Raw genomic sequence first — 72,089 nt, 5'->3', positions numbered from 1 at the left:
TTCAGAATCAGTTTGACCCATCTGTTTGCAAATCCGAAAAATTATTCCGATTGATATTTTAGGCATTATGCAAGAGGAAAGGTATGTTATGTTATGAATATGATGTTAATGTTATGATAAATGTATCAATTCAGCAATTCAGGGTCAAAATTGGGGTATGACATGTGGGTTCTATATTTTATATAGTTCTACTATTATTATTCATGTATCATTAGCTAGTCAAGACATTCATGACAAAAGCTAGTTATGGGATTTGAGACCATGGCATGTTAGTGGAGGAAGAATTGACAAAGCTCTGGAGCTTGTTTAGAGAAGTTTAATGAGTTTTATTGAAAACAAGATATAAAGAGGCATATAATTGTTATTTGTACTTATCAAAAAAATGGCCTAGCTAAATGCATGAAAATTACCATTTTGGATAGGGTAAGTTGCAAGTTATTGAGAGTTGGGTTACAAAAGAGTTTATAGGGTAAGGCTAATGTTAAAATAGCCTACCTGATAAAAAAATATATATATTCAAGGGAATAGACTTCAAGAAACCTAAGGAGGTTTGGAGTAGAAAACCGATAAATTATTCTAATATGAAGGTCTTTAGAGGTTTCGAGGTTGTGCATATAATGTAAGACAAACTAGATATTAAGGTTGTGAATTTTATATTCATTAGTTTCTCGGAAGGCATGAAGGTTACAAGTTATAGAAGATGGAACTTGGAGGATCAAAATACATCATAATCAAGTATGTTACTTTTAGGGAGACTCGTACGCGGATGAAACGTAAAAACTTGGAGGTGAAAGAATCGGGAACTATGGTAGAGAAAACTCAATTTGAGGTGGAGGTTTCTGCTAGGGATACTATTAATAAGGAGGAAATTAAAGGCTCTTTATTCTATTTCAAGTGAGGGGAAATCTATAGTTGCTCATTATTATCATTTGACTCGTAATAAAATAAGAAGGGAAATTATACCACCTCAAAGATATGGTAATGCTGACATTTTTGTTATGCTTTATATGTTTTTTTGAAAGGTTGTAAGACTAAAAAATAAACACCTCCAGATAGGCATTCAAAATAAAATGGATTCAAAGATGTTTGAAGGCGGTGAATGATGAGATTCATTCAGTAATAAAGAATTGTGTTTGTGGGTATGTGAGACTACTTAAGAAGTAAAAAGGCGGTAGGAGGAAAATGGATGAGAGTTCAAAGATATAGGTTCAAACTCTACTTGGACATGATCAAGTTTGTTGAGTAATGATTCAAGCATTAGCAGTAAGGTGTTTGATGGTTAAATTGACATCACCATATGTTTTAAGTTACAGTGGAGATTATAGATATATGCCTTAAAACCTCAATTGATATGGAGAAAAAACATGTTTCAATATTTTCGGGTTCCAAAAGCTGGCGGCAAGGACCTAATATAGTGAACCAGAGAGTTATTCTATCCCTCATAGTATATCTATTTGTTTGAACCATGTAAACAAATTGTGTGTGTACTCGTCTTTTATCTTATTCTTGCTTGTGTGGATATGCCTATACTATTTTGAAGATTGATCAAATTTGCTTGAGACTATTTATTTATCGTTGCCATTATTCTTTGTCCCACACATTCAAAGGTATTAGTGTGATAAAATGTTGTTGCACTTCATAACAAGTGGCATCGGCCATGGAGAAAATGAGTTACTTTTACAAGCGATCAACATGGGTTCTAAATGGGACATCAAGAAATTTTACCTAAACAAACATTTTAGATTGTGGAAAGTGAAGATGTAAGGAATATTAACTCAACAAAGGTGTGTAGAAGTATTGAATGGTGGGGTATTAATGTTTTCACGCCTAATGCGAGAACGAAAGACCGAGATGGTGGATAAGGCCATGAGTGTCATTATATTGTGCCTTAGAGATAAAGTTCGTCAAGGAGAAGACTGGTGTTTTGATGTGGACCAAGCTTGAATCATTGTATATGACCAATTCCTTGTCTCACAAATTGTGTATGGAAATATTATTAACCTTGTTATCCAGATTTTTTAAACATTTTTAGGATGTCCTTCTTTATGGTAAGGAGGATATTATTACCTAGAATGAAGTCCATATGGCTATAAGGTCAAATTAGCTTTCAATAATGAAAGATTTGAAGTTTACTAATAGCGGTGAAGGCTTAAGTGTTACAAGAGAAGGTAGTGAGAGTATAGGGAAGTTGGAATCCAATGTTTTTTATAAGCCAAGGTTAAAATCCTTTATTTGACATAAAATTGGTCACTTCAAGAAGGATTGTCCCAACAAAGGGATAATGAATATTTTGTTCATATATTAGTTTCGATATATGAGGATTGTTATGGGAGATTTTGTATACTAGTGGTGTCGAGTTTGAAGACATGGAAGAATTTAGTCTTGGACTCAAGATTCTCTTATCACACGTGCCATAGGAAATGATACTTTGAGACTTTGGAGTTAAAAGCAGGTGGAGTCGTTCAACTCGGTGACAATAAGACTTACAAAGTTCATGGCATTGTTGTGGTTAAACTTGAAATTTTTGATAACTGTGAATTCCCTCTTTAAAATGTGAGGTGTGTTCTCGAGATCAAGCATAATTTTTTATCTATAAGCATGTTTGATGATCTAGACTATTGCAATATGGTTGAACGTAGAGTGTTGAAAATTTCATGTGCTGGATTTATTGTGGCTAAAGGATCTAAAATGTGTGGGTTATACATTTTATATAGTTCTACTATTATTATTCATTCATCATTAGCTAGTTCTCATGAGCCTCAGGAACCAACTCAAGCTTCAGCTCTCGCACTGGTAGGATTTCTTATGGGCCTTCTTGCTTATCTTTGCTTCAACTTTATAAGGATCATGTTGCTCATCGCATATGGAGCGAAGAAGTAAATATTTTATTTTATTTTATTTTAAATTTTTATTTATATAATTAAGAATAACATATTTATTTATTACATTCATAATTGTTTTTTGTATAGTACCATGTCGTACTGAAATGTGTTACCCATGGCTAGAAGACATCCAATCTGGTGCATCTTGATGAGACACGATTTTAAGATATACTGATATCATCTGGGCTAAAAGGTGTTGCATGGATTGAATATACATATATAAACTAGAACTTGATGTCAACGTGTTTGTTGAGAGATAACACTCTGAAACATTGTCCTTTCATCTTTGTATTGGTGAAATGACCTCCACCATGGAGGACTTGTCATGTCTACTCCATCTGCTTATATGAAGTTGACAATTGTATCATTCTAAGATACATAGGTCCAAAGCAATAGTTATGTTAGTTGAAGATTTTGGAGTTAATCATAAGGATGCCTAATTGGAGAATATTTGTTTATAATAGTGATCAAAGAGAATATACGTTGATTATTCAATAAACTTAATATTGAAAAAAAAACTATGCTTATAATAGTGAATAGATGAAGTACATTGTAGCATGAAAATAATTATAAATTACATACTCATATTTGCTTAGGGTATGTTTGATTCAAATGAGGGGATGGGGAGGGGAGAGATTTTAATGGAAGGAAGGGAAAGGGAGGGGAGTTGAATGGTTTTTTAAAATCAAATAAATGTTTGGTTCAAAAGAGGGGAGGGGAGGGGAATGGAAGCATTTTAATTAAAATATGTTTGGTTTAGGAAGGGAGGGGAGAAATTTTATTAATAACTTATAATTTTATCATTATGATATTATATAAGTAATATGATAATCAAAGGTGACAAATTCATACATATTTTTTTGGTAATAGAATTTCTAAAATTGAGTAACTAAAAAAGTTATAATTTACCATCTAACGTTAAAAAAAATTGAGTAGACTTGATTTGAATTAGAACTCTACAACATATATTAAATTATATACTAATAACAACTTTTAAAACGTGATGAACATCTAACAAAGTAAATACATAAAATATTTTTTTATCAAATATTAATAGTTTAAATTTTTTAATAAAATGAATAAACAAAAAAATGAATGGTTTAAAGTTTGATATAAAAAATATATGATAGGATGCATAACAAATTTAGAAGAAAAAATGAACATAAATAAATATATAAAAAAAAAATAAAAAAGTCCAATGATTATAAATTATATTAGGTACAAAAATTCAAAAATAATTTAAAGTTGGAGAACAATTATAATAAATTGATGGAAACAATCAAGAAAAATCACACAGAAGAGAAGCAGTAACACGAAAGAAAATGAATATTTTGAAATACTAAAATTAATTTGAGGATATTTTAGGGTCTATTTTGGTTCAAATGAGGGGGATTGTTGGAAATTATGGATAATTAATTTCCATGAGGGTGTTCCAATATGACAAAAAGCGTGAAGTTGAATTAATGACAATAAATGCATTGTCAATAGTCACACATAGAAAGTGGTGCTCATTTTAAAAGCATTTATAAAGACTTAAAAATATTAAACTCAATAAAGGAGATAAAGAGGATAAAGTGTCAAGTGGACAAATATGGTGGTCTCAAACATTATGTCACATGTCTCATCCAAACAACCTCTCGTCGGTGTTGTCACCAACGACACCGGGTCCGAGGGCGTGGGCGTAGAGGCACTAGTGGTGGCTTGTATGGGGAGCTTGAGAACTTAGGTTGCTCATGGTTTTGGTCGTTGCCTAGAGTCTGAATTTCGCATTTGAAATATGCGAAAATTCATCAAGTGGTGCATAACCTATCCATAGGCGAACCATTGTAAACCTATGTTGAAAAGGTGTTGTTCCATCGAGAGCTTCAACCTTGTGAAACAACACATGCATGACCTATAAATACATTTGTCAGTATTCAAAAATCAACACAACAAAATCGTGCACCCTCTTCTCATAAATTCCAGACACACTTCTCTAGATTCGAATCTTCACCGGTCTTGTGCATATTCGATTACGGGACTGAATTATCTTGGGTACTCTTGCGTTCAACTCTAAAACAATAAAGAGAGTGTTTGAAATGTTTTTAAGGAAAGTGACATCAATCATGATTTAGACTTGGATCTATTCATCTTTACTGATTTATCTAATAGGGATTTTAATAGAGGGAATAGAGGAAGAGGGGGTGTGAGGGATTTTTTAAAATATATATATGTTTGGTTCAAAAGATAGAAGGTTCAAAGCTTGATCAAATAAAAAATCGCAACTTGATTTTGGTTCAAAGCTTTGGATAGAATCAATTTCCTTTTTTATGGTTCAAACTTTTTCTAAGTCTTCTATGGTTTATTAGAAGCTAAGAAATAGATGGAACTCTTGCATTGGAGCATCTGCTGTTAAACTCAAAAAATGGTACGACGCGGCTATTTAAAAAATTGGAATTGAACGGGAATGCAGAACGGAACGGGCGTTATGTTAGTGATGGGACACTAATATCTTTAATAATAATAAACACTTAATGGTTAAAAACTAAAATAAATTAGTCAAAATTCATGAAACATTCATAATTGAAAATAAAAATCATAAGTCTTAAACAAAACAAAGTTTTAAATGTCAATAAATTTTAAGAAGAAACAAAAATGAAGAGCAAAGAAAAATGGTGATTAAAAAAATAATAAATAAAAAAAATGGTGATTAAAAAAATAATAAATAAAAAAAAATGGTGATTAAAAAAATAATAAATAAAAAATGGCGATGAACAATAAAACATAAGAGAGAGAAAATAAAGAATGAAAAAAAAACGTAAAACAAAAAGAAAAGAAAGAAAAAAACATGAAAAAAAAATAGAAGAAAGTATAAAAAACAAATATGAAGGAATGAGTTAAGAAAAAGTTGCATGAGAGAACAGAGAGTTGCGTGAAATTAATATGTGTGTGTGTGTGTGAGAGAGAGAGAGAGTAATTTTAGTGACTGCAGTAAAGAAAGAGAGAGAGAGAGAGAGAGAGAGAGAGAGAGAGAGAGTATAGTATTATTTTAAGTTTTTTAAAGTTGAACATGACAAATATAGTCCCTCAACAATTAAAAATCTGGAAATTGGAAAAACGATCATTCCAGACCGTTCGACCGTCGTTCTGTTCCATTTTTGTCCATGATATCTTGGTCGCATCGTCCGTCTACGTCATTATGGCATAATCGGATGCATTTTCCTTTAGTGTGACATGGTTTTAAATGTCAATAAAATTTAAATAAGAAACAAAAGAAAAGAAGAGCAAAGAAAAATGGTGATTAGAAAAATAAAAAAATAGTGATTAAAAAAATAATAAATAAAAAAATGGCGATGAACAATAAAACATAAGAGAGAGAAAATAAAGAATGAAGAAAAAACGTAAAACAAAAAGAAAAGAAATAAATAAAAACAGGAAAAAAATATAGAAGAAACTATAAAAACAAATATGAATGAATGAGTTAAGAAAGAGTTACACGAGAGAACAGAGAGTTACATGAAATTAATGTGTACGTGTGTGTGTGAAAGAAAGAAAGAGTCTAATTTTAGTGTCTGCAGTAAAGAAAGAGAGGGAGTATAGTATTGTTTTAAGTTTTTTTAAAATTGAACATGACAAATATAGTCCCTAAACAATTAAAAATCTGGAAATTGAAAAAACGGTCGTTCCAGACCGTTCGACCGTCGATCTGTTCCATTTTTGTCCATGATATCTTGGTCGCACCGTCTATCTGTGTCATTATGGCATGGTCTGGCGCATTTTCTTTTAGTGTGTCATCCCGCACCCAGTTATCGCCCGTTCCGACCGAGTTTAACAACAGAGATTGGAGCAATTGCAAATATGTCCTTTTTCATATCTCACATTTATAGATATGGAAAATAATTATCGTTTTTTTCTTTGCTAATATAAATCTCACTACTAATCCCTTTACACTTTTTGATTTCATCTCCTTAGATATTAAGAATAATTTTGTAAAAAAAAATATATATTGTTTGCCATTTTTTAGGTCCATATCATTTTGAATGGGTATTAGCTTAGTCCCCTTTTTTTTCATCTCTTTTTGTTTCAATATATTGATGTCTTATTCAAAAAAAAATACCAACGTATTCTGATTAATATTTTAAAAGTTAAAAATAATTTTAATTTCTATAAATTTTAACATTTCATTTTTAGTTTAGGCAAAAAAAACTATCTTTACAAGATAATAATGCATGTAGTTTGTATTTCATGTTTTTAAGTGGACTAAAATTTTTGAATGATATTTGGAGGATATATTTAAAATACTTTAAAAACTTTATGCGCAAAAAAATTATTTTAAACTTTGATTTTTAGATTTGAATTTTGGTTACCTTTATCTTTTAGATTTTGACCATTTTCAAAATGAGTTATTTGCATGTCTTTGCTCTATAAGCATCCTCATGAAGTGTATTAATAAACACAAGAAACAATTTTCCCTTTCACCCATTCTATCATTTTCAAATTTTAAAGTCTACGTTTTTTTTTCAAATCGTCAAACAATCAATCAGGTGTGTTTAAATTTACAAGATATTTGTTAATTAAATAGTATTATAGGATCTTCGAAATCTTAGGTTAGTTGTCATTGATGTCATCACGAATACAAAACTACCTTTTGGATAAATTCTTCTAGAACCATGTAGAGTACACTCTGAGTAGATCTTTTCGAAGGGATAGTAATGTTTTGCATCTATTTTACTATGTTTGTTTCTTATTTTGCATATGTTTTACTATGTTTGTTTATCATTTTTACTTAAAGTTACATATAAATAACTAACGGACGGAAAAAATTACAACATGATAATAGAGTAACCCAACATGCCTATATACGTATAAAAAAAGGACAATCATTGCAAGTCCAGTGTACAAAGTTTGAGTCAAGACAAACGTTTCGCGCTCAGGGTTCACAGTCAGATATTCATTCTTAGTGTTAGGATTCTCAACCTCATGGCACATCTCATTTTTTTCGTTATCCAATAACTCAAACTTAGGCAACGACTCAAGCTTTGGCTTCCACACCGTGATGATTTCCTAAGGGAACATCAGACCTATCTAGTTTCCCCTATATCCTGACCATGTTGCTCCTCTTATGTGATATAGAGAAGTAAATATTTAATTTAATTTAATTATTATTTCTCAACTATAATTAAACTTACACATCCTTGATACGAAGAATTACGAAAAAACAGGGCAAGCAAATGAAGGTGTTGTTTGGCTACCAAAATGATCTTGAAGTGCTCAAGAACGGTGTGAATCCTCTTGATGAAGGTACAACAGATGCACAATGAGCATCGCATAAGGAAGAAAAGAATAAATATTTCAAGACGTTATTTTTTATCCATCAATGTGTGGATGGGGAAAGCTTTGAGAAAGTTGGTGATTGAGAATCATTGAAGCAAGTGTGGGAAATCTTGGAAAGGCATACGCAGGGACTGACAAGGCGAAGATTGTGAGGTTACAAACTCAAAAATATCAACTTGAGTTGATTCAAAGGAAGGAGAATGATACCATCAACAATTTCACAACAAGAATTACTCTGTTGGTGAACAAAGTAAAAGCATTTGGAGAAATGATTGCGAAGCAGTATGTTGTCGCAAAACTCTTACGTTATTTGATGGGAAGATTCGATAACATAGTTGTAGCGATTGAGGAATCTAAGGATATTGTGATGATGATAAAAGAGAAGCTACAAATATCTCTTGAGGAACATGAGAAAATAATGGATGAAAGGAATGTTGATAAGGCAAAGGCGAAGATCGCTTTGCAAGCTCATTTCAATGAGAGAGACAAAAAGGCGAAGGGAAATGGATTGTGAATAAAGGTAGAGAGAAATTCCAAAATTTTGATGTAAGAGAGTCCCAAAATTCCAATAATTCAACATTCCAAAAGGATGAGACCGTGGTAATAGGGTTGCTGGATCAAACAAATCTAGAGGTGGCAATCTAAGAGGTAGAGGTGGAAGAAGTATGGTTGACAAGATCAACATGCAGTGCTTTAATTGTCAAAATCTTGGCCATTTTACAAGAGAGTGCAATTTTAGCAAGAAATAACCTCAAGAAGATGAGCCTATGTTGGAATCGATCTTGATAGAACAAGATTCAATCACTTTCTTGATTGATTCAAGATCTTTGTTCTTCACTCTTCACTCGAGTGATTCAACCACATGCTTGGTTGCAAGATGATTCCTTTGCACAATGATTTCAAAAGGAAAAGAAATTTATTTGAAGTTATAAGTGAGAAGATAGAATTGAGAGAGTATTGGTTATTGAAGTGAAAGGAAGAATGTATTGATCTTCTCTCAATCTTACGAATACAAAGTGTATTCCTATTTATAATGAGACTTCTTGCATATTAAGCAATTTTAAACTAACTAACTAATTTCAACAAGTTGTATTCAACTCTATCGAATACATATGACTTTGACTACTACAAGTTGTATTCGACTCTATCAAATACATGCAGATTTGACTCTATCGAAACCTGCATCTACAAACATGATTAATAGAAAGAATTACATATTTAACACACTGCCTAATTCATTTTGTTTAAGCTATCTATATTCATCATAATTCTCAATCTCTTGAACACTTCCATCTGCACAACCTTTGTCATGATTTCTACAATCTAATTCTCAATTCTAAAGTGTTCCAAGTTCAGTTTCCCATATGTTACTTGCTCTTTAAGATAGTCAAATCTTATCACAATGTGCTTGCTTATTCCATGTGTTATCGGATTCTTGTCCAAATTGATAGCAGATATGTTATCATTCTTCATGATCATTGCTCCATGATTCTTTCCTGTAATTTCCTCAATCAAATTCACCATGCATGTTGCTTGACATGCACAAAGTAAGGAAGCTATGTACTCAGCCTCACATTATGATAGAGCTACAACTGGTTCTTTTCTTGAGCTCTAAGCAACCGGTGCACCATCTAGCATAAACACATAACCAGTTGTGGATTTTATATCCTCAGCATCACCACACCAACTTGAGTCAGTGTATCACACTAGTTTTCATTCCTTTCCTTCGTTTGTTTCAGGAAACAAAATTACATAATCTATGTTTCCTTTTAGGTACCTTAGTATCCTCTTGGTGGCAGCAAGGTGAGACACCTTTGGCATTTGCATGAACCTACTCATTATGCCTACACTATATGCTAGATCAGGCCTTGTTTGATAGATATATCTTAATGATCCAATGAGTCTCCTTTATTGTGTTGTATCAATATCATCTTCATTTGAATCATTCATTAGTTTTTGTCTTGGTCCAGCTGGTGTCGGAGATGCATTGCAGTCCTCCATCTCAAATCTTTTGAATATCTAACTTGCATATCACCTTTTGTGCATCATCAAGCTACTACTATTCTTGTAGAATTCAATACCAAGGAAATAGATGTTTCCTACGTCATACATTTCAAGTAGCCTGCTCAGGTCACGTTTGAAATTTTCAATTTCCTTCATCCAATTGTATGTTATCAACGGGTCATCTACATGGAGGCAAAGTATGAGCACGTCACATCTCCTTCTTCTAACATATACACCATGTTCAGTTGTGCAGTTTACAGACTCATTATCCCTTATAAAATCATATATCTTCTTATTCCAAGCTCTTGGATCTTGTTTGAGTCCATACCAAGCTTTATGCAACTTGTATACCTTGATTTCTTTGCCTTGTTTCACAAAACCAACTAGTTGTGCCACATAAACGTTTTCATCTAAGGGGCCATTTAGAAATGCACATTTTACATCCATTTGACACATATGCCGATTATTTATGTTAGTTAGGCCAATAACCAACCTGATTATTTCGATCCTAGCAACTGGTGCAAAAACTTTATCAAAGTTAATTCCTTCTCTCTAAAGAAATCCTTTGGCTACAAGTCTTACTTTGTGTATGTTCACTTATCCTCTAGGATTCAACTTCACTTTACACACTCATTTCACATCAATTGTCTTCTTATCTTGTGGCAATTCAACTAGTGCCCAGGTTTTGTTGACCTCTATGGATTTCAGTTCTTTCATCATGGCTTGCATCCACTTTGAGTCCTTCAATGCCTCAACTACATTTACAGGCTCAGTATCTGCATATAAAGCATAATGTACTAGTTTACCTTCATCGTTTACCATATCATCTAATGAGATCACACATTCTTGCATCCTTAACATCATGTTTCTTGTCCTTTAAGGTCCGGATGTGCCTGCATGAGTCATGCTTCCTTCTGATTGAATTTCCTTGTCAGCTTCACTAGTTGGTTCATCACATAGGTTTGTTACTGAATCCTTATTGACATTGTCATTCCAATCACACTCTTTATATCTTCTTGGTTGGACATCTATTCAAGATGAATGTTGCAGTCGACACAACCTCACACCATAACTCATTTGATAGATGTTTTCCCTTTAACACACTGCTCATATTCATGATAGTCATGTTTTTCCTTTCAGCAGTTCCATTTTATTGAGGAGTGTATGGTGGCAACACCTCATGAATAATCCATCTCTTTCACATATCGTATCAAAGTATCTTGACACATATTCTTCACCACCATCAATCCATAATGTCATCTTGTGGCCACTTTATCCTTCCACTATAGCTTTGAACTTGGTGAATACCTCAATCACAACACTTTTCTTCTTGATTAGATAAATTCATGATTTTCTTCTATAGTCATCTATGAATGTAACAAAGTTCTGGTTACCTCCAATTTAATCTACCTGGAAAGGATTGCACACATCCGAGTATATGACTTCAAGGGTGGATTTAGAATTACTTCTTGATCTTTACTGAAGTTGCTCTTATGTTGCTTTGTCTGAATACATTCTTCACAGACTTTATTTGGAATATGGATTACTAGTAGACATGAAACTACGTTCCTTCTCTTCAGTTTGTTGATGTCTTTAAAATTTAAGTCACCAAGTCTGTAGTGCCATAGTCATTCATCTCTGCTAGTTGCAATTGATAAACACTTGTGTTCCATCACTTTAAGCTCAATCTTGAAGGTTCTATTTTGAGACATAGGTGCCTTCAAAATTAACTTGTCATTTGAGCCAAGTACTCTTATCATCTTATCTTTTATCAACACTTTGTCACTCTTCTCAATCAGTTGTCTTATATTGAGAAAGTTGCTTTTCATTCCTGGAATATACAACATATTGGAAATCACTGATTATTTGCCATCTTTCCTCATGACCAGGACATCACCAATACCTTCAGCATCTAAGGTATTGTCATTTGCAAATTTCACCTTGTTTTTTGTGGAGGGATTGATGTTGACAAGACTAATCTCTCCTTCCAGTCATGTGTGATGAGCACCCTACATCTAAATACCATTGATCTTCATATTTTTCTTCCTCATATGTTGTAACCATCAACCCTAAAACGTGAAATAATGCAAAAATAAAACAAACACACGCATAGGGTGTCACTTAAAAACAATAGAAACCTGCTCCGTAACACAAATTGTATAAAACATGCAGTAAATTAAACACCTGTCAGCACATACTCGCCTTAACATAGACTCATCATAACAGAAATCAATTAAATGAAATACTTCAATAAATAAATAAGTCCCGTGACATAAAACATGGTTATGGAAAAAGGCATTCAACATCAACAACATCTTAATTAATAATAATAATCAAACGAATCATTCACTCGCCCCGTGTTACAGATCAGAGCAACGAAAACTAAATAATCGTATAAACAGAAAGAAAAAAAGAACAACCTCTACGCCATCCTCCAGCCTCTAAGCAGATACTCATTTACCTGTTCGTACACCAAGAAGGAGCACAGAACCACACAAACAACAAAGGGGTGAGAATACGCTCATAAAATATAATGGCCTAAACAAACATCAACAATTATTCAATCATAAATCATTCAAATCAAGAACATAAGTATTCTCAATAACCAACACCAAAATAATCAACAATTACATATGCAACAATGAATGTAATGTATTCAACACCATGATTCGACAATGCATGTGCTACCATTATGGATAATACAGGTCCATCTCGCTCCAAAATCCCCACCATAGGACCAGAGCACACCAAATCGTTACTATCACCATAAGTAACAATTCACTAATTCCCATATGGAACCTGTTACTCGCTCCTGAATCCACACCATCGGGACAAGGCACACCAAATTCGTTACCATCACCATAGGTAACGATTCACTAATTCCTCATTAGAATTAGCTACTCGCTCTTAAATCTATACCACCGAACTAGAGCACGTCAAGTTTTCTACCATCACCATAGGTAACGCTTCACTAAATCCTCATTAGAATTAACTACTCGCTCTTAAATCCATACCATCGGACTAGAGCACACCAAAACTAGACCGAAGTTCGCACACATGATGCATGATTCACCATAACATGTGACATAACCAAAAATGATCATCATACAAATATCACCAATATGCACAACAACATTATCAATGCAACATAAGAGAATTAATTCCACAACAACATAATAAACAACATCAAATTCCCCCAATCATTGGATAAACAGTAACCTAAATACAATAACACATCAAAAGTCGGGAAAAAAACAATTCCATGCTACTGAGCGAATAACGCTCATTCTGGCAGTGTGACGGGTTACCCGTCACCAAGTGACGCCTTTCACTATACACATCACCTCACACATCGTCCCTATGACAATCGTCCCAACCAATCCTGCCTGGGAACCATGATAGACTACCTGTCAATGTCTCCAACACGATGACGACCAATGCCTCATTAGGGTGACACCTCTCACTCTTAACCAAGAGGCAGAACTGCATTTTGCCATTAGAGTTTAAAATAGAACTCTGATTTCACATCCCATGACCCCAAATTGAAAAGCAACGTCAATGGAAATAAAGTTTAGCATCCAAACATTAGTTATCCATCAATTAACATGCAATTTCACTCATTTAATCATGTATTTGGCATGGGTTGTTCATCAATTTCACAACAACATATGAACACACTTTCATAGACATTTCATCAACAAGAACACATAATTTTCAGACAGAGCATGAATTTCATATATTGCATCACACATACCATACAATTACAAAACTCAATCACATATTCAGCAAACATTCATCAAAAGGGAAAAAGTAAGGAAAATTTAATGGGATTAAGGATTTCCCTCTACCCAATCATACAATCTACACCAATAATAGGAGTAATACCCCTTACCTTAAATTTTCCAGCAAAACTCCTTAAAGAACTTTCAATGGAGGTTATTCCTATGCCCTAGCTTTTGTTTTTGCCTCTTTCACCACAAATTCTGTTTTTCACGTACACTACTTTTTTTCTCTCAAAACTCTACTAACTATTATATTAGTAACAGAATCTGTCTCAACTCATGACTTCCCACCTTACCCTCACTTCTTCCCATATTCACCAAAATGCTTCTCTTGGCTCTAATATTATTTTAATAATAATACTAGTATCCCTTATTCTTTATTATTTTCTACTTCCTTATTTTCCATCAAAATCTTCTTCTCTATTTTATTTTAATAAATTAAAAATATATATATTCCAATATTATTTACAAATATCCATATTCTAGTTATTTCCTAATCATTCTACCAAGCACTTGTTTCTCCCCACACCCTACCATTACCATTGCACCCCATAACCACATAATTCATTTTAATTCTAACACCAACTAATCAATCAAAATCTAAATAATTCAATTAAATCAATTAATTGAATTTTTGGTGTTACAACTATCCCCCACTTAAAAAAACTTCGCCCTCGAAAATTATAAGAAGGAAACAGACGGATATGACTCCCTCATTTGGCTCTCTAGCTCCTAAGTTATGCTTCCACCGGCTGGTTCTCCCCATATTATCTTCGCCAAGGAAATCTCCTTACCACACAACCGATTCACTTCCCAATCCTCTATCTGCACGGGTGATGCCTCAACAATCAGGTTCTCTCTCACATATACATCGTCCACTTGGATCACATAAGACGGATCCATAATGTACCTCCTCAACTGAGACACATGAAACACATAATTAAGATTAGCAAGCGGATATGGCAAAGCAATCCGATAGGCCATCTCTCATATCCTCTATAAGATATGGTTTGAACCAATAAAACGGGGTATGAGCTTTTGATACTTCAAAGCTCGACCAAAACCGGTTACTGGAGTAACTCGCAAAAATGCATGATTTCCCTCTTGAAACTCAAGTGTTTTCCTCCTCTTATCGTGGTAACTCTTCTGACGACTCTATAAAGCTTTTATCTTCTCTTGGATCATCTTGATCTTCTTAGTAATCTACTGAACTATCTTAGGTCCAAGCACAACACTCTCACTAGAATCATACCAACACAAAGTTGTCCTACACATTTTACCATACAACGCCTCAAACGGTATCATTATAATACTAGGTTGTAAGTTATTATACCAGTTACTTCTCTTCTCTGAAACACACACTTTCAACAAATCCTCCAAATAATGAATAGTTCTCTCTGTCTAATCATCTGTCTATGGATGATAAACAGAACTTAACCTCAGTTTAATACCCATCACTTCATGCAAACTCTGCCAAAACCTCGATGTGAACCTTGGACCTCTATCTGAAACAATACTCGATGGAATACCATGCAAGCTAACAACCTTTTCAATATACAACTCAACCAACTTTTGCAAAGGATAACTGGTCTTAATCGAAATGAAATGAGCCAACTTATTCAGTCTATCAATAATAACCCATATGGAATCATATCCCTTCGTCATCCTCGGCAAACTTGTCACAAAATCCATGGAAATGATGTCCCATTTTCACTCAGGAATACATAACGGTTGCATTAGACTCAACAACTTCTGATGTTAATCTTTGACTTTTGGTAAGTCAAACAAGCGTAAATAAACTCGAATACTTCCTTCATCATTCCAGACCACCAAAACATTTTCTTCAAGTATTGGTACATTTTAGTAGCACCGGGATGAATACTTATATCACTCATATGTCCTTCCTCAAGAATACTCTTCTTAAGTTACAACACATCAGGTACACAAACTCTATCTCTGGATCCCATCACACCATTCTCATCGATCCTGAAATCACCTTCTTTACCTTGATTGATTAACACTAGTCAGTCAACCAATCCCAAATCGGCATATGCAACGACTTTCTGCTCAAAGCATCAACAACGACATTGGCTTTACCATGATGGACTCAAGCCAAAATCATAAATCCTTCACAAATTTGAGCCATCTCCTCTGCCTCATATTCAACTCTTTCTGGTCAAAGAGATACTTCAAACTCTTGTTGTCACTAAACACTTCAAATCTGGAACCAAACAGACAATGCCTCCAAATTTTAAACATGAACACCACGATTGCCAACTCCAAATCATGCGTAAGATACTTACTTTCATGAACTTTCAACTTCCTAGAAGCATAAGCTACAAGTAACCATTTTGTATAAACACAACATTTAGGCCCATCTTCGAAGCATCACAATACACAACAAAGGATTCACTTGGACTTGGCAAAATCAAAACTGTAGAAAACGTCAGCTTCTTCTTGGGTTCATGAAAACTCTCTTCACACTAAACACTCCAAACATAGGCTTGACCCTTTCGAGTCAACTGAGTCAAAGGAAATTCCAAATTTGAAAAGCCTTTTATAAACCTTCTAGAGTAACCATCCAAACCAAGAATGGTCTCAGTAACAAACTTCAGAGTCTCCTATTGCAACACAACATCGATCTTCAATGGATTAACACCAATACCACCATTAGAAATCATGTGACCAAGGAAAATCACTTATTTCAACCAGAACTCACACTTAGACAACTTCACATACAACTTCTTCTCTTTCAAGGTTTTCAACACAACTCTTAGATGCCCCGCGTGCTCTTCATCAGACTTAGAATATATCAAAATATCGTCGATGAACACAACTACAAATTGATATGAGTATGGATGGAATATTATATTCATGTACTCTATGAACATTCCAGTCGCATTAGACATACCAAGCGGCATCACAAAATACTCATAGTGACCATATATCATTTTGAACGTAGTCTTCGGAATATTGTATGTCTTCACACGAATTTGACGATAAACTGAATGCAAATTAATCTTGCTAAACACGAAGGCGTCAACCAACCAATCCATCAGATCATCAATCCTCATAAGTGGATACTTATTCTTGATAGTAACCTTGTTTCGATGTCGATAGTCAACACACAACCTCATGCTACCATCTTCCTTCTAAACTAACAACATTGGCACTCCCCACGGTGAAACACTCGGTCGAATAAACTTCTTCTCAAGTAGATCCTATAATTGTTTCTTCATCTCACTCAGCCCTGAAGCAGACATCCTATAAAGAGCCATCGACACAAGACTAGTACCAGATACTAAATCAATGGAAAACTCAACTTCATGCTCCAACAGAAATTCATTGATATCATCTGGAAACACTTCAGGAAAATCACACACCACTGGTAACTCACCAATCACAACTTTGCTCTCAGCCTTCATAAAATCTTATATCATAAACATTACAACATCATTCTTTACAAATGCATCCACGTGCTTAGCAGACACGAACAACTTGTCACTTGTGTCAAACTATGGAAATGATATCATTTTATCATAACAATTGATATGAACTTTGAGTCTTCCTATTCACCAAACTTAGGAAACATAATTGGCTCATTCAACAGTTTGCACTCTTGCAATCAGCGGCACGCTGAACCAATCCTCCACACCTGAAACCTCTCAGAGAAGTAGAAGCTTCTCCCCCACTTGTTTTCATCCTGCTCCTACAGACAAGAGGTTAGAAAAATAAATGAGAACCGATAGTGTTTCACACACATGCCACATACTTGGGAACAAACAACATGTCAAAAAACTGGTCGGACCGACCGACCTGCTCTGATACCACCATGTAACACCCTACACCCCAAAATGCTAAATAATGCAAAAATAAAACAAATACACACATAAGGTGCCACTCAATCACAGCAGAACCCTGCTCCGTAACACATGTTATATAAAACATGCATTAAATTAAACATTTGTCAGCATATACTCGCATTAACATAGGCTCACTGAAATGTAAATCAATTAATTGAAATACTTCAATAAATAAATAAGCCTCGTGACATAAAACATAGTCATGGAAAAATACCTTCAACATTAACATCATCGCAATTAATAGTATTAATCAAATGAATCGTTCACTCGACCAATGTTATAGATCAGAGCAACGAAAACTAAATAATCTCATAAAGAGGAAAAGTAAAAATAACTTATATACAATCCTTCAGCCTCTAAGCAGCTACTCATTTATATGTTCGTCAGTACCACAAGAAGGATCACAAAACCACACAAATAACAAAGGGGTGAGAATACGCTCATTATATATAATGGTGCAAAAGTATGCAAGGGTAGCCTAAACAAACATCAACAATTATTCAATCACAAATCATTCACATCAATAACACAAGTATTCTTAATCACCAACACCAACACAATTAACATTTACATATGCAAGAACGAATGTAATGTATTCAACATCATCACTCGACATTGCATGTGGTACCATTATGGATAACACATGTCCATATCGCTCCTGAATTCCCACCATAGGACCAGAACACACCAAATCGCTATTGTCACCATAAGTAACGCTTCACTGATTCCTATATGGAGCCGGCTACTCTCTTCTAAATCCACACCATCGGACCAGATCATACCAAGTTCTCTACCATCACCATATGTAACAATTCACTAATTCCTCATTAGAATTAGCTAGTCGCTCTTGAATCCATACCACCGGACTAGAGTACACCAAATTCGTTACCATCACCATAGGTAAAGTTTCACTAATTCCTCATTAGACTTAGCTACTCGCTCTTGAATTCATACCACCATACCATAGCACACCAAAACTAGACTGAAGCCTATACACCATGATGAATGATTCACCATAACATGCAACATCGCCAAAAATGATCATCATACTAATATCACCAATATGCACAACAACATTCTCCATACAACACAGGAGAATTAATTCCACAACAACATAATAAACAACATTAAATGCCTCCAATCAGCGCCTAAATAGTAGCCTAAACACAACAACACATCAAAAATCGTAATGACAAAGTAATTCCACGCTACTAAGTGAATGACACTCATTCTGGAAGCGTGACGGGTTACCCATCACCAAGGTAACTCACCATCGTACACATCACATCACATGTCGTCCATGTGACGACCGTCCCAACCAACCTTGCCTGGGGACCATGACGGGCTACCCGCCAGGCAGATGATGCATGTCAACACCTTTAACACGGTGACGACTAAAGCGTCATTAGGGTGACGCCCATCATCCTGAACCAGAAGGAAGAACTGTGTTTTTCCATTAGAGTTCAAAATAGAACTCCGATCTCACATCCCCTTACCCCAAATTGCACAACAACATCAAGGGAGATAAATTTATCATCCAAACATCAGTTATCAATAAATTAACATGCAATTTCACTCATTTAATTATGGATTTGGCATGGGTTGTTCATTAATTTCACAACAACATATGAACACACTTTCATAGCAATTTCATCAACAAGAACGCATAGTTTTCAGAGCATAACAGTGCAATAATTTTATATATTACATCACACATATCATACAATTACATAACTCAATCACATATTAATCCAACATTCATCAAAAGGGAAAAAGTAAGGAAAATATAATGGGATTAAGGATTTCCCTCTATCCAATCATGCAATCTACACAAATACTATGAGTAATCCCCATTTACCTTAGATTTTCCAACAAAACTCTTTAAAGCTCTTTCAATGGAGGTTATTCATATGCCATAGCCTTTGCATTTGCCTCTTTCACCACAGATTACGTTTTTCACGTACACTACTTTTTTCTCCCAAAAAGTCTACTGACTATTATATATGTAACATAATCTCTCTAAATTAGTGACTTCTCATCTTACCCTCACTTTTTTCTCTATTCACCAAAATGTCCATCTTGCCTCTAATATTATTTTAATAATAAGGATAATGCTAACTTGTGCCCTAGGGGCACAAGATAAGAACTAAAGCAAGTAGTTTTGGGTTGGAAATTGTGCATTGATTTTAATAAAGATATAAAATTAATTTTATAATTGGTTTTTTCAATACAAACTTTCTACAAGTGGGTGTCTTATCTTGTGCCCCTAGGGCACAAGTTAGCATTACCCTAATAATAATACTCATAATATTATCCCTTATTCTCTATTATTTTTTACTTTCTTATTTTCCATCAAAATTTCCTTCTCTATTTTATTTTAATAAATTAACAATATCTATATACCAATATTATTTACAATCTCTCATACTCTAGTTATTTCCTAATCATTTTAGCAAGCACTTATTTCTCCCCACACCCTACCATTACCATTGCACCCCCATTACCACATAATCCATTTAAATTAAAACACCAAATAATCAATTAAAATTTAAATAATTCAATTAAATCAATTAATCGAATTCAGGGTGTTACATCAACAACACTTCTTCTTCTTGTTTTGCAAGCGTTGCATCAATTTTTTTATTATTTATTTTGTTTTCAGGGCAATCACTAGCATAGTGATCACGCTTCTGATAATTATAGCACTAAATATGATTCTTATCAAGTTTCCTTCCACCACATCTTCATCTATATGCAGCACCACCTCTATGAATGCTTTGGTTCGCGGATTGTCTCTTATTCGAAAGATTTCCTTCTTGTTGGTGACTCCTACCATTTGAATTGTTATAAAGTTATTTAACTTTGTTGTCATTCCATCTTCCTTTTCCTTTCTTTTCTTTTTGTTGATTATGTCTGCAGAGCTACATCACCCTTCGTCTTTCTTGTAAATCTTTCAACAATTATTTATTCATGAGATTCAAGCGTTCGTAAAAGCTCTTCTTTTGTCATCATTGACAAGTCCTTCGATTCTTCTATGGCTATAATCACATGATCAAATTTTGGAAGCAATGACCGTAAGATGTTTGTAATTATTGATCTTGATGTCAACACTTCTCCACATATCTTGATTTGATTCACCCATCTTCTTACCCTAGTGAAGAAATCAATCACACTTTCATTTTCCTCCATCTTAAGCAATTCATATGTTCTTATGTGAGTTGGTAACCTCACTTCTTTCACCTTCTCAGCTCTTCTAAAAGAATTTTCCAAGATGTCCCAAACCTCCTTCGGTGAGTCTACATCACCAACTTTCTCAAAAGTTATCTAAATCAACACATTGAGGGGTTATAAATAGGGGTTTATAATATTTCTTATTTAAATCTTTATATGCATCCTTTTGTTAATTTGTGGCATTGTCTCTCATTGGTGTCACTCAATTCTTCACAAGATCCCAAACATCTGATAGCAGAAGACAGTCTTCATCTACTTATACCAATTATCATAATTCTTTCCATTCAAAATGGGAAGATTTGTTGTAAAATGCTCGTATGGATGAGAATTCATTACTTTGTGTTTCCCAATAATCACAGTCATCTAGATACCAGATGTTGGAATTGGTCTTGATAGAACAAGATTCAATCACTTTCTTGATTGATTCAAGATCATTGTTCTTCACTTTTCACTCGAGTAGTTCAACCACACGCTTGGTTGCAAGATGATTCCTTTTCACAAGGATTTTAAAAGGAAAAGGAATATATTTGAAGTTATGATAGAGAAGATAGAATTGAGAGAGTATTGGTTATTGAAGTGAAAGGAATAATGTATTGATCTTCTCTTGATCTCACTGATCTTATCTCCTCTTACAAATACAAATTGTCTTCCTATTTATAATGAGACTAATTGCACATCAAGCAATCTCAAACTAACTAACTAACTTTGACAAGTTGTATTCGAATTTGTTGAATACATACAACTTTGACTACTACAAGCTGTATTCGACTCTATCGAATACATGCAGATTCGACTCTTTCGAATACTTGTAGATTCGACTATGTCGAATCTTCCATCTACAAACATGTTTAACACAAATAATTACGTATTTAACAAGCTAGAGTTTCAAGGCAATAGTTTGATGATGAGAGCACACTTTTGGTCATGATCATATATGGGGATGCAGCAGCAGGCTATGGGATAGCAACAGCAGTAGTTTGAAAAACGTTGTAGAACCATGATGTAACCAATTACGTAAATGATGTAACTTGTTACATGTTGAAGAAAATGCAATGGTGACTTTGAAATAAGCAGTGCAGTGCAACGATCAATGGTATTTGGACTTTGGATGTTCAACGCATATGATGGGGAGGAAATATTGGTTTGTTACAATCAATTATGCCATGAAGAACGAAGTGAAGTTTGCGAATGACACCGCTCTAGCAGCAGAAGGGATCGGTGATGTATTGATCGAAAGAAGGGATGGTATAAATTCTTGGATAAAGGATGTGTTGTATATTCTTAGAATAAAGTGTAACCTTTTAAGTATTGGCCAATTACTTGAGAAGGGTTACAAGATTCATATGGAGAATAAGGCGCTACGCGTTATGGATGCAAATGGGGTTATGGTCCTAAATGCTCATATTGATCCTAGTATAACTTTCAATGTTGATTTGAAGGTTATGAAGCATAGATGTCTTGCTACAATCGCTAGTCGAGAAGAGTAGATATGGCACTATAGACTTGGGCATCTCAATTTATGATATCTCAATGTTTTACAAAGGAACGAAATAGTGACGGGCCTGCCATTGATCATCATACCGGCTGAAATTTGTGAAGAATGTGTGCAAGTGAAGCAACATAAGGGAAAATTCAGAAAGGATGTGGGTTGTAGAACCAAGGATCGCCTTGAGATTGTGTATTCGGATGTGTGTGGACCGATGCAAGTTGATTTGATTGGTGAGAATGGATATTTTGTCACATTCATCAATGATCATAGTAGAAAGTGATAGATATACCTAATCAAGAAAAAGGAAAAGGTATTCAAAGTGTTTAAGAAGTTCAAGTCCGTGGTTGAAAGGCAAAGCGGTCACAAGATCAAAGTTCTCAAAATGGATGGTGGATGTGATTATGTCTCAAATGACTTTGGGAGGTTTTGTGATCAAGAGGGAATAGTACATGAGGTAGTAGCATTTTATAAATCGCAGCAAAACGGTGTTGTCGAAAGGAAGAATCGACCGATTATGAACATGGTGAAAAGTTGTTGAAAAGCAAGAACTTGCCGAAAGAGTAATGGGGAGAAGTGATATCCACGACTGCATATTTGTTAAATAGGTATGCAGTAAAGAATCTTGAGAAGATAATACCAGAGGAAGCATGGTTTAGATTTAAACCGAATCTGAATCATTTGAGAGTTTTCAACTCAGTAGCATATCGACATGTGTCGAAACAACTTAGGAAGAAGCAGGATGATAAGGGATAATTGATGATACTTGTAGGGTATCACTCTATCGGTGGTTACAAGTTGTATGATGCAGAGAATAAAAGAACCATGATCCGCTGAGGCGTCATTTTCGACAAAATCAAGCAGTTGCAGCTGCTGGTACCTGATTACTAGAAAGTTGTACCTGGTTACAACAATGAGAAAATAGTTTCTTTAATGATTAATAGTGCAAAAGCAGCCCCCGTTGAAACCTGAATTGAAGATAATATGAGAAGATCGACAAGGCAAAGAGGTTTGTCTCCAAGACTCCAAGATTGCGAGTGGTTCTAACATAACATGATGATGGTGATTTCGTCCATTTTGCACTTAAGACCGAATCAGAACCCGTTAAAATGGAGGAGACATTGAGTGATCCAAAATAGATTTGTGCTATGAAGGAGGAGTCGGAATCAATTGAGAAGAACAAGATTTGGGAGTTAGTTGATATACCAGAAGGAAAGAAGCCAATTGGTGTAAGATGGATGTACAAAGTGAAGCAAATTCCAAGGGTGAAATAATCAAGCATAAGACTCGATTAGTTGCAAAGAGATTTTTGCAAAGAGATTGCATAGACTTTGAAGAGGTATTTGCACGGGTGGCTAGAATTGAAACCATTAAGTTAGTTGTTTGTATTATGAATAACAACAATTGGTCCATCTACCAGATGGATGTTAAATTTGCATTTTTGAATGGACCGCTTGAATATGAAGTTTAGGTAGAACAACCCTATGATTTTATTGTGAAAAACTAAGGGTCAAAGTTCAACAAATTGAAGAAAGTGTTGTACGGTTTAAAACAAGCTCCAAAAGCTTGGAACAAGAGGATAGGTGGTTTATTAAATGAGATTGACTTCAAGAAGGGTGTATCTAAACATGGTGTGTATGTGAAGAAGGGTACAAATGAAGGGGTAACCCTTTGTCTATACGTAGACAATTTGATGATTACAGGCATCGACTAAGGGTGCATTTCTAAGTTTAAGAATGAGCTTGTGAAAGAATTTGAGATGATCGACCTTCGCCTCATGACATACTTTTTTGGAATTGAGTTCTACATGTCCAAGAAGGGACTGCTCATACACCAAAGAAGGTATGCCCTTGAGATTTTAAAGAAGTTTGAAATGGAGTATTGTAATAAGGTAATTACTCCGTCTGAACCAAGGTTGTAGTTGTCAAAGAATGAGGATGAGAAAGATGTCAATCCAACTTAGTATAGAAGCCTGACTGGATCCTTGCGTTACTTGTGCAATACGCGTCCGAACTTGATATTTAGTGTCTACATTTTGAGTAGATTCATTGAGAGATCAAAAGTGTCTCACTTAGCAGCAGACAAGAAGATTCTAAGATACGTCAAAAGAAAAAAAAAATCTACAATGGGCAAGGGCATAAAATGCAATTTTCTCAGTTTTACTGATTCCAATTGGTGCGAAGATAAAGATGATGGAAAGTCTACAGCTGGATAAATCTTTATGTTTGATGAAATACTATTCTCACAGTTTTCGAAGAAGAAACCGATATTACCACTCTCTTATTGTGAGTTCGGATACATTGTCGCTTCTTTGTGTGCGTGTCAAATTGTGTGGTTAATAAATATGTTAAAGAAGCTGGGCAGCGAAGAGGGTGACGTTGTAACGCTCATGATTGATAACGTTTCCGCTATAAACCTTATTAAGAACTCAATTGTTCATGGGAGGAGCAAGCATATTGAGATGAGGTTCCACTACTTTAGGGAACTTGTTAGTGAATGAAGGTTGAAATTCGAATATTGTAGAAGTGACGACCAAGTGATCGCTTTGTTGACCAAAAGAGTCACAATTGAAGTGTTCAAGTGATTGAAGAAGAACATGGGCATGAGAGACTTAAAGCACTTTAATTAAGGTGGTGTGGTGTGAAAATAATACAATTCAACTGTTGTAATCGGTTATTGCATTTTGGTAATCGGGTTACCACTGCATTAAAAATTGTCTTTCAGAACAGCTGTAATCGGGTATTGCGTTTTGGTAACAGATTACTATTATATTGAAAATTAATTTTTGAATACTTGTAACCGGGTCACAGAAAGTTGTACTCAGATTACATGCAGATAGTCTTAGTTTTTATATATATATATATATATATATATATATATATATATATATATATATATATATATATATATATATATATATATATATATATATATATATATATAATATCAATGCAATAAGGATGTTGAATTTCAGTAATATTTTCACCCTCAATTAATATCGTTAATTCTCTCTCTCTCCACACACTCAGTTACTCAATTTTCCTCAACCTTATGTTTTCAAGTTCTAACAAACTCTTAAAAAAAAAATTGAAATGAACCACCAAACCATTATATTTGATTAGTAAATTGAATATATGTTGTACAAACAGTTCTAAAATTTACTCAAAAACGATAAATAAATTAAATTGAAACTGAGACCGAACCGAAATTAAAAATGAAAATACTAAACAAATTTTAAAAAATTGTTAAAAAATATAAGATTTGATTGTTTTACAAATGATTCACTTTGAAAAAATGTATCTTCTAATAGTTTGATATGATTCCAAATTCCAAACTAGAATACCAAATCAGCTCATTTTTTGATAAATTGAAACGGTTCGATTCGGGTGATTTTTTACTATAATTCAATTCGATTTGATTTTCTGACTAAAACCTCGAACAGCCCTACACTTTATACCATAGGTGTCCCTTGCGTATCCGCATGTCTGAGCTGTATTGTTGTACAAGACGCTATGCATGCTTTCCACCATTGTCTGCATAACTCTCATATCTGTATGCACAGTGTATCAAGCAGTCATGCTCGACAAGGTATGACACCTGATTCATTTATATATTTTTGCTTAGGAATTCTTTCAAATTTGAATAACACTGATCAAAAACTCTGCTACAACTATGGAGTATATGGCAATATCAACTCGAAACTTGGGATAATGTGGACTATGATTCTATGTTGATTTTTACAAGAGCAGATGCCGGATAATGAACTGGCAAAGGTCTTATACTTCGAAACTATTTTGTGCATGAAGTAATAGTATCCAATGCCCATACCTTTGGGATTGCACCACCCGCAGTAACTTTCAATGTTGATGCAGGGTTTGAGTTTGACAGAGAGCTAACTCAATGCTCGTATTCAGGACAGACCTTAAACTTTATTTAGCCAAGACAACTTGAGGTGTCCCTTGTCATCAATTGTTTGAAGGTGAACCCATGACCCTCCTTCTTGCTCTATAATGGCCCTATAATGGCCGACTCATCTAGACCTAACAAATGTAATATTTGAGCTTGATTGTGAAACGCTAGTGAATATTAATAACTCCGTTTGTGATAATCTTTCAGAATTTCGGTCTTTCATTCAAGAGTGCTCTAAAACTATTTCAAAACTTTAATGTGAAGTTTATTTGAGAGTGCTCAATCCCCTATCACGGTTACTTCTAATCTAATAAATAAAACAAAACAGCACAATTGTTTAAATAAAACCAAAATTGCATACTGACTGGAGAATCACGACCACCTTGGATCACTAAACAATGAGCAAAGCTATCTATATGTTACAGAACTTTGCAAGGACGACTAACAACAAAAACGGTAATAGTCAGTGAGTGTACGATTTGATCTGGTGCGGGAAGGATTGAAGGGGGAGAATCAGGTCAAACAAAAAACAGTGATACACATTCTGTTGTGGAGACATCCTTGCTGACGCCATTTTAGCTTGACTGTTCAACACTGGGTAAAGATGTTGGCTGAAGGTTTGATTTGAGGGGAGCAACTGCAGACTGCTTTTGGGACCTAGGCCTTTCTTCTTGCTTCACAGAAAACAGCTTCTCAGGGCGACGATGAGTTCCTTCCAACTCACATTCTGTCTTTCTCTTCTTTACCTTTTTAATTAAAACATCATCCGGGGAAGAGCTTGAACTTGCCTTTGATTTTTCTTTTTTCAGACCATTCACAGGGGAGTGGAGAACCCGGACATCTGTAACTGTATTAGAAACTGCCTTATTCAATGAAGTATGACTGCTAGATTCTGGAGCTAATCTCTTTCGCATGTTCTGTTGCGGACTGGCACCAAATTGAACATTCTCCTCAGGCTGAGATGCCAATAGGCTTTTCCTTTTCATTTTTTCCTGATCCTGATAATATGAGTAAAGCAATGAGATACAAACAAGCTTGAAACATCGTCCAGACAATAAATATCAAATCTGTTTGGCATCATTTGCATAGACATAGAGCAAAAAAACAAGTTCTCACATTCTATTGACATTATCAACGGCCAAGATGAATTTATAGGAATCTAAATCATACAATTGTCATTCAATAATCACTCAGCTAAAGGCATACCTTATTTCTACTGTGTAATGCTCTGCGTCTCTCTTTTGCTCTGCAAATTGCACGTTTAATCCCATGGTTATCCATGCAACCATTTGGCCATAGCTCTGCTAGCTGAAGACATGGGACTTTAAAGTTAGAAAAAATTATGTTTGTTTATATTTGGACACTGAAACTTTGAAATTCAACACACACAAAAATAACAAACACATGTGATGTAACAGACATGAAATAAAAAAGAAAACATCATAATGGAACACAGTGATGTTAGTTATATTCACAATACAAATCCCACATAATCATAACACAAGCAATCCAAAACTATACTAGACCAAATATTGAGAGGAAGCATGAAAATGAAATCCACCTCAGCATACAACTTTCTGATTAGATGACCTGCAGTTTCATCCAATCCCTGGAGCAATAGCAAACAAGATCATTAAGAACAAGAATTTTCAAAACAAGCAGGATTTTCAGAAGAAGTAATGAACATTTTCTGTACATCAACAAAAAGGTCATAGAGATCACAAATCTTGTCTTCCAATGCAGTGTCCATAGTAAAATTCCTTTTAGATATTGCTTTTCCATCAGGACCCAATTCTTGGCCACCAGATGCTCCAGCTTGCTGCTGTTGCTAAAATGCCAGGAAAACAAATAAAAACACCGCTAATTAAACAACCCATGTTACCTTAAACTGTAGTCACAACACAGAGCAGATATAGAAAGAAAACATGATTCAATGTCATAATGAAATCCCTTTCAAGGAAAGATGATCCAATAATCAGCATACAGAAAATAGGAATTGCAAAACAAACTCAAAATTGCATTGAATTCATCAAGAGAAACATCTGCAAGAAAGAATGAAGCATGATTTTCAAACTCGAGATCCCATCAAAGATCCACGGTATAGGAAAATCATAAATTGTGGAATCGTAACAAGATCGTAAGATCCCACCAAAGAGACAAAATTAAATAATTAATGCTATAAATATATATTAAATCAACTATATTTAAATATATACTTTTAAGTAATTTATACTATATATGTATATAAATAATTTTCTTTTCTGTTTCATTTTTTATTTATTAGACATGTTAGATTGTTTCTGGAGTCCTTTTATTTCAGTTTGGAATATATATACACAATACATCTAATTTAATAAAACACAAGATTATAACTGGACCATTGCATCATTTGTCATTTCCTGACCCAGTTCCGTTCGTTTTGGTTTATAACTGGCCCATTATCTTAACAGTGTACTAAAAACCATAAAATCTTCTACAAACGGAAGCTTCTTCTCCTGTCGCTGCCCTACTTCACTTTCCGGCCTCATCCATCATTTCTTCTTCTATCTTCTTTCTTCTCAGCAAGTGAGGTTGCTGGCTGGAAAACAGGCTTAGGAAATGTTTGCAAACCGGGTCAGATGGGTCAAATGGATAAAAGAAAATCACCAGCGGCACAGGAGAAGAGCGATGTTCCTACAATCCTATGTGTTTGCTCGTCACGCCACCCATGCCGACTCATCCAGCGATTTCTGCACCGCTTTCGTGGTGAACGAAGGATGTCACGTGAGATCATGCAATCTCGCGATCTGTCGCGCTACCCCAACAACCATGGAATGAAGTATAACATTGATTAATCTAATGGGGAGAACAAAATGAAAATAACAATGAACCAAATAACATAAGCAGCATTGAGTATGAAATTGGCATAAATATAACACATTCAAACCAGTTTACCAAGATTTGATATTGATCGAAATAGCAAGTCAACTAAAATAAACCTCAGATTCAATAGATGGGGCCTGCATCTTTATCATCTCAACAACTTCCTTCTTTTTTTGTTGAAACCTATCATCTTTCTCCTTCTTTGCAGACAAACCCATATTGATCATAATTTTTAAGTTTCTCTGCAGCAGGAAGACATTACATGAGATGAATGTCATGATGACAAGATAAACTATTTCATTTATTAAGGGAAAGTAAATATGCATTCACATCGTAGAATATAAACAAAGATGAGAACAGTTATGAAAACTGTAAGACTACATAACATATACAATAAATAATGTGTGGGATGTTTCTTTTGGGTTGGTAATGGATTAAAAACAATGGATTTAAAATCCACTTTGGTTAATTTCTATAAGTGGATTAACTTTTGACATGTGCCTATAGTGACATGTTTAGAAAATTAGAGAGCTTGAAAAACTGTGCAAACATAATCAGTAACGATTAGAACCAATTCTGGAAGACTGACCAGAAGTCTCCAAAATCTAAAACAAGCAGATCCTTCTCTTTTCAAGATAGAAGAGTTTTGATTTAAAATAAATAATATTGGCAAGCAATCATTTAGATGTAAGAATCTCATAGAATCATAGGTAGTATTTGCTACAAAGAGATAGAACATGTGGCTTCTATTTTATGTTTGGTGCATTTAAAAATAGAACGAGAAAAAAAAATGGGACACAAGAACAAATGGTATGTTTTGATTCCATTAAAGAAAAGGAGCCAAACATGTGTTGCATTCATCAATGTCTCAATGTCAAACACTGCTAAAGTCACACCAGATTGAAGACCATAAGAATGAGAAATGAAAAAGCAGCAAAAGATAATCAATGTTTCAAAACGTCGTAAAATGTAAATCACTTAAAGAATAAAGTAACTAGATCAGGACTCGTGAATGTCTATTAAATCACTGCAATCATTAAACAAACAACAAATTGTAGAAAGGTTCCTAATGGGGGACAGCAGGACAACTAGTTTGAGAGAGATGCAACCTATATTCTCAAATTTAGGTAACCTTTTTGAGTTCAATGACCAATAGTATTTAATGGCTGGCTAGTATGGCAGTGGGGAGTCTTACCAATGGTAAAATAGTGACAACTAGTACAGGGATGAAATAAATATATTAATCATGTAACTTATAACCAATAGTTACGGTGACAATTTATAAAGCACCTATCACTAAGCATTCTTCAGAACTATACAATCAAAATAATAATAATAATAATAATAATAATAATAATAATAATTATTATTATTATTATTATTATTATTATTATTATTATTATAATACATGAATATTCGGGGTGGGAGTGGGAATAATAAGACTATCATCTTATCAATACCAATCAAAGTTATATTTGTCAGCTAATAGGGGAGGGGATATTATGGTTGGAAACTGAAACAATAAATAAAAGGTCATAAATGCTGAAGCACCTTAAGTGTTCTGAGCTGAATCAGATGCCCAAGAATACTCATAAGACGGTTAACAACCTCCTGTGATACTTTCCCTTGGCTTGCCTGCTGACAAAGAATACAAGCTGATATTACAATGTGTATAATATACTCCAAGAATAAAATATATGAAATTGTGTATTTTCTAGAAGCACGGCATCAGGAATGCAGAGTTGTCTAGTACCGCTAATCTAGCAACTTTAGCAAGTTTTAGCTTTATTTCCCTCGGTAATCTCCGTTTGATAGCTTGGGATGTGCTATCAACCTCCTGGTTTTCCGTAGTTGGTGGCCTTGCTGTAATAATATTTGGAAAAAAAAGGAAAACATCCATTAGTTGCAAGCTTCTCATATTGCTTATTTATGTAAGAGAAATAAACCTCAAAACAGTTTCCAAACTTACACTCTGCAACCGTTTTCTCCAAATCTTGAATAGCTTTCTCAAGAATTGTAGATTTTGACCTCACACTGGAGCCAGCTTTTTTGAGCATGTTTTTAGATTTCTGCGCAAGATTCAACCAACCACATTACTAATACAGTATATGTTAAGCAGATAACATTCCATTGACACATCATCACCCTCAAATGTCACAGTAAATAGAAATGTTACACTGTAGAGTGTACATTACATAGACAGTATAGATAACAAAATTTCCCATTAAATCCTTCTTTCAGAAAAATCAACCCATACATCCCACTATCCTTAAATTAAATAGCTACTATTTTGAATAAAAAAAGCATACCCTGCGACAACCTAGATAACAAGTCATGGGAGTACATACAAGCAATGAAGAAACACATAACTAAGAATTCATGAGCAGCAGTGAGTCGGCAAAGCGTTCCTTTTAACTATTTGGCACCTTTAGTTTGGTGAAATATAGCACACACTTTGTCTAGTACAGAGCAAGTCGTGTTTCAACGTAAGATTGAAACGTTGATTAGAATGGAAATTGACTGCAAAGGAAATTCTTATTTGATGGGCAGTTCCATCATGCTTAATGTGGCAACAGTGGTGTGCATGACAGAAACTATTATGTTCAAATGGAAGAGGTACAGTACGAAACACATACAGGGATATGAAAAACCTTAATATAAGATTGGGAACTGATAGTTCAACACACTACTTAAAAATATACATGTTTTGCATTAATGCATGATATTTGTATTGATTTATTGATATTTCTCATTAATAGATAACCATCATTACACAACTAAAAAGCCATAGACAGATCTTTTTGCCTTGTTCGTATCAAAATATACTTTCCTCAATAAACATGTCACAAAAAATTCCAATACAATTGCCAACTATTTACCAACTACCATTAACTGTTTACTTTGTTCTCCTTCATTTCAATCATCCAAAAAGCACAAGTTCTATGTCTAATTCATCAACAGACACCATCACCACCAAGTGGATGATGTACATCACCACTAATGTCTCACACATAACCACATAATTTGCCTGTGTTTCTAGAGAACTGTGAATTGGCCCATAAGTACTAGTCAGCAGTACTTGTGCGAATTGGTCTGCGGGTACCGGTTGTGGTACTTTTTGCAAATTGGCCCACCGGCTACCAGCCTGCAGTACTTTTGCAAATTGGTCCCTGCTTACCAGTTTGCAGTATTTTTGTAATTTGGTTTGCACAAATTTGTGAAGAATTTGCAGGAAACCACATACCAACATACCGATAATAAAAACTTAATATTAAACGACTTCACTGTTCAATACACTTGTTGTACGCCGACAGCTTGTCGTACTTATTTATAGCTTAGTTTACCTCCCTATGTTAGCCAAATTTTCGATGTGGGACTAGTGCTATATCTCTATCTATGTATGTCAAACTTCCGATGTGGAACTAGTGCTTATTTATCAAAATTTGTTTTTAACGGAAAGTAAAGATGATTAAGTTTTTTTGGTGACATAAAGAGAATTAGGTTAATAATAAGATTTGAGACTTTTGTTGCATTGTGGTTTTTAAAAGGAAATAAGAATCGAACTTTTATTTCTTTTGTTTGCGAATTATGTTTGTCAAAGTTTGTCTGTGGTGATTAAACGGAGCCAATAAAGCACAGATACGCTAAAATCTCTGCTGAATTACATCCGATATAACCGATACACCGTTATACCACGATACTCTGTCGATACAGATCGAAGGAGTATCTGAATTTTTTAGTTTAACAACAAAAAATTCCAATATGGCAAGATACTATGGCGACATGTCTTTGATACGCCATTGAATATGCTAGTTTCATATCAAAAGCAAATAATTTTGATTTTTTGACTCCATTAAAAATAGATGAGTATTAGATACTAAATATTGGTTGGTGATGCATGGTTCCTCCGCCCCTCTTCTTCAAAAGCTTGCTTTGAACTTCTTGTGCAACCTAGCTCTTCATCTTGTTGTGAAAGGAATTAGAGTGTCTATTCATTCATTCACTCTTTAAAAAGAAATAAGTTGAGTCCTAAAAAAGGGTTGAAGACTTTTTTTTATGTGCATACAAATTTGAGACTTTTGGATAGGAAAAGTGAAGAATACAAAGGAAAAACTAAAATGTGAGACATTGATGGAGATGCATTGGAAAGTTTTGAAAATGTTGGAATTCTTGAAGCTGAACCATTGTCTCTTGATGAACCAAATTTGGAAACCGCACTATTTATTGATGACGGTGATATGGTGAATGAGGAGACGACGTTAATACTATTATAGTATCTTAGTTTAGATTTAGTATATTATGTAATGTGTTAAAAGTTGTGTTCCGAGTTTGATTTTTGTTAGATAATGATTCAACTAATGTCTAATTTTAATGTTTATATCTGTATCTTAAACGTCTCGTACCTTATATTTTTCAATCGACATATCACCGTATCTTGATGCATATCGTATCCAATACCCATGCCGTGTCCGCACCTCATTAAACGAGATTAAGCCCAAAAGAAGATACACATCAACAAAAGAAAAGAATTAGCATGAGTCAACTGAGCCTAGCCAAATCCACCCTAATAAGCTTTTCAAAGTTATTTTTTATTGATGATATTAATATTTTTCATCATTTATTTTGTTGTTTTTTAACTAAAATAAATTATGGGAGATTGGAGTCTAGGAGACAAGACTTAGAACATATGGTTTCCCGTCATAGCATAAGCAAGACAAAGACAAATTTGGCAAAAAGGCCAAAACATTGCTAACTTTAGAGGTGAACGTTGGAGATCATATCATACCAAAGTTATGTGGCTTAAGAATCTTGGATTCATAGTGTTAAGAGTCTTACATCGGACAATATATAATCTGAACATGTCTTACATCGGACAATATTTCAGTAACACATAGTACAAAACGACAGAGAAATAGGAGATGTAAACCATTGAGTTCAAACTGAGAGACTGAAATGGAGGAGAGCCTCGAGCGTTATAAGTGATACGAAAGCACCGCAGAGAAAATTTTATCTGATAGGTGTAAGACTAGCGATGTTTTACGAGAGAGTATTGGACCGTAAAGAACCAACACGAAAATAAATTAAGAGTAGTAGAGATAAAAATGTTGTGTTGGATGTGTGGTAAGACTAGACGAGAGAGTTAAAAGTGACAACATTAGATAGAGTTAGAGTAACACCTAATAGTAGATAAGATGATAAGAGCTCGACTTAGATGGTTTGGACATGTAGAGAGAAAATATGTAGATTATGTAGTAAGAAGATTAGATGAGATAGAGGGTAATTTAATCGCTAGAGGTAGAGAATGACCTAAAAAAACTATTAAAGAAAAATCCTAAGACTAATGAGTTGATAAAAAGTATGACATTTAATAGAACATTATGGCATCGTTTAATCCATGTAGCCGATCCCATTTAGTGGTATAAGATTTAATTGTTGTTGTTAACAAAATAAGTTTTTTTACTCATAGCATACCGATTATTAAATTGGAGCGTACCACGAACTAAAATAATGTTCCGAATATGTATACCCCCTCCCCGACATACATCATAATTTGAGAGTTGCATATTGCATACCCTACCACATACCGAAGAGAATTGCAAACTTGCAAACCAAGAGACTTCGGTCCCACAACCTTGTCACTCTTTTCCATTCCTAGACAAAAGTCTAAGGTTGGGGTGCACTTAAATCATATCCTTTGCCTATTTTGTTCCATTATGTTTCTCTTTAATGAATCAATGAAGGAGTATGTATTGTATTCCCATTTCTTTCATACATAATGAAGAACAAGGTTGTGCAAAAAGTTTCAAGGCATGTTTTTAAAACTGCATCCAAAACAAACTGAAGCTGTATACCAAACACATTGGTCAACAATTTCATAAATTTAAAACAAAATAATGCAGGATACTTCCTTAATAGGTATCTAGGAATATCGTATGCATATTGGTGTCTGAAACACAAATGACACCGATGCTTTATCAGTATTGTTTATACAGTGCAAATATTAAATTGTACCAAAGCTGTGAAGTTTGGGATAACTTATTGAGTTAAATATATTGAAAGTAAAACAGGCAGCAGAAAAGCAAAATAAGTTAACTTACTGGTGCTTGCATCACAGATTTTCCCTCAGACAAGTTTAGATCTGGCAGTTCATTGATGCCATTTTTATCTTTGGATCGACCAGTATTTTCTAAATCATCAATACTACTTGGGATTCTTCCAAGTTGGGATTTGGAAGGTGTAGAAACTTTTTTTTCTTGGTACTTCTGATGAGGAGTATCATGCACTCCACTTGCATCTTTATATTTGTCCACTCTGTTCTTAGACTGAAGTATTGTCTTCTGTTTATCAGCATCTTTGGCTTCTACCACAGAAGAGACATCATTATTTGATACTTTCAAAGAGGCAGAAGGACCTAAAATTGGTCTAATATCAGCCGGTTCCTTTTTCAAAGTAGTTCTGGAGACCTCCAATTGATTTTGAGATTTCAAGTCTTCATAATGTTTACCAGGTACAGCCAAATTCTGCGAGGAAGTAAATGTATTCTTCACAGATAATGGCGCAGTCTTTCCAGCAGCTGTCTTGCCCACTTTTACATGCTTATTTGATACACGCCCATCAATGTTTTCACCTGGATTCTTCAATATATCTTTTCTGCACCTTTTCTTTGCTGGCTGATTAGGTAATGCCGGAGGTTCATTTCTTGTAATAAAGAAAGATAAAATCAATAAGAATGATCGAGAATCTGTATGAATCTTTTGTTTACTGTAATATTCAATGTAATAAATTCAATCATAAATTTAGCATTTGATCGGATGGTCTTTCATGATTCCATCTGTTTAAAGAAGTCAAATATGAATGTAAGAAAACTGTTTTAAGGACAGTAGACAGGCCAGATTTACATTATTTTGTTTAATTACTGCAGGTTATTGAATTGCGTAAAAATACAGATATACTTCCCTTTTATGCGGGAGATAAAACAAAAGTAGTATTACCTAAATTTAACAGACCAACAGACCCAACATGGACCCAAAAAATTTAATATTGCAATAAATTAGTATGATACAAAGGTTGCACCAAGACATTTTATAGAAAAAATAAACAGCGCAAATTGCAAAAGAAACATTTCTCAAAATTTAAGTTTCACTCAAGCTGCCCTGACTAAAGCTCGTTTTCTAGTCATACATTTATGCAATAACTCCACCCTTCAGCCTTGCAGGCTAGTAATTCAAAACCCTTCAAGGATTTGTTTTAAGTTACATGATGGTCAAACTTTCAATGGTTCTGCTAGTGCTAACCAATGTCCCTCCCTATAAGTATAAATATTTATTAGAAAGAAAAGAACTAATCCATTGTCTACAATAAATGCAACCCTTTTCAATAAAATTCTTTTAGCTTTAATTTATTAGCCGGTACCCTAAAACTGGTCAGCATTTGCCAACTTTTAATATACATACATTTTGTCATAGCAACAGCACATGGAAAAGAGGTATGGAGTTATCTCTTCCTTTATATGGCAGTTGTATTGTACTCAACATTACAAGTATAAACATAAAAAGTTTTATACAGAAATTATAGTATTAGCTGTTGTCACAACAACTCAAATTCAAAAGACAGCTATGAATTATAAACAATCTCATTTCATGTTCATGAAATCCCAAAAGCACGCATAAATCATCATTAAATACAATCACTCATCGTGGCAATATACCTCCATTGCCGTATGTACTTCATTTATAAACCAGAATGAAAAAGGAGCAAAGGCTTTATAAATTTAAGTGGTTTATAAAAGACAAAATTAAGAAATACTACAGACAAATATTCATCCTATTTAATCATTACAACACTTACATGCGTTCCAATTTTCCCCTGTTTATGAAGAAACCGTCATGTTTGATTACAGAATCGTCAACCTCAAAATATTCATCCTGCAAAAAGAACAATTGAAAAATATAAAAGTGTGTGTATGTGTGTTGTGTGTGAAAGTCCATAATATAGAACAATAATACTCCCCGAAGCAATCAAAGGTAAAATGAGTCATAACAAACAGATACAATATACAAAATAAACCAACCAGTTCAGCATCATCAATGAAAGAGTCTTCTGTATCATACTGATCATCAGGAACAACGGGTAGATCCTCATCGTCACTATCCTTACCCTGAAAATGATTCAGTATGCCGTTATTCCCAACATAGATAGCCAGAAAACTTTAATATAATTCTTAAATGCACATCTTGAATATGAATTTACAGTAGAAGTTAACTCTTGCAGGTACAGGTCATTGAGTAACATGCATAGTAAACCATAATATATTTACCATGTAAAGCCGTTCAATCTTCTCTATTACAGCGCTGAACCGGTTTGTCTGGGGAGCATCTTGTTCATTATTCTCAGCTTGTCCCTAAAAATGACAAGTGAGGATAGCAAAAATTTTGAAGAACAAAACCATATTCAATTTCAAAGAAAACAAAAATTTATGATGGTTCACATCACAACTATCCAAATGACAAATAATAAAATACTGAACCATAAAACACACCGGAGTCAATCAAAGCCTTGAATTCACATATTTCAATTTCATGTTATAAAAAACAAGATTCTTCTTAGAATTTGGGTTGAGTATAACTCATCTCTACAAAACCAGCTTCTACGGTGAGACTTTCCCCACTAATAAACATATTTTCGGGCTATATCTCATCAAATGTGGGACTCTTTAACACACACTCACGCCCAATACTATTGGTTTGGTGCGTGGATTTAAGTGGCGGATGATCTGATAGAGGAAACCTACAAAAAGACGTTCCAACAAATTTTGGATACCATCTAAGAATTTGGATTGGGTCCAACTCATCCCTACAAAAACGACTTGTAAGGTGATGATTTCTCCCATTTATAAATATATTTACAGACCATATCTTATCCGATGTGGAATTCTTAACGATTCTCAACAGTAATCACATGTTTGTGAATTAAGATTAAATTCAAAACAATAACATCTACCATACCAGTGTTGTTAAATAGCAGTTATAGCCAAGGTTATCAAGATCGGGATGTTGCATAAGATCGGCAGGCGATTATAAGATCGTAAATCAAAAGATTGTAGCTAAGATCGGAAGATCCTACCCAATTATTTTCGTAAGATCGAGAGGGGGTTGCAAGATCGTAAAACATAAAAGCATAACAAAAATGGTAAGATCCTACTAAAACAAGAAAATAATATTATATATTTGAAGTATTTTTACATGATATTTAGGTTGACAAGTGTATTAGTAGGAAAATGACCCTTCTTCATATTCTTTGTTAGACATTCGAGACATATTTATTTAATTACTTGGTTTATCATAATCCCATTATTTAAAACAAACCTTACAACCAAGATAATTGTTCTCCAAACTCTAAAACTAAAACTTTGTCACTTCAAAAGGCATGCATTCATCACCTCCGAACAATAATTGTTGCACCTCTGCATCTTGTCACCCTTTTCGACTTGTGATCGTAGTGGCCGGTAAACGACCGATCGTGATCGGAACTGGCCAAGATCACACAAAATCAATGATTTTACGGTTTTTTCACAATTTGGTTAGAGCACGCGATTTTACTTAAGATCGAGATTGTTGTGTGAGTGAGATTGCAAAATCGTAAGATTTTAAGATCTAGATCGAGATCTTGACAACCATGTGCTATGCTGCTATAGCGTAGCGAAATTAAGGCAAACCGCTATTGTTCTCTGATACACGGTTTAGTACAAAATATTGTCTAATGCGGCTACAATGGCGCTATAGCACTATTGCCTGGCGGGATTTTAACAATCTGCTACTTGTGGTTCACAACATTGTCCCATACTGAGGGCGGGATGAAGTAGATGCCATATTCTGGTCAACTGTGGCATATTTATGTGCACAGGTTAGCTAACTACCACAAATTGTATGTTTTTCATATTAATAAATCCTAGATCAGATCTATCCACCATAGTTATTATTCCTGGATTGCAGGATTGAGTTGCAGAACGGAGGGTAAAAAGGGAAAAAGAACAGAGCTGCAAACTGCGACATGGGGCATGAACAGAGGGTAAGGTGCAGACTGGGAAGAAAGTGCAAGGTTTAAGGCTGAGTAGCAACTAGCAAAGGATGCCAGTGGCTAGTGACCAGTGCCGGTGCCAAAAGAATGCCAGCAATCGCCAAAAATACCAGCAGCAATCTTCATGCTCGATATTATTGAGGGTAGTGAAAATGACAGACAATGTGGTTGGAATGATTGAGGAAGAGGGTTCCTGATCTTCTGATGCTGATGAATAAGAAAGGTAAATAACAAAAATAACAACAAAAGAAATATGGGTGAAAAAGTCAGAAAATCAGGTTTACTCTCCATGATCCAATAGCAGCGCCCAAACATATATTTTAGCTGCAAATTGCAACACGGCAGGAGCAACTGCATACATATGCTCTGCAGGCGCAACCTGAATTTAGAAGTCGGGCCATCAGCCATGACACTGCCGCCATTGAGACACTGAATAGCTCAATTAATAACTTTTTGCTATCTGGAAGTCTCGATACAAAATTCAGCTAAAAAATTACGACAAACAAGAACGCTTATAGAAGTGAAGAAAATTATACACAAAACTAGTTCTTATTACCTATGAAACAATGACACCCTGAACACTACACCGATATCGACACGGCAACACCAATAATAATTTGAAAAATTAATAAATTAAAGGTAATCACAAGTGTCGGTGTAGGTGTCAGTGTCTGACACGGACACGTCATTTTTCAGAGGTGTCGGTGCTACATAGCTTATTACTCAATACTAAATAGTGGATTGCAGGCAGTAGAGTAGTAAGGCTATACAATAATCTGTCATCCATCAACTTGTACTAACTACCTTAATTGCAGAACAATAGCTACTTGCTCAAATTCTCATAAGCTGTAGCACTACTCTGACGACAATTCAACCAAATAACGTTGAGGTCTAATAGGAGAACTTCAAGGAGCAATTCTAGTTTTCCAATCAAATAATTTCAAAAGTGAACAATGCTATTCAGCTAAAAATGTTACTACGAAAACAGTTGCAAAATTGACTAATAGCTACAAAAGTAACAAAACCTAAAAAACACTATAAAAATCCGGCAATGTAAATGAAAAGAGACTTACAGGAGCGATTCGAGCTTCAAGCGCGGGGTTTGCTTTGGGAACTTGCTCCGGAGCCGCGGAAGTGGATCCATCGTTGGCCTTATAGGCGTCCTTGAGAAGTTTCTTCCACGATACAATGGTGGTCTCGCCTGGTCGGAGCTCAACATGGAAGAGTTGACGGTCACCTATTCTAATACACGACGACGAAGGCGGTTTGGACGAATCGGTAGCAGCGGCCGCGTCGAAATTAGAGCTATCGTCCGCCATGGAAGCGGTTCGCGGCGAGATGGAGTGTTTGAGGGAGAATTAGAAAGCGAGAAACATGATGAAATGAAATGTGTTAAGCCCTAAAGATTGAGAATTGAGATTAAGTGAATTGGTGAGGTGAGAGAATGCGCGGGATTCAAATATCAGAACAGAAAAGGAAAATTAATTTTTTGGACACATATAAAGGAAATTTATCTTTTTGGATAAATACAAAGGAATTTTTTTGGGTACAGGGTATATAGAAACGAAATTTATTAGTATTACAATAATAATTTATTTATCTAAAAAAAATATAAAAAGAAAAAGGCAGCGACCAGGGACTAGTTTTAATAAAGTTTAATGTGGGTTTCCGATATGTTACTATAAGATAGATGCTCGTGCTATCTAAAAATAAAAATAATACAGATGTATTTAGCACAAATATTCTAAAAAATTAAATAGATATTTTTAATTAAAATTACTATTTATAACTATCAATAATTCATTACTTTTAGTAGTTAAATCTTAATCTACTGTTGATATTTATTTAACTCAACTAATAAATATTATTGAGTTATCTTATTTATTTATTTTTGAAAATGTGTTTCAATTATATATAATAAAAATTTAATTTAATTAAAATATATTTATCGTGTAAAAAAATTTTACACCGTCAATTAATCATAGAAGTTGAATTTTGAAAAGATTTTGATTTTCATTTTAACCATTTATAAAATAATGTAAGTAGTTGTAATACTCAATAAATTTTTAATTTAATAAATTATAAATGCTAGTTTTTTATATTGGATTTTAGGACGAGTTTGACTTTTTACACTGATAGTCAAATTAATTTCATAAAAAATTATACAAAAATGAAAAGATAAATAGATAATTTAATATAATATTTGTAATATTTAATTATTTAATAGATGTGAAAATATTTATGTTTATTCTCATCATTTATTGATAAAAAATGATAAGATTATATTAAAACAAAAAATAATAATTTCATTATGGTCAAAAAATAAATTAAAAAACCATTAGAAAATTTTGAAAAAACATAAAAAAATAGTTTGTAATAGTCGATAAATTTTTAATTTAATAAATTCTAAATGTTAGTTTTTATATAAAAAACAAAATAAATTTTAGAAATTAATTAATACTTCATTACTATAAATAATAAATTCTAACAAAAAAATTTCAAACATTAAAAATATATTAGTTAAATGATGTGTAACTAACTAATATTATTGAATAAATCTTATTGTTATTTATATTATTAATTATCTATTCTATTTCCATTAAAAAAGTTGTTTGTATTTTGAGCCAGCAAATTTTTAAATATTTTATCGTAAAATAATATAAATTAATTATAGAAAACACAATTATATTTGTATAAAATATAAATATATTCTTATGAAAAGTAAAATATTATAAAAATAATAATATTTAATTATTACAAAGAATATTTAAAAATAATAGTAAATAAATAAATACTATTTTTCAATTTAATTAGTTAGATATATTAATTTATTTTAAATAAACAAAAAAACATAACTTATGTCTTTATATTGCAAGGTATGAGTAATAAATTAGACCCCAATAATTCTATTGGGTCAAAATGGTTTATAATGGAATGCCTCAAACTAAGTAAAGTGACAGCGCTTAAATAAGTATGTCTCCTAAAATGCGTAAAACAGGATAGTCATCCAAAATACATTATTAGTCGCATGGGTGGAATTGGATCCAAGACTCGTTATTTGTCTCATTTAGTGTATGTAGCTTTTAAGGTATCTCGGAGTAACGATGTATGAATGTCATTCTAAGAAAAACAACCATGTATGTAATTCAAGGGAGAACATGTCTCGCTCATTCCCATACTCTTGGTGAAGGAATTTATTAGAAGGATTAATTATAGAGAAATCATGCAACAGAGCCTCTTGCAACATTGACAATCAAAGTCTCACCCTTTATTGTACTTTGAGTGAGTACATTAATACTCATTGTGGGACCTGGTACAACTGACATGGGTCACATTAACTTTTAATTTATAAGTTGCCTCACACACCTTCTTTAGTTTGGTGACAAAAACAAGCATCATGACATCTACCAAATTGGCCACACCCATTTACACCATAGTATGGGATTGGCCGAATATGGAAAGTCCAACTCCGCTCTTCAAAGATATGCTCGACAAATCTAAAAGGTAAAAGGTTCACCCATTAGCCCTAAACCTTCAAGAAAGAGTCAGAATTTAATATTGTATTTTCTAGTAAATATGTCATCGACACCCACCCTTACAACAATGATTCAATGGTCATAGCTGAAGTTAGCTGAAATATGTTCATCGAATGCATCGCACGCTCGAAGGTACAACAGAGTCGGCACTAAACTTTATTTATCCCAAAAAAGGGAATGAAAAATATTGATAAAACTTAATGGGAAACAGAGAAACGGGTAAGGAACTTGGTTATGCAAGGGGGAAGATATTAATACCCTTCACATCCATGGTATTCCATGGAAAACATTTCGAAAGCTCTTGCTTGGATGGGTGTTGTTATCTTCATGTACCTGTAAAACAGAAAAGGGTTAGAAAAAGAATGCTCGAAGAAGATTTGGGTCCTCATGCCTATGTATTCTCATGGTGCAATGATAAAGTCAAAGTCTCGTAGTTCAGAGAACTAGAGAAAGAAAAAGAAGGAAAATGTTCGTCAAGGATTCGCATCCTCGTGCCTACGTACCCTTATAGTGCAATGAGGAAGCCAGAGCTCCGTAGTTCGGAGGACAAGGATTGAGACAAAATATGATTAGGGGTGGTGTTTAAACCAAAATAAAGGAAGCTTGTCAAAGCCGAAGACTAACATGACGAGTGTTTTACCAAAGCACTGGGTCTAACATGGTAAGGAAGAAAAACAGGAACTTGTCAAAGTCAGAGATTCACGTGACAAGGGTCTTACCAACACATTGGGTCTAACATGGTAAGGAAAATGTATTTAAACCAGTAAGAGGGGAATAACCATGAAGGTGTCAACCCAGGGAATAACCACTGAGGTGTCAACCCTAAGAGAAAGTGGAAATAACCATGAATGTGTCAACCCAGGGAATAACCATGAAGGTGTCAACCAAAGGAATAACCATGAAAGTGTCAATCCTAAAAGAAATTGGGAATAACCATGAAGGTGTCAACCCTAAAAAGAAGAGAGGGAATAACTATGAAGGTGTAAACCTTAAAAGGAGGTTGTAGTGGTGTTTAAAGCAATATGATCTGAAAAGAGGAGCCACAAAGGCTAGGTTGCAAATTTAATAGTGAATTGACTAGAATTGCACTAAAGTCCATGAATATAGACAAATACTATGAGCAACTGGGTCATTCGTCCCGTACTCAGAGATATTGTAGACAAGTGTAAGGAAGATCCCCTCTCATCATTGTCTATTGTTTAAGGCTCATGGCATACAAGCCTAGTTAATGACTGACAAGTTGTTGAAATAGGTTCCCAAATATGCCTGTGGGGATGAGTCAGATGAACTGAGATCTGCTGAGGAGATATACAGTCCACTGAAGTCTTGAACTTATTGGAAGAATGAAGCTCCAAAGTGACAGAGGCAAGTCCCATCAAGTGACCAATGGACTTATGGTCACTTGACATAAACAAAATGGGAGTTGTAACAAATAAAGGGATTTAGTACATCAAATGTGAATTTGATAAAACCAAGCCAAATTAAAGGGATTGATGAACAAACAAAGATGCACAAACATATAACACCAGCCTAAAGTTTCATTGTTAGGTAACCAAGAGGAAGTCATGTGGGTGTAAAGTGTATTGTCATATGTATCATTGTTAGGTAGTCCAAGATAAAGCCATGTGTGTGTAAAAAATGTATTATCCTAAGCATATGAATTCAAAAGGCAAGAGCAAATGAATAAACAAATGAATAAGACCGCAAGCTCAAAAGTTTAACAAAAGCAAATCAAGTCAAAGTGTCAACAAGGTCCAAGGGTCCAAGGTCACTCCAAGTCAATCAAAGGGTCTAAACCTAAGTTGAAGTCCAAAGTCCAAGAGGTTTTTAACACTCAAAGTCAAGCATATGGTTAATATTAAGTCCAAGTTGTTTTATCATGTTTTGATTCATTAAGATTATCAAGCACGTCAATCAAACAGGATAAGAAGCAACAGATGAATAAGGCCATATGAATAGAGTATGAAGTGATATGATGATTAATGAGACATGAAATTAAAGTGCATTAAGTAAATGACATAAACTAAATGACTTAGATTAAACTACAATAGTGTAAAGAGCAATAAGTAATGTTCGGAGTTAATGGTTAATGAATTATGTCGGGACAATTTAGCGCTATGTTAAGCAATCGTAAGTAGGCTTATGTAGAAGTCATACCTATCTGAGGTAGGTTAATACAATGTATGTGACAGACAAGTTAGAGAATTAAGACAAAGTTAATCTCAAGCAACATGTCACACCATGGTTAAATAGAAAAGAAGAGATGAAAGTGGAAAGAATGAAGAGGAAAATCAAGGCAATCACATAGGGATCATTCTATCCACAAATCAAAGGACTCAAAATATGGTGTATCGAGGGTTAACATATAATTGATGCAAAGTATTAAATACGATTCATGATCATCTATCAATAGTTCTGAATCAAAGAAGGTTGAATCAACCTCGAGTCCATCTATCAATGATTTGAGATATGGAAGAATTCATCAACCAAGAAATCCACTCAATTAAAAACCTAAAGTGAATATCAAAAATAAAATGAAAATGAATTAAAATAAACTATAAATGATTAATAGAATAAAATAAAATAGAAAATGTCAAAGAGGGATCAAAACATCAAATAAAAGTCCAAGAAAAATGTGAGAGGTCAACAAAAATATGAATGATGTGGCCTTAAAGGTTGGGGTAAAAATGTTTTAAAATGATTAAAATAAAAAATGTTAAAAGAAAATTAAATGAAAAATAAGAGAAAATATGAATTAAATGCAAAAATAATTTTAAAAATTATGCAAAAGTTATATGTAATCGAAAATATTTTTATGAAATTATGGAAAAACGTTGAACTAAAAAATATTAAAGGAGTTATTTAAAATCAATTTTAGAAGAAAAGGAAATAAAATGAAATTAAAAAGAAATTAAAAATAATTTGAATGTAATAGATAGCTAGGTGGCACACTCTCATTGGCTGGGAATTTTGAATTTACCTCTAAAGCATGCGAAGGTCTTCGTCTTCAACCTTCATTTGTGTGATTTTTCAACTTCATGAACTCGTGTTTTTAACATGAATCAAGCATGGATTCAGTTGCTAAACATCTCATCGTTCATGTCTCCATGCATCATTGCAATTGATTTGCTCTGAGAAGGGAGAATTTTTTTATACTCGGGAAGAACCATAGTTCTTCAAAATAAAATTAAATGACTAAAACAATAGATAAATCCCAGTTAGGAGAGGGGTTTTGATATGTGGAAAAAGGTGGAGAGTATGGTAACTTGTTTGCTTAAATGGTAACTTGTATCTACCTTCTCGATTGGAACTTCAGAAGTCAACAATGGTGGATCCAGAAGTAGGGTTGCAGGAGGATTCATACCATGACAATGCTTCACATAGCTTCAGTGGATGCCGATGATGGATTATGGGCAAAGAAATGAAAGCAAAAAGACTTGAATAAAAAAAAGAGTGATTGGTTTTTAGAGGTATCAGGCTTCAATGGTTTCAGAGTTTCTTTGGCTTTCAAAGCTTGCAAATGAAGGAAAAAACTTCCTCTATTTATACGGGAAGTGTTTGGATTCAAATACGTGTGAATTAGATATGAATTCATGTGAATTAACTTAGAAATTTCCAGATCCAATTTGTTTTTAAAATTTTGGTGTCAAACTCATGATTTTAGAGTTTTTCAAGTCATTTCATGTTGTCATCAAATGCGTTTGGTCATGGGAAACAAGTTTTCACACGTGAGAAGTGGTCCCAAGTTGATTTGTGCATGATTCAACATTATAGGTCACGGTACAAAACAGAGTTCAGGTCACCATGTTCAAGCTTAGGCTAAATCTGATACACTCGTGTGTTTTATGATTTTCTTTGAGCCAAATGATTAACTCATGGAGTATAACAAGATGAAAAAAGAATCAAGTAAATATGAGCCTTGATATGAAAGTTACATGCTTGTGAAGTTGAGATCCTGACCTGGTTTTTGGGTTGGGCAATTGGTCAAGCACTTTGCAGCATGTTTGGTCATTTTGAGGTTTTGTGTTCATGATGTCGTAACTTTTGATTCCCTCGTGTATTTTGAGCCAAATTAGGCCAAATGATCTTTGATACAAGCTTAACAAAATGCAAAATGAATGGAATCAAAAGAGTGTTTGAGCTGAAAATGACAAGGGTGGGAAGTAGGGGTCATGGAAAGGTTTTGGCTCATTTTAGTAACTTAGTCTTTTGAACAAATTAGGTACTTAATAGATGAATTGATGTTTGACCATTGAATCAAAGTTGTAGAAGATCCAAAAAGACACATTTGGATCAAAAAACCTTGGAAATTGGATAAAAAACGAAGGAGTTATGGAGTTTGGACCAAAGGCATGGCATACTTGCAAACTAGGTCAAACCAACTTATACCCCTTTGTGCAAACTTAATATTTTCTTGAATTTTAAGCCATGATGATTATGTAATGATCAACCCTTGATAAAAAATTGATTAGGGCTTGAGTGATATTGAATATAATGGAGTTATTAGTTCTTTTTGTCTTTTGAAATTTAAGTCAATATGGTTAAGTTTATTTACAAGTTTGATTTAAGAAAGAGTTTGAAAATTCAATGGCATAAGGCCAAAGTTTCTAATCATTAAAACATGCCTAAGTTTGAAAACAAGCAAAGAAGATTTTGGAAAAGAGGGAGAAGTTTTGAAATTTAAGAAGTGGGAGGAGATGAAAAGGTTATCCTAAACACAAATTAAAAGTTAAGAGTTTGAAAAGATCTGACCAATGGGATGCAATCCAATAGACAAAAATGTCATATAGAAACCCAATTTCCTTTGGACTTTGATCAAGCAATAACCAATAAGCAATGAGCAATATCTAGACATCATGAAGATCAAGGCATCAAATAAAGATATCCACATCCAAGCAAGCACTCCAATAACTAGTAGTCTTCATTGTCTTCCAATGTACCAGATGAAATATTCCTTGATCAACTCAAAACAAAACATCAAACATAGACAATAATAACAATTAAGCACATAGACATATTAGCAGATGAATCAAAGAGATCCTCAAGGTCTTGCATCAGATTAAGGCTCAATTCAAGATAGATCAGTCTCAAAATGTTGGCATTGGCCAAGTCCTTTAGCACGGGGGAAGTTGCCTAATTCTAAGTCCAAAGCTCGGATCAAGTTCCAACGGTCCACCAAATGGTTTTTAGGATTTTAGTTGTTGTTAGGTGTTTAAAGGTCCTAAGACCACAAACAAAATCAAAATAAACAAACAATATATACAATCACAAGACATGGCTCAAATGAGCAAAGTGAAAAAGGACTTCAACATAAACAAGCTATATGAAATGTAAATGGCAATGGACGATAAATGACTGAAATTTAAATTGTATAAAATAAATGACTTGAAAGTAAAAGCATAATGAATAAGAGTTAGTCAATGGTTAGTGTTAAGTTAGTGGTGAGTTTTAATTGATTAAGTCATTCTTTGGAGAATACTCAACCATTCATTCACAAGTATGGATCCTTAAACCAATACATCTTCCATGAGAAGGGCTCCAACATGGATAATTCAACAAGTATGCCACTAGCTCTCATGAAAGAAAAGAAAAAAGGTCAAGTCTCCACACCATGCCATGAAGAATGGGAGACTTACAATCTCACTTACTAGAATGATATGTCTCGAGGGTCAAATTTAGCTCTATGTTAAGCAATCGTAATTGGACTTATGAAGAAGTCACAACTATCCGAGGCCGGGCAATAAAACTATAGGTGTTAATGCATGTTAGATATTTGGTACAAAGAACCAAACTCCTAAAACATACCACACACTAAAACAAAATGGGAAGGACCTATCTCAGTCACACTTGTATTGATTCATCTAACACAAGGTCGTTGATGAACCAATTAGCCTTTAGACATTAGAGATTTCATTAATCAAATGAGGGGATGGGAAAGAATAGGGATGAAAAGATGAAGAGAGAGGGGAAGATAGAAACACAAATTGATCACGAGAGAAATTTCATCAAATCAAAACCATCCATTCATTTTGGGAGATGAAATGTACATTTCATCAATCCCTTAAATCCAATGGTTTTAATCCAACAAAAGTCAAATCAATCATGACCAAGGCCCAAACAGAAATTCAAACATCACAAGACCATAAAAATGGTCCAACAATATTTTTAAATATTTAATCAATTAAAAATCATATTTAAAATGAATTAAAATACATTTTAATTTGGATAAAACCTTAAATCCCTTCAAAACACCAAATAAATGGTCAAGGGATTTATGCTAAGTCAAACAAGGTCAAAGGGCCTTAGACAAAAAATTTCATGATTTTTAAAAAAAAGTCATAAGTATTTTTAAACAATTAAAAATATGCACAAAAATGTTTAATTCATGAAAATACCAAAATTAATCCAAAAAATATTTTTAATTCAGAATATGGGATAGAAAAGTATTTAAAAAGTTTTGGTGAAAGTCCCATATTTTTTGGATTAAAAATGAATTTATTATAAATTAAACAAAACAAGGTAATTAAATGAAAAATCAGAAAATGCAAAAAAAAAACAAGGGCCATCAGATCTCCCTCATTAATTGAGGTGGCATATCTAATGGCCAAGCGCATGCTATCCACCATAGACCATGGTCAATGCATCACACGCGTGGTAATGAAAAAGAAAGTCCAAAATTAAAACATTTCAAAGGGATCTGATGGTTTTGAAACGCACCACCGTATCCTTAGCTCTGATTATCTTTTCCGGTGGACCTCACTGGAATAGTCCACCACAAAATGAAAAGTGAAGACATGGTTTTAAAGGAAAAATGCGCAGGAGCACGAATTTGACCTTCATTTCTTCAAATTCCAAGTATATTGAAAGATACATGGATTTGAAATTTGAGGTTCATGATCTGAGTTGCTTTGATTTGACCTCAAAGCAACTCAATCTTGTTGCCTACATTGGTAGGACTTCAGCCAAGCAAAAATCGAAGAGAATGGTGAAGAATTAAGAGAGAATCGAAGGCTCAAAGTTTCTGAAAAATCACCTTCGGGTAGCTTCAAATTGACTTGATCTCGATCTGAATTTGCTTGATTCTTCCTCCTCTTGCTTGCAGTGATCAATTGAGATGAAAAAGGCTATGAATCCTTAGAGTTTGAACTTCAAAACAGAAGGTGAAATTCAAATTCGATTTCAAAGAAATCTTCAAGGAATTTTATAGTGTGAGGTTCTGAGACATCTTGGCAAAGCTTGGGCAAGGTGTGTGTGTGTGTTGTTCTTGAGGCAATACACGTGTTTATATAGCTAATGGAATTCAGTTTTGCACCCTTTGAAATTTTGACAAAATTAGAAACCATGGTGCATGGATGCATGGGAAATGCATTAGGCCCAATCATTGATGCAATCCAACTTTAATTCGTGCATAATGAGTACTGAGGTCATTGTCGCATCCGCGAAAAAAACAACCGGCGGGACTCAAATAAAAACACAACAAGAGCCGCCACTGCGCGTTATTTATCCCAAGATAGGGAAAGGAAACGCTCAGAGAAACCTGGAAAGGAAATGGCCTTGCGACCAAAGAGAAAGGGTAAGGGAGTCGGTTACGCAAGGGGAAGGTATTAGCACCCCTCACGTCCGTCGTACTCGACGGGATCCACGTTCTAAAATAAAGAATAGGTTGCTAAAACATCACACACACACACAGGGAACGCATGTGGGGTTAAGAGAAGGGAGCTCGATAGGACATCGCATCCTATGCCTACATATCTCGTCTGGAACGAGAATCAGAGCCACTGTAGTTCGGCTCACGCACGCCAAACAAGCAAACAGAAACACAGGCAAACATGGAGCCTGAATGCCAATCACTGGGCTTACATCAGCATCCGAACCAAAACACACACCAAAGGGCAAACGTGGAGCCCGACCGCCAATCACTGGACTTACGTCGGCATCCGAACCAAACACACAATCAGATAACAAACAAACACACACAAAAAAGAAAAAAAGTGCCCGGAGTGGTCTCGCACGACCACCTGCCTACATACCTCGTCTAGAACAAGGATCAGGGCGATGTAGTTCCCCCTCAAGGGAAAGAAAATCTAGCCAGAAACCCAGGGAAGACACACTACCAGGGAGCTGTACTCGAGCCTAGTGTTGTCATGCATCATTACCCTACGTTGCGGTTTCTACCTACTTGCACAACTGCAATCTAATCCTATCCAGGAAGAAAGCATACAAGCATACAGATCAAAACAAGCATTTCAAGTAAACATGTCAAATATTCACATAGCACACACTATAGCCAATCAAGAGGGCTCAAACAATGGGTTTGACTGCCTAGGCAAGTCATCTGTACATGGGTAGATTCGCTCTTAACCTTGCCATTACGAGGCTAAGGTGAAGCAGATGAAAGGTGAAGTGAGGATGAGACCTCACAGCTCTTATCCCTGACCAGGGAGAGCTTCAGACAAAGGAGCGTGGGTCCAGAATGGAGGGACCCTTCTACGCTCAAAGACTCTGACTCGATTGTGCAACAGCACAAGATCTTGGGTTTGTGTCCCAATGCATCAACACACAGACGTGTGAGCAGAGGGACGACTCACAGAATAGTGGGGGATAGATTGCATATCCCTTGGCTTCCACCAATTGCCTCATAGAGGACTTCACCTGCTTGGCACAAATGTAAACAACCACAATCATCGCCTCTTAAGGAGGACTTCAGACATTTTGCCCGGCCAGGTAACAGGCCAGGTCTTCCAGACTACATGAAGAATAGAAGTCCTACCTCAAGCGGTTTAAAAACCAAGCAGCAGCAAGCAAGTTCTTAAAGAACTGTAAGCGACTAAATGTACCTGAAATCAATCAAGTATCATCAGTACTCAGACAGACAACAATAAATAGCAAATGTTAATCAGTCAGACTATACAGATTAAGCAACACAGGTTAATGCACATAAGTGCAAGCTATAAGCTCAAGCTCAAGCTTCACAACCTACAAAACAAAGTCAAATTAGTTCAAAACATCCAACAATCTCAATTTAATTGACTTGAAGCATTCTCCTTGAGCATTATGCATTTCATCCTGAAAAGTCAAACCAAATGTGAGAAACTAGACCACTAGGCCAAGCCTAGGGTCCAAAAGGGAGAAAAAATTCTAAACAGCAAACAATTCTCAACCAAAACCAAATTAATGCAAATAGAAAGCAAATGCAATTGATCCCATACTCACATCATTCATCATATTCATTTCATGACCAAAACAAGTCAAACTAGGTCAAATGCAACATCCAATGTCCAAACAGAATGAATTCCATCAAAAGCATACCAAAATAATTCCAAAAATCCTAAAATAATTCACACCTAAACAGGACATATTCAAGGTATAGCATGTCAATTTTCAGCTTAATTGGACAAAAGGAACTAGGCCAATGAAAATCAAGAAATCCAGACACAATTATTCAAGCCAATTCAAGGTATCAACACATACATTCACTTCAAAAATTCATAACAGAGTGAGAACAATTAAGAAATGAATGGGACCAAAACAGTGATGTCCTACAATGTGTCTATAATCAGCATACCAAATTTCACTTTCATCCAAAACCATATGAGGATTTCACACAAGATATACAAACATGCGTCATATAAGCTTGCACAATGAACCAACAGAGAGGAAAAATATCAATCAAATTGAAAATGCCATAGAAAAATCCAGAAAAATTCACATAACATCTCAACATGTCAATAATCATCCATGCAAAATTTCACTCCATTTCAACAATCATAGGCCAGGCAAAAATATTCATGAAGTTACCCTAGTTAGGTGTGACACAAATTGTCACACCTAAGTTCAAAAAATCATATCTCACTCCACAGGTATCCAAAAATCACAAACTTTATATGTAAATCACCATCAACATGTCTATAATCACCACAAAAAATTTCAAAAATTTCTTTTAAGGCATGAGTATTTCACAATGAAAATGGCAAAATGTATACAAAAATACACACAAGTCAAAGTTCCATAAGCCAAGTCAATATTTCACCATGCACAACTTCTAAAACCATGCTCATAAAATTCTAGAGGCAAAATGGGATCTAACAAAAAAACTCTCACAATTTTTGGACTTTCCATTATTTTTTTATGATTTTTCTAAGTTTTGGTAATTTTTTAAATAATTATTGAATGTTTTATTTAAATTGAAATGTTTCAGTGGCAGACTTGTAATTATCGCCAGACAAAGCAAAACGACAGCGCTTCATTTTAATGCGGTGCCAGGCGCTGATTGGTCCAAATTGGCGCAAAACACGAATTTGAAAACGGCAAGGCAATAGGATGGATCAAACCAAAGAATTTTCCAGAAATCTCATCATCATCATCGCGTTTTTCCAGATTTTGCATGAACATCAAGAACAACAAAATTCAACTAAAATCATCATGCGAATATCCGTTGGAAAGGTCTGAGTGAGAGGATCTCGAATATGTAACCTAATCAACCTAAATCTAACTGTAGCTCACGGATCGAGCGAAAACGCAAACATGCATCAATCTTTAAATCGCGATTTCTTTCTCTACAGTTAATCATTTCACAAACTATACACATCAGGATGATCTACATGTAATGATCTACAATAAGCATGTCTCAATTCAAGAAACCGTGAGATTCGAAAACTAACCTCAAATTGAAGACAGTTGTTGTTCTTGATGTTTCTGGACGTGAGAACCTCAAACAGATGCGTGCCAAGCTTCCTTAGGTTGAATGGAGAAGTTGCCTTAGCTCAATCGCGATCCAGGAAGAAGAATTCACAAAACTCCATAGTTGAGCATGATGAAGAACAACCACGGATTTGGTGTTGTTAGCAGTGGTTTTGTCAAAACAGACCAAGAAGAAGATGATTGGAGATTGAATCAAAAAGAAAATCGTGATTTGATGGAGAATTGGAAGAGATTTTTGGATTTTTGCTCTTGAATGTTCTTGAGCTTTCTTGAGAATTTGGAGGGAAAAGTTTGCAATTTCTGGTGAATTGTGATTGTAATCAGAAGTTTGTTATGATTAAGAATTTATACTTCCCACTAATCAAGCTTTAATCATCCAATTAGCAAAAGTGCAAGTGATTAGCAAAAATGAAGTTTACTTAAGCAAGGGCAAAATGGTCTTTTCATATGAGCTCTGTGACAGCTCATTGACAGCTCACACACTCTCAAAATGACATGTGTGAGCTGTTGCAACTTGTCCCATGGCCATTGGATGTGTATTTTGGAATTTCACTATGCCATGGCAATTTGTACACTTTTCAAGTGCATTTCAAAAGTGAATTGTTCAACCATTGCACCTTGACCTGTTATGATGATTCCAACAATTTTCAAATTGCATTTGTGAGGTGTTGCAAAAATCCCCATTCCAAAATTCCCATTATTTCTCAAGTTGGACCATTTTGCCCCTGGATTTTTAACTGTGCACTTGAAAATTGACTTTTTGCATTGACCATTTTTGATGAATTCCAATTATGCACCATGAAAGTACATGTCAAATGGAGTTTGTGCATAAAAAGATCACTCAATTTGGACACTCCATGTGGAAGTTATGCCCCTCTGATTATGGGTCATTTTTGAAATTGACTGGACCATAACTTGCCAACCATACATGGGATTTTCAAGTTCTTGGACTTTTTGGAAAGGTGAGACCAAGATCTACAACTTTCATGTTGAACAAATTTTCATTTGAAGCTTCCTTGGACATGTAATTTTGAGGTCAAAAACTTTCCATTTTTGGAAACTTCCATTACAAGTCACTTTCTATTTTTGGCAATTTTTGTTCTGACTTTATTTTCTCCATTCTTGAACTTTGAAATGTCAAATAACACTTGTTTCAACATGAATGAAGTGTATCCAACTCATTTCCACCTCCCAATCTATCAGATCATGCACAGTTGACCACAGTTGACTTTTTCAACTGATAGATGAATTTGGTAATGCATAGATCAATCTGAGCTCCAATCCTCTGATGAAATGGCCCAAGGGTGAAACCCTAGCCTCAATATGCACAATAAAATCATGGGATGATCCCCATATCAATCATAGACTCCATCTCCTTGCTATGCCCTGATTGGCCCAATGCAACTGATTAGGGTTGACCAGTGGTCAAAACCCTAATCTCAAGGTATAAGATCAATCTTCTGAACCTCTGGATGATATCAAGACCATGATGATGATGATGTACCATTCCACCCAAGATCAAGACCAATCTCCCTGAGAATCAAAACCCTAACTTGAATCACCATCCTCAGACGATTATTGATCAGTCCAATGAAACCCTAGCTTGCACCATGACCTCTTCATCTTCTGATCCAGACTTGGGAGGATGACTTGCACCATGTAACCACATGATATGCAATATGCAATGCCTAATGACCTAAAAAATGATATGTAATATGTTAAGCTAGTCCCAAGAGAGGAGGGTAAATTTTGAGGTGTTACAGCTGCCCCTATTCAATCCACTGTGAACCTGTCGATATGAATAGCCTCGGCTTTCAGATGATCAGGATGAAGAGTGATTGAATACCAAGAACAGATGAACAATTTGCACTCTGATGGGCAATAATTAACAATGCCAACCAGAATCGGCAAAGAAGCAATCTCGGAAGAAACATCCGTCGGGTACGGAAAAAGTCGGCCTGATCACCGAAACAGAAATGTCGACCTGGATACCAAAATAAATGGTAACACAGGGATAACCTTGGCCTGAACACCACATCCGCTAGGGATTATTATTCTTTTTCTTTTTATGCTTTTCTTGAACCCCGAAGTTTTCTCTATTTTTTCCATTTTCTTGAACCCCAAAATTTTCTCTTGCGCAAATGATCCTCGGATCACCGCATTTGAACCCCGCTCTCCTGTTTGCCACATAATGAACCCCATTCTCCAGTTTGAACCCCAGCCGCCTGACGATAACTTGTGATCGCCATTGTGAACCCCGTTCTCCAGAAAATGCCTCAACATTTCCCTTTCTCCATTTGAACCCCATCTCCAGAAAATGCCTCAACATTTTCTTTTCTCCGTTTGAACCCCGATCTCCAATCTCTCGTGATAATTCCGCTGGCAACGTCGGAAATAATCACCAAACACCACTCTGAGGGCGACATGTCAGAGGGTATACCTTCACAAAAGGAAGGTAGCATGTGTATCTCTTCCTCAGAAGACACCTATAACGACCTCCATTGGCCTCAGCCAGAGTCTAAGGTGACACATGAACAGAAGATAATCCTAAGGATCTCATCCCGGATACAATCTTCAACTCCAATCTCTATTTGAACCCCAGAAAAATGCCTCAGCATTTCCTTTTCTCCGATTGAACCCCGTTCTCCAGAAAATGTATCCACGTTTCCTTTTCTCCATTTGATCCCCGGAAATCGCGCTGATCGCGTAACGTCTTCTGATTTCATTTCCATCTCCGCCCGACGGAAAAATTTCCTCCAGTATCGCACTACTAGGGAACATTGTTGATCTGACGTCATGATACCAAACTCCTCAGAGTAACACCTCCAACCAGGCACTGACTGATGACTGGGAAGAAACTTGACGTTTACTGGACATCGAACAATGATGTTGACTGACACCAAATAAAACTCGACCAGACACTTACTGATGACCGGGAGAAAACTCGACGTTTACCAGACATCGAATGATGATGTTTACTGACACCAAAGAATGATGTTTACCAAACATCGAACAATGATGTTTACCAGACATCGAACAATGATGTTTACCAGACATCGAACAAATGATGTTGACAGGACATCAAACAATGATGTTGACAGGACATCAAACAATGATGTTGACAGGACATTAAACAATGATGTTGATAGGACATCAAACAAGGATGTTGACAGGACATCAAACAAGGATGTTGACAGGACATCAAACAATGATGTTGACAGGACATCAAACAATGATCGACCAAATATTAAACAATGACTGGGAAATAACTCGACGTTTACTGGACATCGAATGATGATGTTTACTGACACCAAAGAGAACTCGACCAGACACTTACTGATGACCGGTAGATTCTGTTGCTCCAAACTCACAATGCTGAACTCCTCGGAGTATCGTCTTCACTGTCCGGCAAAACCAAATCTCAAGCGGTAACCACAATGCCGAGTCGCGCTGATCGCGTAACATTTCTATCTCTGTCTGACGGAAAAGTTTCCTCCAGCATCGCACTACTGGGGTACATCTTTGATCCAATCATGAGGCTAAACTCTTCGGAGTAACATCTTCACCTCTGGGCAAAACCACCTCTCAAACGGTAACCACGGCTTGAGACTAGCTTATGCGTGCAATATGATGCATGATTGACTTTTCTGCGTAATGCTCCATAATTATGGAAATGCTACGCGATTTATTATTTTTCTATGCAACATGCTATGCTATTCTACATGATGAATGCATAAAAATGTCCCCCTCAAGGGATTCTGCTGGGGAGCACGAGACACTCCGTTGAGGAACTCGTCAATACTCCGATCTCCACCCCGCTGGGGGAATAAGCACTGCTGCTGGGAATAAGGCAACCCTTGTCGGGGAAGAACCTCCTTTGCACCCAATCCGCTCGAGAAACTGCTGGGGATAAGAACCACCAACATTCTGTGGGGATACAACAGTCTTCGACTTACTGAGGATATAAATCTCGACTCTGCTTCGAGAAAACCCTCACAGATACCTGACGACTTCACTGGGGAAGTGCTCACAAAGAGCTCCGCTGGGAAACAGCCACCCCCAGGACTGTCGACTGGGGAAGCACCGATATGACACCTGCTGGGGATAACCATCCTGACCCTGCTAGGTGTCATACGGTGAACTGGACCTTTTTTGTGGTTTTAATCGCAATGTCGCGGTTAGCAAGAGTCGCCACCGACTTTTCTTTTATCCAATAAGGAAAGGTGGAAAAGAACAGGAAAAACCTTAATTTAGATTTTGGGTTCGGGAGGTACATTATACAAAGGGAAGGTGTTAGCACCCTTTGTATCCATGGTTATCCATGGGCTCTTAATTGCTCGATCACTTATATTATTTTTGTCTGGAAAAAAAAGTGTTTGTGAATTGTTTAGAAAAATTGTTTTGAAAAGAGAATTTAACTTTGTAATGATTCTTGTATGAATGTATACAAAGTGATTATCTCGTTTAGTTTTGAAAATTGTTTAGAAAAATATAACTCGGTAATGATTCTAGTATGAATGTATACCAAGTGGTGATTTTCTGAAGGTATTTTGAAAGGTGTGAGGTGTGAAAAAATGTTTTAGGTTGTGAGCCAGCAATTAAGAGTTATACCGACCCAAGGTCTTTATGAGTATTTCCTATCCTTATGAGGGTAAAACTGTCCTTATTATTGAGAAATAAGTAGTTTTATCCTTTGGATGTAAAAGGGTCATCGTAGGGTCATCGATTGGTCATTGAAGGCAACAGTTACGAGGATACCTTAGCATTCGAAGGGACTATCATCTTTTAACCGTAGGCAACATCGGAGGGTCATCGAGGGACAAAGTTGTATATTCGAAGGCAACATCCGAGGGACTATAATTTATTTTATGATGATTTAACCGAAGGGTCTTTGCTAAGGGTATCCCCACGTTCGCGGGACATGACCGTAATATCGTAATCGTAAGGCAACAAAGAGAGGTCCAAGATCACTTATTCAAAGGCAAAGTTTTACAATTAATTATATAATTAGGATGAAACTCCACATTAAAATTATTAAAAATAATATATTAAAAAATTAATACATTAGAAATTAATACATTAAAAAAATTAATTTAGGGTGAAACTCCACAAGGGTATCCCACAAATAAAGTGGAATACCTAGCCAATAACCTTTTCCTGGGATATGTGAACCTTTACGAAACTCAAAAAAAGAAACATGTCAGAACACCAAATCAGGGTGCAATCGAAGATTACACCGGAGAAATATCACAACAATAAATAGAATAGGATGAATAATGCATGGCTATGATAAAAACATTAAAAAAAAACAGACTAGAAGAATCAGGTACTGTCTCGTTCGCCTCTGCCTCGCCTAGCGAAGGCCACGGATTTTGAATTTGAAAACAGCCCCATGTTAGGAACTTTGAATTTTATGGCATTTTATCACAGGAATAACATGGTCAAACATTCAGGGTATTCAGGCATATTTAGATTCCCATACGAAAGCAAATTATATATCAACATTTAATCATGATGCATTATATATGTAGATATGGCCAATTGAAAGTATAAACAATAGAGATACGCAAACCTGTTTGCCAATTCAAGGTTGAAGGGATTGACCACTTGTAGTATCGGAATAAGTTAGGCAGCGGGAATTGGACGGCGATGGCTTCGGTGCAGATGGGCTGCCTTCAGGGTTTCTTTACTCTGAATTCTCCGGGTAGGCAGGGTTCCTATGCCAAAGTTTCTATCCGTCCTTCTCTGTTCTCTCTCTTTCTTTTTCCTCAAGGTTTTGTTCCAAGGAAACTTCAGAGTGTTTTGCTTCTCTTCCTTCTTTCTCCAGTGAATCTCCCAGTGTAAACTCCAAGTCTCTCCCCTACTGAAACTTCAGTATTTATAGACTAATTTCGTGGGTAATGGGCTTGAAATGAGGGAGACCCAAGTCCAAAATAATTTGTTATATTTTATTTATATATTTATTTTAATTATTTAATTAATTAATTAATTAATTAATTAATTAATTAATTAATTTTTTTTTTTTTTTTTTTTTTTTTTTTTTTTTTTTTTTTTTTTTTTTTTTTTTTTTTTTTTTTTTTTTTTTTTTTTTTTTTTTTTTTTTTTTTTTTTTTTTTTTTTTTAGGAAAAATGATGGGTAATTTTTGGGGTATGACACTAGGGAAAACGAATGCTACTCCGCTGGGGACAACCCATGCAATCCACACGTAGGATACACTCAGCTGGGGATGCAGATATCGGCCTGCTACGGAAACTTGTCCAATCCACTAGTAGGATGAACACTGCTGGAGATATATTTCATTGAAACCCGCTCCACTCGGGGAATAGAAACCTTCAGGCCTGGCTGCTGAGGAAACACCATTTTAAACCTGCCGGGGATAATCATCTCGACTCGGCTGGAGAAGTCACAGATCTTGGATCTGCAGGGAGTTGGTCCTCATAACTCTGCTTGGGGACTACGCTGAGAAATGAGAAAAGTTGGTACAAAACACCCGTCGACTCATCGAACCATGGTATCCACCTCCCCATCTCGTATCAGCTTTCCACTTTTGAGAACTCCCAGACTCGTCTGGACCTTTTCTGCTCCATCATCTTGTATTCCCAACCGCTCCGCGCTCGACGGAAAGCGTACTCCTGGGACTTATACAGAAATTTCAATTTTCCGACTTTGAAGAGTCTTCTTGATTAATTCCAAAGGTCGTCGGACGTCTCTCGTCGTCTTTCTACCCATTCACTCGTCCCTGATTGGACCCTGCGGGAAATTTCTACAGACTTTCCAATCTTCCGATTTTGAAGAGTCTTCTTGATTATCATTCAAGGATCGTCGTACATCTCAACGTTTTCTCGTCATCCCTTCATATTCATTCGTTCCTGAGCGAACTCTCTGGGGATCTGTTACAAAGCTTCCACATCACAACCTGCAAGTGAGTGAAAATATCTAACGGTTCCTGCAAAACAGACAATTAGATAAAACCGTGCCCCAGGCGTGTCAAGATTTCAACACTTGGGTCACCCAACCTTCCGAATAAGATTTCAAGCTTTCAATCTTATAAACATGCATTGGGAGGGACCTGTATGTCTTAAAATGCAAGATTCTTTATCAAAAATATCTGGATGTTTTTGCAATCAAAGCGGTAATGAAAAACAAAAACAAAATTATTTGACTGAATATGCATTTTATTGATTGGAAAAGTGTGGCTCAAATGAGCAATACAAAGGAAGCAATTCCTGAAAAGAGGTAATTGCGCACAAAAGGAAAAATCTATCCTAATGGCAATGTGAAACCCGTGATCTCATCGAGTTCCAACTCGGTTACACCCCATATATCCTCAGACTCTCCGTGCTTTTCTGCCTTCTGAAAAAGACGCTTCCAACTGATCCCTACCGGGTATTATCCATGATGCTTTAACCAAAGCGGAAAACGATCATGCCGGACGCAGTTGTTCGTTTCAATCCCTCTTTTGCCTGGACCGCCCTTTCGGGTTTTCAGTCCACCGGGAACCCCTTTTTGCCCAAGTCGCCTTTTCAGGTTCTCGACTTACCGGGTGTACATTTTTCTTTTTATCCCTAATTTTTGCCCGAACCATTTCTTTCTGTTTTTCAGTTCGCCGGGATGCCCATTTTTGCCTGGACTATTTTATTCTTTTCGTCCAGCGGGTCTCTTATACGAAGTATTTTTTAACTGCGTCCGCATTCACAGGGGATGGAAAATCCTCGCCATCCATGGTCGTTAGCAACAAGGCTCCGCCAGAGAAAACCTTCTTGACCACGAACGGACCTTCATAATTCGGTGTCCATTTGCCCCTTCAATCGTTTTGAGGAGGAAGGAACTTTTTCAGCACCATATCACCTACGTGATATACCCGAGGTCGCACCTTCTTGTCAAAAGCACGCTTCATCCTTTGCTGGTATAGCTGCCCATGACAGATGGCTGCTAGCCTCTTTTCTTCAATTAGGCTCAACTCTTCGTACCGGGTCTTTACCCATTCCGCCTCTTGCAATTTCACGTCCATCAGGACTCTCAAAGAGGGAATCTGAACTTCAACAGGTAATACAGCCTCCATCCCATATACCAATGAGAAAGGAGTTGCCCCCAGTAGACGTACGCACCGACGTTCGATACCCATGCAATGCAAACGACAACATCTCATGCCAATCTTTATAGGTTACCACCATTTTCTGCACAATCGCACCGTCGGTGCATTCCAACGTTATCCGGGCAACGAAAGCTCATTCACCTTAACCTCCCCATCAGACATCAGAATCCGTTCGGATTCAGGGTCAGGCCCCTCCTCCGGGATCGGCTATTCTCAATCTTTCGATCAGAGCACCTCGAGATATCCTCATCAGGGAACTCAAACTTCATCGGTTGATAATCCTCAACGGGTTGCTGGGCGATGTAATCAGACAATTCACCCCTTTATTGCTTTCTGAGAGTATCCCAAATCAGTCAACATTATTTTGCTCTTTCGCAACCCGTCCGGTTAATGCTGGATCTTCAAAAATCTACCTGATCAGATCCATCTCGAAATCCACAAAGTGATATGAACCAGCATATACTGTCTCAGTCGGCGAGCAGCCTATGCCAAAGTACATCAAGTTCCCCGAGCAGTGAGTGTATTGTTTCACAGTCGGTAAACTTTTTACTAAGGTAAATTGCATGCTCTTTTCGACAAGACTCGTCATGCTGACCCAATACACCTCGTAAACCCCTCGAAGGCTGTCAAGTACAAATTAACAGTCTCTCTTCACAGGAGGTATCAGAATCAGAGGTTCCTGCAACTTTCTTTTATTCTTCAATGCCCCTTGGCAATCACTATTTCACCTGACCGTTTGATTTTTTCTTGAATGGGTTCCCACATAGCTGTTAGATGAGATGTGAACCATGACATGTAGTTCAATCTATCTAATAGACCACGAACCTCTCTCTGTTTATTCTCGGTTCAGGCTTTTTTTTTTTTTTTTTTTTTTGCAGGATCAACCTCGATTCCTCTTTTCCAATGAACCCCACAGCTTACCGGCCTGCACTCTGATAGTGCACTTATCTGAATTCAACCTCCGTTTGAATTGTCTCAACTGGTCCACTCAGCTTGGCCAGATTTACCAGATGCCCCTCTTCTGTTTGGGACTTTGCTATCATGTCATCAACATAGCATTGGATTTCATGATGAATCATCTCGTGAAACAAAGTCACCATGGCTCCCTGATACATGGCACCGTCGTTCTGCTTCTCGGAAAGACAGTCTTCTCTCCATGGTAGCTTGTGCGCAACGACCCCAGTATCCGACCCTGGCGTATCCTGACACGACCAGGTGAAAGTATCCACGTGCTCTTTCAACAGGGCTACCATTCTGCTCTCGACTCGCCTCTGAAACGGCCCCAATTTTTTTTCGGCCTCGGCGGTGCTTGGAGTAACAATCTCGCATCGCCCTCGAGCGGCTGAATCACCTTCTCCTCTTGTTTTGACAACCTGGTTAATTCCAGCAGATCACAGTCTTCTTCGCCTTCTTCTTCAGCCCGATTGCTCGGATTGTCGAAGTCATATGAGGGGTAACCAAATCGTTATCAATGAGATCCGGCGAATTATTTTCTGAATTCGGAACGAGACAAATCAAAAAAAGAGAAAAATGAAAATAAACATTGCCATTTTTATTTGTTTTTAAACTGCAAAAATAAATGAAAAACAGGGAACACCGCTTTTTGACTGAAAAACATCCATTTATTAATGATGCAGAAATGTTGCAAATTATGAACATGAGGTGGCCCTTACAATGAACCAGTACGTGTCGGGCAACACGTACGGCTTTCATGCAAATAAGAACTGAAAACAAGAAATATTACTCTTTCAGTAGAGTGACAGTGCTGATCTTTTTTTTAAGCCTTCCAGCTTCCTGGTACACACGATTTTATCCACGATTCCAGCTCGCAGTCACTGTCAGTCTCTCCACCTACCGCACAAGCGTAATCTGAATCTTCAGTAATTGCACTCACCATCGCCTGACCATGTGCCGGCATGGGATTAGCATTAACATTTGGAGACGGTGCAAAGTTAATAGCCTTGGAGTCCACCAGGTCCTGGACAACATTCTTGAATGCTCTACAGCCCTCAATGTTATGCCCCGGTGTTCCAGAATGAAATTCACACTGAGCGTTCTCATCATAGTTAGGAGGCCTCTTATCTAATCTCATCGGAACCATCGCCCTCGGCTGAACCAACCCAAGATCCATCAGCTTCTTGAACAGAACAGCATATGTCACGGGCGGCTTGTCAAAATGGCGATCAATCCCTTTACCTCTCACTTGATACCTGACTCTCTGTTGAGGTGATTGACGTTGTTGTCGGACTGACTGATTACCAGCAGGGGTGGTTACCGCAGCAGTGTGCTGGTAGTAACGATCCCCACCGTGTCCCCTTTGGGCATACACAGCATTTGATTCACCCTCATTCTTGCGCTGACCATTTCCGAATGGCTTCTTTGATCCTGATGACAAAGCATTACCTTGTATTTTCCCCATTCGTAGCCAACTTTCAATTCTTTCCCCTGCCACCACGATGTCAGCAAAGTTGGTTACCGGACAACCCACCATCCTTTCAGCAAAAACCCCCTGTAGGGTGCCCATGAATATATCAGACATCTCCCGATCCACCAGCGGAGGTTGAACTCTGGCAGCCAACTCCCTCCACCTCTGAGCATATTCTTTAAACCCCTCATTATTCTTCTGAGACATACCCTGCAGCTGGGTACGACTCGGAGCCATGTCAGCATTGAACTGATACTGTTTGAAGAACGCGTCCCCAAGATCCTGCCAGCTCTTGATGTCAGCAGATTTCAGCTTGGTATACCATTCCAAGGATCCTCCAGACAGACTGTCTTGGAAGAAGTACATCCAAAGCTTTTGATCTGTAGTGTATGCAGAGATCTTGCGGACAAAGGCTTGTAGATGAGTTTCCGGGCAGGAACTCCCATTATATTCGTCAAATGTGGGCGCTTTAAACTTCTGTGGGATCACAATCCCCTCAACCAACCCCATGTTTGACATGTTGACAAATCCCGGAGTAGCATGGCTTTCCAGAGCCCTGATTTTCTCAGCCAGCAACTGAATTTCTTTGCTCTGTGGCTGGACACCATATTGACCGAATGGCTCATTCAGCATTGAAAACTGATCAGCCTCTCTGTCTTCTTCCCTGTCGTCATCAAACCCACAGAATGGAGGGAACAAACTATCCTTCAAATTCTGCCCCAGACCGGGTCCACCGCCAGTAGCAGCACCAAATCCACCAGCATTGTTGTTCACCATACCTACGGTTGCTCTTTTTTCACCGTCTCTGGATCCACCCAGCCCCTGGTTGGAGACACCATCCAGGTTAACAACACTGTTAGCAGCTGAAGCTCGCTCGAGCTTCTCGACCTTATCGGCCAAGGCTTTCTGACCAACTACAAACCCTTGCATGATGTTGATCAGCTCGGTCATCTTGTCCTTCAGCTCGAGGATATCTGTGTTTGGGAGATCCATTAGTCTGGGAGTATTGCGTCTGGTGAAGTATCTGTGAGGACGGGTTGAGTGCAAGGGTACCGTTCTGCGAGCACGAGCAATGATTCCTGCAAAACAGCAAACAGGTTAATATGCATGAATGCAACGTCTATCCATATGAGGAAGCCTCTGTCCTTTGATTCTGGTTTCATCGAGACAGATAATATTTCACCAATAACATTTTGACATCCAGATGTCTCTCAACCAGATTCTCAATCCATGATACTCCCCATATGGCTAGACGTAGTTTAGGTGCAGATGAATGCAAAATGAGAATGATGTATGAATGCAATGCACTGGGCCATCCTCCAAGTCATCTGATCATCTGTTGCTCTGAGCCACAACCCCGACCCTGAACTGATCACAACCATCTGAAGGAACATGTAACCACAAATCCGCCTCAAGGGTTCCGAAATAAACGGAAGAAAGATACATCATCATCATCATCATCACCAAACCATCTCTGAGCAGATACCCAAAACCATCTGAATCGGCCCGGGGAATCCTGAAATAAACGGATCCCCACTGATAACATCGGCCCGGGGAATCCTAAAATAAACGGATCCCCACTGATAACATCGGCCCGGGGAATCCTGAAATAAACGGATCCCCACTGATAAATAACTCGGACAGCACTCCGGCGTCTCGGCAATAAATGGCCATAAATCCGACTTATAAATAGGACTCTGATCCACGGAACAAAAAGTCACCATCTGAGTCACCAACAGAACATGCATCTGTAAGAATCACCCTCCCCTCACAGGTAAATTCTAATCAGGTCATCCTAAGGCGGATAATAGTCTCGACAATCGGGCAAAGATACTCAATGGGTTTGCCCTTTCGGGTGTGCCATTGTAGCTCTCCTGAGATCGTCTAAACCAAAGATCCGGGAAATGATCGGTCACCAGAGTCAACAGCCCAAAAAAGATAATCCCACCTAAGCGGAATGACTCCACCCGGCAGGACTCTCTCAAATGAACCTCGTCCGGCTTGTGGCATGTCACGTTTCCGCATCATGTCGTACAACATGTGAAGAGACATGAGACCACGCTAATCCTAGGTGTGTACTCAGGCCTGGGTATTGGGCCTCACTCAGAACACCCACCCCAAAACAGAGGAACCACCTGCACAGAGGACGACAACAACATGATAGTATGATGCATGCAAATATTTATGCAAATATATATGGTCAGAATAATAAATGCAATAAATAAATCAAAACAAGCAACCTAAACTATCCTAGAACGCTAGGAAGGACTCGCTTAGGGAAGATGGAGCCAAATTAGGCCAAATGATCTTTGATACAAGCTTAACAAAATGCAAAATGAATGGAATCAAAAGAGTGTTTGAGCTGAAAATGACAAGGGTGGGAAGTAGGGGTCATGGAAAGGTTTTGGCTCATTTTAGTAACTTAGTCTTTTGAACAAATTAGGTACTTAATAGATGAATTGATGTTTGACCATTGAATCAAAGTTGTAGAAGATCCAAAAAGACACATTTGGATCAAAAAACCTTGGAAATTGGATAAAAAACGAAGGAGTTATGGAGTTTGGACCAAAGGCATGGCATACTTGCAAACTAGGTCAAACCAACTTATACCCCTTTGTGCAAACTTAATATTTTCTTGAATTTTAAGCCATGATGATTATGTAATGATCAACCCTTGATAAAAAATTGATTAGGGCTTGAGTGATATTGAATATAATGGAGTTATTAGTTCTTTTTGTCTTTTGAAATTTAAGTCAATATGGTTAAGTTTATTTACAAGTTTGATTTAAGAAAGAGTTTGAAAATTCAATGGCATAAGGCCAAAGTTTCTAATCATTAAAACATGCCTAAGTTTGAAAACAAGCAAAGAAGATTTTGGAAAAGAGGGAGAAGTTTTGAAATTTAAGAAGTGGGAGGAGATGAAAAGGTTATCCTAAACACAAATTAAAAGTTAAGAGTTTGAAAAGATCTGACCAATGGGATGCAATCCAATAGACAAAAATGTCATATAGAAACCCAATTTCCTTTGGACTTTGATCAAGCAATAACCAATAAGCAATGAGCAATATCTAGACATCATGAAGATCAAGGCATCAAATAAAGATATCCACATCCAAGCAAGCACTCCAATAACTAGTAGTCTTCATTGTCTTCCAATGTACCAGATGAAATATTCCTTGATCAACTCAAAACAAAACATCAAACATAGACAATAATAACAATTAAGCACATAGACATATTAGCAGATGAATCAAAGAGATCCTCAAGGTCTTGCATCAGATTAAGGCTCAATTCAAGATAGATCAGTCTCAAAATGTTGGCATTGGCCAAGTCCTTTAGCACGGGGGAAGTTGCCTAATTCTAAGTCCAAAGCTCGGATCAAGTTCCAACGGTCCACCAAATGGTTTTTAGGATTTTAGTTGTTGTTAGGTGTTTAAAGGTCCTAAGACCACAAACAAAATCAAAATAAACAAACAATATATACAATCACAAGACATGGCTCAAATGAGCAAAGTGAAAAAGGACTTCAACATAAACAAGCTATATGAAATGTAAATGGCAATGGACGATAAATGACTGAAATTTAAATTGTATAAAATAAATGACTTGAAAGTAAAAGCATAATGAATAAGAGTTAGTCAATGGTTAGTGTTAAGTTAGTGGTGAGTTTTAATTGATTAAGTCATTCTTTGGAGAATACTCAACCATTCATTCACAAGTATGGATCCTTAAACCAATACATCTTCCATGAGAAGGGCTCCAACATGGATAATTCAACAAGTATGCCACTAGCTCTCATGAAAGAAAAGAAAAAAGGTCAAGTCTCCACACCATGCCATGAAGAATGGGAGACTTACAATCTCACTTACTAGAATGATATGTCTCGAGGGTCAAATTTAGCTCTATGTTAAGCAATCGTAATTGGACTTATGAAGAAGTCACAACTATCCGAGGCCGGGCAATAAAACTATAGGTGTTAATGCATGTTAGATATTTGGTACAAAGAACCAAACTCCTAAAACATACCACACACTAAAACAAAATGGGAAGGACCTATCTCAGTCACACTTGTATTGATTCATCTAACACAAGGTCGTTGATGAACCAATTAGCCTTTAGACATTAGAGATTTCATTAATCAAATGAGGGGATGGGAAAGAATAGGGATGAAAAGATGAAGAGAGAGGGGAAGATAGAAACACAAATTGATCACGAGAGAAATTTCATCAAATCAAAACCATCCATTCATTTTGGGAGATGAAATGTACATTTCATCAATCCCTTAAATCCAATGGTTTTAATCCAACAAAAGTCAAATCAATCATGACCAAGGCCCAAACAGAAATTCAAACATCACAAGACCATAAAAATGGTCCAATAATATTTTTAAATATTTAATCAATTAAAAATCATATTTAAAATGAATTAAAATACATTTTAATTTGGATAAAACCTTAAATCCCTTCAAAACACCAAATAAATGGTCAAGGGATTTATGCTAAGTCAAACAAGGTCAAAGGGCCTTAGACAAAAAATTTCATGATTTTTAAAAAAAGTCATAAGTATTTTTAAACAATTAAAAATATGCACAAAAATGTTTAATTCATGAAAATACCAAAATTAATCCAAAAAATATTTTTAATTCAGAATATGGGATAGAAAAGTATTTAAAAAGTTTTGGTGAAAGTCCCATATTTTTTGGATTAAAAATGAATTTATTATAAATTAAACAAAACAAGGTAATTAAATGAAAAATCAGAAAATGCAAAAAAAAACAAGGGCCATCAGATCTCCCTCATTAATTGAGGTGGCATATCTAATGGCCAAGCGCATGCTATCCACCATAGACCATGGTCAATGCATCACACGCGTGGTAATGAAAAAGAAAGTCCAAAATTAAAACATTTCAAAGGGATCTGATGGTTTTGAAACGCACCACCGTATCCTTAGCTCTGATTATCTTTTCCGGTGGACCTCACTGGAATAGTCCACCACAAAATGAAAAGTGAAGACATGGTTTTAAAGGAAAAATGCGCAGGAGCACGAATTTGACCTTCATTTCTTCAAATTCCAAGTATATTGAAAGATACATGGATTTGAAATTTGAGGTTCATGATCTGAGTTGCTTTGATTTGACCTCAAAGCAACTCAATCTTGTTGCCTACATTGGTAGGACTTCAGCCAAGCAAAAATCGAAGAGAATGGTGAAGAATTAAGAGAGAATCGAAGGCTCAAAGTTTCTGAAAAATCACCTTCGGGTAGCTTCAAATTGACTTGATCTCGATCTGAATTTGCTTGATTCTTCCTCCTCTTGCTTGCAGTGATCAATTGAGATGAAAAAGGCTATGAATCCTTAGAGTTTGAACTTCAAAACAGAAGGTGAAATTCAAATTCGATTTCAAAGAAATCTTCAAGGAATTTTATAGTGTGAGGTTCTGAGACATCTTGGCAAAGCTTGGGCAAGGTGTGTGTGTGTGTTGTTCTTGAGGCAATACACGTGTTTATATAGCTAATGGAATTCAGTTTTGCACCCTTTGAAATTTTGACAAAATTAGAAACCATGGTGCATGGATGCATGGGAAATGCATTAGGCCCAATCATTGATGCAATCCAACTTTAATTCGTGCATAATGAGTACTGAGGTCATTGTCGCATCCGCGAAAAAAACAACCGGCGGGACTCAAATAAAAACACAACAAGAGCCGCCACTGCGCGTTATTTATCCCAAGATAGGGAAAGGAAACGCTCAGAGAAACCTGGAAAGGAAATGGCCTTGCGACCAAAGAGAAAGGGTAAGGGAGTCGGTTACGCAAGGGGAAGGTATTAGCACCCCTCACGTCCGTCGTACTCGACGGGATCCACGTTCTAAAATAAAGAATAGGTTGCTAAAACATCACACACACACACAGGGAACGCAGGTGGGGTTAAGAGAAGGGAGCTCGATAGGACATCGCATCCTATGCCTACATATCTCGTCTGGAACGAGAATCAGAGCCACTGTAGTTCGGCTCACGCACGCCAAATAAGCAAACAGAAACACAGGCAAACATGGAGCCTGAATGCCAATCACTGGGCTTACATCAGCATCCGAACCAAAACACACACCAAAGGGCAAACGTGGAGCCCGACCGCCAATCACTGGACTTACGTCGGCATCCGAACCAAACACACAATCAGATAACAAACAAACACACACAAAAAAGAAAAAAAGTGCCCGGAGTGGTCTCGCACGACCACCTGCCTACATACCTCGTCTGGAACAAGGATCAGGGCGATGTAGTTCCCCCTCAAGGGAAAGAAAATCTAGCCAGAAACCCAGGGAAGACACACTACCAGGGAGCTGTACTCGAGCCTAGTGTTGTCATGCATCATTACCCTACGTTGCGGTTTCTACCTACTTGCACAACTGCAATCTAATCCTATCCAGGAAGAAAGCATACAAGCATACAGATCAAAACAAGCATTTCAAGTAAACATGTCAAATATTCACATAGCACACACTATAGCCAATCAAGAGGGCTCAAACAATGGGTTTGACTGCCTAGGCAAGTCATCTGTACATGGGTAGATTCGCTCTTAACCTTGCCATTACGAGGCTAAGGTGAAGCAGATGAAAGGTGAAGTGAGGATGAGACCTCACAGCTCTTATCCCTGACCAGGGAGAGCTTCAGACAAAGGAGCGTGGGTCCAGAATGGAGGGACCCTTCTACGCTCAAAGACTCTGACTCGATTGTGCAACAGCACAAGATCTTGGGTTTGTGTCCCAATGCATCAACACACAGACGTGTGAGCAGAGGGACGACTCACAGAATAGTGGGGGATAGATTGCATATCCCTTGGCTTCCACCAATTGCCTCATAGAGGACTTCACCTGCTTGGCACAAATGTAAACAACCACAATCATCGCCTCTTAAGGAGGACTTCAGACATTTTGCCCGGCCAGGTAACAGGCCAGGTCTTCCAGACTACATGAAGAATAGAAGTCCTACCTCAAGCGGTTTAAAAACCAAGCAGCAGCAAGCAAGTTCTTAAAGAACTGTAAGCGACTAAATGTACCTGAAATCAATCAAGTATCATCAGTACTCAGACAGACAACAATAAACAGCAAATGTTAATCAGTCAGACTATACAGATTAAGCAACACAGGTTAATGCACATAAGTGCAAGCTATAAGCTCAAGCTCAAGCTTCACAACCTACAAAACAAAGTCAAATTAGTTCAAAACATCCAACAATCTCAATTTAATTGACTTGAAGCATTCTCCTTGAGCATTATGCATTTCATCCTGAAAAGTCAAACCAAATGTGAGAAACTAGACCACTAGGCCAAGCCTAGGGTCCAAAAGGGAGAAAAAATTCTAAACAGCAAACAATTCTCAACCAAAACCAAATTAATGCAAATAGAAAGCAAATGCAATTGATCCCATACTCACATCATTCATCATATTCATTTCATGACCAAAACAAGTCAAACTAGGTCAAATGCAACATCCAATGTCCAAACAGAATGAATTCCATCAAAAGCATACCAAAATAATTCCAAAAATCCTAAAATAATTCACACCTAAACAGGACATATTCAAGGTATAGCATGTCAATTTTCAGCTTAATTGGACAAAAGGAACTAGGCCAATGAAAATCAAGAAATCCAGACACAATTATTCAAGCCAATTCAAGGTATCAACACATACATTCACTTCAAAAATTCATAACAGAGTGAGAACAATTAAGAAATGAATGGGACCAAAACAGTGATGTCCTACAATGTGTCTATAATCAGCATACCAAATTTCACTTTCATCCAAAACCATATGAGGATTTCACACAAGATATACAAACATGCGTCATATAAGCTTGCACAATGAACCAACAGAGAGGAAAAATATCAATCAAATTGAAAATGCCATAGAAAAATCCAGAAAA

At 36.2% G+C, this 72,089-nt stretch overlaps 1 protein-coding gene across 4 annotated transcripts; it reads right to left on the bottom strand.

The window, feature by feature from the left end:
- Positions 1 to 26,645: 26,645 nt before the first annotated feature.
- Positions 26,646 to 40,907, bottom strand: LOC127092110 (ubinuclein-1). 4 transcript variants are annotated; one of them, XM_051030924.1, is made up of 13 exons: positions 40,483 to 40,907; positions 37,650 to 37,733; positions 37,404 to 37,490; positions 37,181 to 37,257; positions 35,431 to 36,031; positions 31,302 to 31,401; positions 31,086 to 31,195; positions 30,884 to 30,967; positions 29,449 to 29,574; positions 28,167 to 28,292; positions 28,032 to 28,079; positions 27,677 to 27,778; positions 26,646 to 27,468 (listed from the first exon to the last, which is right to left on the bottom strand). In XM_051030924.1, the coding sequence occupies exons 1-13, from the start codon at positions 40,726 to 40,728 to the stop codon at positions 27,046 to 27,048; spliced, it is 2,214 nt and encodes a 737-aa protein (XP_050886881.1). In that variant the 5' UTR covers positions 40,729 to 40,907; the 3' UTR covers positions 26,646 to 27,045. The 4 variants fall into 4 exon arrangements, with proteins under 4 accessions (XP_050886881.1, XP_050886880.1, XP_050886879.1 ...); XM_051030923.1 differs by having other exon boundaries at positions 30,884 to 30,970; positions 40,483 to 40,906; XM_051030922.1 differs by having other exon boundaries at positions 28,167 to 28,298; positions 40,483 to 40,906.
- Positions 40,908 to 72,089: the final 31,182 nt, after the last annotated feature.

This window comes from Lathyrus oleraceus, chromosome 6, assembly GCF_024323335.1.
Source record: "Lathyrus oleraceus cultivar Zhongwan6 chromosome 6, CAAS_Psat_ZW6_1.0, whole genome shotgun sequence".
In the NCBI taxonomy this organism is placed as follows: Eukaryota; Viridiplantae; Streptophyta; class Magnoliopsida; order Fabales; family Fabaceae; genus Lathyrus; species Lathyrus oleraceus.
Note: the sequence above shows the minus strand (reverse complement) of the source record. Positions and strands in the feature narration are given on the sequence as shown.

Coding starts and splice junctions, on each gene's coding strand:
- LOC127092110 (XM_051030921.1), bottom strand. CDS start 40,728: ATGGCGGACGATAGCTCTAATTTCGACGCGGCCGCTGCTACCGATTCG. Junction 30,971..31,085: donor CTAAAGTTGCTAGATTAGCG/GTACTAGACAAC, acceptor ATTCTTTGTCAG/CAGGCAAGCCAAGGGAAAGT. Junction 27,779..28,031: donor TCAGAAAGTTGTATGCTGAG/GTGGATTTCATT, acceptor CCATGTCTTCAG/CTAGCAGAGCTATGGCCAAA.